Below are 72,089 nucleotides of genomic sequence, written 5' to 3' on the forward strand. Positions count from 1 at the left end.
AAGAATCACATTGGTCAAATGTTTACATTTATGATAAATGTAGTTGTTCAATTAATTTATATTGTAGATAACATGGTGTGTGATGTCACACACAGAGGATCATGTTATCAGTACCTTATAAATTATAAACAGTAGCTCACGACCATAATAGAAAGGAACAAACCATTGGAAGGTCGTAGTGTAATTAGGTATTAGTTTATCTTAACTATATAATTACACTAGTACACTTAGAGTGTATTGAGTAGGACCATTAGAGGTCGTTTCTTTTATATTGACTTTATAAAGAAACAAAGACCTCAGTTATTATGGAAGTGTGTGCTCTTAATCCTAATATAATAACAAGCACATATATTTCATATTTATTTCTTTAATTTATCAATGGGTGAGATTTAGTTCGATGAATCAATAAGCCCGATAAGTTGGGAAATGATATCACTTATAGTGTGTGTTGTTGATTATAGAAGAAAACTGTGTCCTAGTGATCTAGGTTGAGAATGTTCCCAAGAGGAGCTCATAAGGATTGTCATGTTAAACCCTGCAGGTGGACTTAGTCCGACATGACGATGAAGTTGAGTGGTACTACTCTTGGAGCTAGATATTAATTACGTGAGTTGTCAGTAACTTACTTAATTAGTGGACATTTGTTATCTTAAACACAGGGAGACTAACACACTCATGATAAGAAGGAGCCCAAAATGTAATTTGGGATTGGTGCGGTAATTCAATAATAGTTCTCTAGTGGAATGAATTATTATTGATAAAATTAAGTTGTGTGTTCGGGCAGAACACTTAATTTTATCGGAGACCAAAACCAATTCCTCCTCTCGGTCCCTATCGTAGCCTCTTAATTATAGAGTACTATACCCACCTATACCCACCTTCTTACCCATCCTATAGGGGCCGGCCAAGCTAGCTTGGAGACCAAGCTAGGGCCGGCCATGGGTATGTTCATGGGTGAATTCATGTGGCCGTCCCTATTAAAATAAAAAGAAATTTTAATTTTAAAAATTTTCTTATGTGGATAATATAATTTAAAAGAGAGTTTAAAAATTTAAATCATTCCTTTTATAAGATTCTACAAAAGATTAAGAGAAGAGTTAAAATCTCTTTCCTTATTTGTAGATTAAAAGGTTGATTTTAATTTTGGTAAAAACTTTCCTTTTAATTATATTCATGATTTAAAAGAAAGTTTAAAAATTAAAAATTCTCTTTTATTAGTTTCTACAAAAGATTAAGAAAAGATTTAATATCTTTCCTTATTTGTAGATTGAAAGGAGATTTTAATTTTTAGAGATAACTTTCCTTTTTGGAAATTATCCACATGTTTAAAAGAAAGATTTTAATTTATAAAATTTCTTTTTATTAACCAATCATGAAGGGATTAAAATTATTGGAGAAATTTTTATAAATTTCTAGAAACAAATTAGGAAGTTTTAATTTTTGTTTTAATTAAAACTCTCCTTGTTTTGGGGAGAAGAGTGGCCATTATAATTTGAAAAGAGAAAATTATTTTAATTAAATAAATTTTCCTTTTCAATGGCAAAAGAATTAAGGAAGTTTTTATTAAATTTTCCTTATTTGCCAAGACCAAGGATTATAAAAGAGGGGGTAGAGGAGGCTTCAAGGTGAACGACTCTATTCTATTTTTCCTCTCTTTTCTCCTTGGGTGTGGTCGGCCCTTTCTTTCCTCTCCTCTCCTTTGTGTGGCCGAAACCTTCTCATGGTGGAGATAGCTTTGGTGGCCGGATCTAAGAAGGAGAAGAAGGAGAGAAAAGAAGCCTCTTTTCTAGCATCCCTTGGAGCATGGTGGTGGTGGCCGAACCTCTTCATCCTAGGAGAAGTTTTGATGGCGAAACTTGTAAGGAAGAAGAAGAAGGTGCTTGGTGGTTCTCATCTCGAAGATCGTTGCCCACACAACGTCCGAGGTTAGAAGAGGAATACGGTAGAAGATCAAGAGGTCTTTCTAAAAGGTATAACTAGTAATTTTTCTTTCCGCATCATACTAGTTATTTTTGGAAATAATACTAAATACAAGAGACATACGATTCTAGAGTTTCGAATTTGTTTTCGATATAGTGTTCTTTTGTTTTTCTTTTCCTTGTGATTTGATTGTTCTTTTCGGTTAACCTAAAGTTATTTTAGGAAATTAAATATTAGCTTTCTATAAAAGGTTTTGTCTAGTCGGTGGTGGTTGCTCCCATATCCAAGAAGGTCATGTGCCTCGCCACGTCAGTACTGGGAACCAATTATGGAAATTAATATTTAATGAAATTAATAACTTAAGGTGACTTGGGTCGAACGTGTTAAGTTCCGCAGGAGATCCAAGTCAAAACCTAAAAGAACAAATAGATTAAGTTTTGGATCAAACGTGTTAAGTTCCGCAGGCGATCCAAAATTTAATTTAAAAGAACACATGGTAGCTAGGAAAAGGTTCAGACCTTTGTACAAAATTTTTGTACAGTGGAACCTCTAGGTTTTCCGAGTAGCAACCAACAATTGGTATCAGAGCTAGGGTTTTGCCTCTGTGTATTTGGTATTAGTTTAATTATGCACATGTCATACATAATTTAGGCAGGTTAATAGTAGGATGTGCTAACTTTGTGGATGCAGGATCCAACTATTATGGCTTTTAGTTATTATGTCTGTGATTGGACCCTTGGACATATCAAGGGCATTTATCTGTGTGTGCATGATTGTATTAAAATACAGCAGGAGTTGTATTTAGTTTTATTAGGATTTTATTTTTTGATCTAGATACATGTACATTCCTTTTATGAAATATAGGATCAAAATGTAAAATTCTATTTATGTCGTGAATCGAATCTTGCAAAGTGTGGAACCTTCTAAGGACCAGAGGCGCAGCGGAACTAGGAGCAAGATGGATGTGACAGCTAGACCCGGTGGCGGTGGCCAAATATGGCAGCAGCTTGGGATGACAACACACGGAGGACAACTAGAGATAAAAGCCATAATAGTTGAAAATTAGATTTTCTATTTATTGCTTTTATATTGTGCTGTGTGTGCATGTTAGTATACATGACTAGTAGGCTAGCATAGTTAAAATTCCTCGTTTATAAATAACTAAGTGGGAGAGGGATTTTTAAATAAATCCCATGGTCTCCATTACTGGTTTGTAAGTGATGCAAACAAGCTTGCGCGTTGGCTCTGAGTGCCTTCCTCCATAACGGATGAGATTGTTTGTGGATCACTAGAACAGACTTCCATTTTTGGATGACTATAGGAAGTTAATTAAGAGCGTGTGATCTTCCCCAACGGAAGGGGCATAATCTTATTAATGGACTTAGTGTCAAGTAATGGTATACACTTAGACACATCTAATAGTTTCCTCCCCATCGGAGTCACTGCTATTATTTGTGTGACCAAATGAAACCAACTATTAATTTGTCATAAAACTAGGTTGACAAGATAATAAAATTAAAGGGTTAAAACCCCTCTTACAAATGATTGATTTTGTATACGTCCACACTAACGTGGCATACAAAATTAACGGTGTTTGAGATAATTTTATTTGTCATAAAGATACGTTGACAAGATAGTTAATGGGTAAAACCCTCCTTTTACAAATGTTGAATTTGTATACGTCCACACTAACGTGGCATGCAAAATTCACGGTGTTTGAGGTGTTGGTGAATTTAAATAATATTGTTTGAGGAATCAATATTTTATTTTAAATTCAAAAAGTTTTGACCAAATATTTGATCAAAGATAGATCAACTATTAATTTTATTCATCATAAAGTAAAGTTGACGAGATAATAAAATTAATGGATAAAATCTCCTCTTTGATTTTGTATACGTCCACACTATCGTGGCATACAAAATTCATGGGGATTTTAAAGAATTGATCTTGACCAAATATTTTTGTGATTCTTAGGATTTAAAATGTTTGTCAATCCCCTAGTTGTTATACTATAGAAAAGACTTAGTAGTCCCAATTGTAATGATTGGAAATAGGACTTGGACATTAAGGTAGACTGTCTTCTTAGAACTAAGAACAATATAGGTGTATTTAATTCATTAGTTGAAACATGTTTAGTGGTGTTATCTACCAGAACCTGGAGTGTAGATACAGATGCCATCAATCATGTCCGCAATTCATTGCAGGGTTCCAGGAAATCCGGCAACTAAATGAAAATTAAAACACCGTCCACATGGGCACTACTGTAAAAATGGTAGCTGTTGCAGTGGGAGATGTTTATCTTTTGATAAGAATAAAACATGGATTTTTTAGTAATTGTCTTTACGCACCAAGTTTAGAAAGAACTAGTTTTCAGTTTCTAAACTATTCAAAGAACTTGATATTCTGCCTCTTTTAATAACAAAGTTGTTATTAAGAAAAAGAGGAAAGTTATCTGTTCTAGTACGTTGGTTGGCAATTTATAAATCCAATAACTCCCACGATGCAAAAAATGGAAATTAGTAACACATCTTCTAATTTTAAGAGAAAGCAACCTTCGGAAATGAACCATTAATATCTTTAGCATCTAAGGCTAGGTTATATTAACTTGAGTAGGATTCATTGGTAGCTGATGAACTTTTGGGTTCATTGGTAGTGGAAATCTTTCCAACCTGTGAGTATTACTTGGAAGAAAAAATAACCAAGAAGCTTTTAAGTTTAAGGGGTATGGAGTCAAAGATATATTGAAATTGGTTCATTCTGATTTGTGTGATCCTATGACTATCCAGACAAGAGGTAGTATTGAATATTTCGTCTATTTTATAGACAACTATTCAAAATAAATTTACTTAATGTACCGCAAGACTAAGTATTTGATTAGTTCAAATAGTACAAGGCTGATGCGGAGAAATGTTAAAGTAAAAGTCACTATGGTTAGAACATAGTGGCAAGTACCTCTTGGGAGAATTTAGGAGTCACTTATCAGAAGTAGGGATTCAATTCCAACTAACTGCACCTGGTACACCCCAACAGAATGGTGTAGAAAAAGGAAGGTATAGGACTCTTATGGAAATAAGTAGATTTGTAACACCCCAAATTTCCTCAATTAGAGTCCTAAAAGTAATTTAAAAATATTTAAAAATGCTATAGAAATATTCTAGGGATTTTTAGAAATTTTTAGAGTATTTTTATGTAATTTTTGGAGGTCGTTTGGTATTTTTACTAAACGAAGGAAGTTTCGACAAAAAAATGTCCAAGCCGAGAATTGAACCCACAACCTTTGACTCGGTCAAAACCCAGCTGACCAGGTGGGCAAACAGATTTTTCTGTTTAGAAAAGGTAGCGAATTTATTTAAGATAGTTAACAGAATATTATAAAAGGGATAAGTTGATCTTGGATTTGTTTGTTTAGAAAAGATAGCGAATTTATTTAAGATAGTTAACAGAATATTATAAAAGGGATAAGTTGAAGTTGGATTTGTTTGTTTAGAAAAAGTAGCGAATTTATTTAAGGAGTTAACAGAAATATTAAGTTATAAAAAGGGATAAGTTGATGCTCTGTTTTCCGGTGACTTAAACCATTCTCTCCTTCTCTTCTGCGTACGATGGCGGAGCTCGGGCAGAAAACGAAAGGGAGTTAGGGCATCATTTTCGGCGGACGGCCAAGGTCCTAGAAGCCCTTTTTGTTCGGTTGTGAGTCCAAGAAGCAAGGTAAGTTGCTACTCACCTGCAGTAGGATTGCTCCGAGATTTTCTTTCCTTGCTGCCGTGGTTTAAGGATTTTGGTTTTATGCTTATTGGCGTGAGTTAGATTTCTGAAGCATGTAGTTGGAGTAGTTTTCGGACTTGTTCTTCTTGATTTCGAATCATGCTGTAAAGATTATGCTTGTTCTTCTTGGTTGTTGAAGCATGCTGTAAGGAGTTTTGTCTTTGAAGATTTCTGCCGTGAGTGTTCTATAGGTTATCGCTTGATTTCTAATTCTTTTTGGAAGTTAGAATGTTGGAGCTATGTAGCCCTATCTTTGCATGATTGTCTATTCCTTTGTATCGAAAAGGCTAGTAGTTGTTTGAATTTTCCTTGTTCTCCGAGTTTGGAATGGTAACTTAAGGATAATGAGCAAGTGATTCTATTTCCTGTATCTTTTCTGTTCGAGTACTTTGTTAGAGAAGGTTATTAGGTTTGTTCTTCATATCTAATTTGTATAAGGATTATTCTCTTTTATTAGCAGCAGTAATCTTTCTTATTGCTTTGCTTAGTTGGAAATAATTTAGGATGTGTAGATTTATTGAGTTATTGTTCTTGAATATGCAGATTTATTTTCCAGTTTTGTTTGCTATGAGTTAAGCTTAGGATGCAGATTTTTGATAAGCTTAGTATGCAGACCTTAGATAAGCTTAGTATGCAGATTTTGTTAAGCTTAGTATGCAGATTTTTGATAAGCTTAATATGCAGATTTTAGTGAAGCTTAATATGCAGATTTCTGTTTAAACTTGTATGCAGATTTTGTTTAAGCATTGCAATGTTAGAATTTGTTTAAACATTTCAGTTTTGTAAGAAGCATTCTTTTATAAGAAAAGTATAAGAAAGATTAAGAAAAGAAAGAAAAAGGCCAAGGCTTTAAGTAAATCCCAAAGTCAAGACTTTAGGGATTTTGGCACACAAGTGCTTGTAAAATGCCGAGGCATTATATAGAAGTATTAAAAGATAACAAGTATTTTACTTTTATCAGTGGCACTGTGTTGGACTCTCTGTCCTTTGGTTGGGCTCCCATAGTCGTCCCTAGGTTTAGATAACCTAGTAGTAACGACTCGGCCGACGGTCGACGACCATAGGGTCGCCAAATGGGCCGCCAAATGGGCCGCCGAATGGGTCGGGTCGTTACAAAAGTAAAAGCACAGTTGCCGGGCCCAAGAGAAGTTGATTATTATTTTGAAGTACTATAAGTATAAGTTTTTGAACAAGTAAAACGAATTTTACATAAACTATTAAAGAATAAGTCTTTAAACAAGTGGAATAAGATTCAGAAGGTGTTTAGAATTCAGTAAGTTTAGTTCTTTATTCTACCATGTTTATCTAGTGGATGAGTAGTTACATGTTTACCTATTAGATGAGTAGCATGATTAGCGAGTAGAATTACATGAGTAGATTTCTTAGCTTTTCTTTGCTATTAGTTTGACATGAGCAGTTATGTTTATGCTTTATTTCTTTTTAGAGCATATAGTTTTTAGTTCTTTTCGTATACATGCACATTCGTGATTTTGTGAGTTAGATAGCGCTTACTAAGCAAATTTTGCTTATAGACTACACTTCCTCTTACTGCAGATACAGGAAAGGAAAAGATATAGAAAGGAAGGCGACAAGGTGGCGCGGATGGTGTGTGATGCCAGGACTATGGAAGCCTTGGGACTTAGTTTAAGAATTTATTAAGATTGTCATTTATTAAGAATGTATTAGATGAGTCATTTAGTCTTCCGCTGTTAGTTAATTGTATGTTTTTATTTTGTTTCCGCTATTCATTACTTGCATGATTTGATTTCATTAAACTGCGTGGTGATGTTATTCCTTTTGTGTGTTTGATATGTGTTCCAGCCGCCTGTGGCTGTGTATATTATGTTATGTATGTCAGTTTAAGGTCACCGGTACAGGGGAGATTCTGCCGGAATTTTTCGGTAGGGTTTCCATATGATTTTTAATCATACCGGTTAAGTAGAGTTAGTAGTTAAGTAACGGTCATCCTTAGAGAATAGTAGTAGTAAGAAGGGTGGTCGTTACAGTTGGTATCAGAGCAGTTCCCATTCTCCAGCATCACACATCAGCACCATCCTTGCCGTCTTCAAGTAAGAAAGTATTTAATTTTCTTTTATGCTTTCTTTATTATTTGCAGTATAGAGTATCTGCTTATATGTGCTTAGGAAAGAAGAAAATTCATGTTTTAATTTTCTATGTTTTGATACATATGCTTAGAAAGAATAGAGACAATTTTAGTTTTGTTTCTCTTATATTCATATACATAAGTATGTTTAGAAAGGATAAAGAAGATATCAAGCCTTCCAAGGACCCCTAATGGGGTACGATGCGATATGAATAATAGAGGACCGAGAAGTTAAGAGACTAAGGAACAAAGAGTACCATTAGTGAAAGTCATTTAGAACCAGAAGCACGAGGAAGTTACTTAGGAGCGTGAGGACAGTATGAGACAGAGATATCCAGAATTATTCTAAGTTCGAGGACGAACTTTTTATAAGGTAGGGAGAATTGTAACACCCCAAATTTCCTCAATTAGAGTCCTAAAAGTAATTTAAAAATATTTAAACATGCTATAGAAATATTCTAGGGATTTTTAGAAATTTTTAGAGTATTTTTATGTAATTTTTGGAGGTCGTTTGGTATTTTTACTAAACGAAGGAAGTTTCGACAAAAAAATGTCCAAGCCGAGAATTGAACCCACAACCTTTGACTCGGTCAAAACCCAGCTGACCAGGTGGGCAAACAGATTTTTCTGTTTAGAAAAGGTAGCGAATTTATTTAAGATAGTTAACAGAATATTATAAAAGGGATAAGTTGATCTTGGATTTGTTTGTTTAGAAAAGATAGCGAATTTATTTAAGATAGTTAACAGAATATTATAAAAGGGATAAGTTGAAGTTGGATTTGTTTGTTTAGAAAAAGTAGCGAATTTATTTAAGGAGTTAACAGAAATATTAAGTTATAAAAAGGGATAAGTTGATGCTCTGTTTTCCGGTGACTTAAACCATTCTCTCCTTCTCTTCTGCGTACGATGGCGGAGCTCGGGCAGAAAACGAAAGGGAGTTAGGGCATCATTTCCGGCGGACGGTCAAGGTCCTAGAAGCCCTTTTTGTTCGGTTGTGAGTCCAAGAAGCAAGGTAAGTTGCTACTCACCTGCAGTAGGATTGCTCCGAGATTTTCTTTCCTTGCTGCCGTGGTTTAAGGATTTTGGTTTTATGCTTATTGGCGTGAGTTAGATTTCTGAAGCATGTAGTTGGAGTAGTTTTCGGACTTGTTCTTCTTGATTTCGAATCATGCTGTAAAGATTATGCTTGTTCTTCTTGGTTGTTGAAGCATGCTGTAAGGAGTTTTGTCTTTGAAGATTTCTGCCGTGAGTGTTCTATAGGTTATCGCTTGATTTCTAATTCTTTTTGGAAGTTAGAATGTTGGAGCTATGTAGCCCTATCTTTGCATGATTGTCTATTCCTTTGTATCGAAAAGGCTAGTAGTTGTTTGAATTTTCCTTGTTCTCCGAGTTTGGAATGGTAACTTAAGGATAATGAGCAAGTGATTCTATTTCCTGTATCTTTTCTGTTCGAGTACTTTGTTAGAGAAGGTTATTAGGTTTGTTCTTCATATCTAATTTGTATAAGGATTATTCTCTTTTATTAGCAGCAGTAATCTTTCTTATTGCTTTGCTTAGTTGGAAATAATTTAGGATGTGTAGATTTATTGAGTTATTGTTCTTGAATATGCAGATTTATTTTCCAGTTTTGTTTGCTATGAGTTAAGCTTAGGATGCAGATTTTTGATAAGCTTAGTATGCAGACCTTAGATAAGCTTAGTATGCAGATTTTGTTAAGCTTAGTATGCAGATTTTTGATAAGCTTAATATGCAGATTTTAGTGAAGCTTAATATGCAGATTTCTGTTTAAACTTGTATGCAGATTTTGTTTAAGCATTGCAATGTTAGAATTTGTTTAAACATTTCAGTTTTGTAAGAAGCATTCTTTTATAAGAAAAGTATAAGAAAGATTAAGAAAAGAAAGAAAAAGGCCAAGGCCTTAAGTAAATCCCAAAGTCAAGACTTTAGGGATTTTGGCACACAAGGTGCTAAAGAAAATGCCGAGGCATTATATAGAAGTATTAAAAGATAACAAGTATTTTACTTTTATCGGTGGCACTGTACTGGACTCTCAGTTGTCCTTGGGCTGGGCTCCCATAGTCGTCCCTAGGTTTAGATAACCTAGTAGTAACGGCACGACGGTCGACGACCATAGGGTCGCCAAATGGGCCGCCGAATGGGTCGGGTCGTTACAAAAGTAAAAGCACAGTTGCCGGGCCCAAGAGAAGTTGATTATTATTTTGAAGTACTATAAGTATAAGTTTTTGAACAAGTAAAATGAATTTTACATAAACTATTAAAGAATAAGTCTTTAAACAAGTGGAATAAGAATCAGAAGGTGTTTAGAATTCAGTAAGTTTAGTTCTTTATTCTACCATGTTTATCTAGTGGATGAGTAGTTACATGTTTACCTATTAGATGAGTAGCATGATTAGCGAGTAGAATTACATGAGTAGATTTCTTAGCTTTTCTTTGCTATTAGTTTGACATGAGCAGTTATGTTTATGCTTTATTTCTTTTTAGAGCATATAGTTTTTAGTTCTTTTCGTATACATGCACATTCGTGATTTTGTGAGTTAGATAGCACTTACTAAGCAAATTTTGCTTATAGACTACACTTCCTCTTACTGCAGATACAGGAAAGGAAAAGATATAGGAAGGAAGGCGACAAGGTGGCGCGGATGGTGTGTGATGCCAGGACTATGGAAGCCTTGGGACTTAGTTTAAGAATTTATTAAGATTGTCATTTATTAAGAATGTATTAGATGAGTCATTTAGTCTTCCGCTGTTAGTTAATTGTATATTTTTATTTTGTTTCCGCTATTCATTACTTGCATGATTTGATTTCATTAAACTGCGTGGTGATGTTATTCCTTTTGTGTGTTTGATATGTGTTCCAGCCGCCTGTGGCTGTGTATATTATGTTATGTATGTCAGTTTAAGGTCACCGGTACAAGGGAGATTCTGCCGGAATTTTTCGGTAGGGTTTCCATATGATTTTTAATCATACCGGTTAAGTAGAGTTAGTAGTTAAGTAACGGTCATCCTTAGAGAATAGTAGTAGTAAGAAGGGTGGTCGTTACAAGATTGATGAGTTATTTAGAATATTACCAAAATCATTTTTAGGATATACTCTGGAAACGGAAGTGAATATAGTACCTTCCAAAGTCAGAACTCTCTACTCATATAGAATTACTGAATAGGCGTAAGCCTATTTCGAAGCATATTCGGATTCGGGTAGTCCAGCACATATGCTGAAGAGAGACAATGATAAGTTGGACAGGAATTCACTTGTTTGTGGGTTATTCTAGAGAAATGAAAGTAGGTTTATAGTCTTAAAAATCAGAAGGACATTGTTAGCATCAATGACCGATTTTTAGAAAAGGACTATGTAATAAACCACGTGCCCATAAGAAAATTTGTTCTTAAGAAAATAATAAAAGACATTTCTAATCTAGTACCAATTGTACAAGATGAGATATCACAAGGAAACTGCAACACGTATCACAAATGATACACAATTGCAAAAAATGTCTTGTCGTAGTGGGAGGGTTGTTAGGCAACCTAAAAAGATTCATGTTTTGGAGAGTTTTTGGACTCGATCCCTGGAGGACATGAACATGATCTCCGGACATATGACGAAGCACTCCAAGATAAAGATGCAATATCTTGGCAAAGAGTAATGAATAACAGAATTAGAATATATGTATTCTAATAAAATCTGGAAGCTTGTAGAACCACCAAATGGTGTAAAAGCCTTTGGGTATAAAAAGGTCTATAATAGGAAAAGAGGGATAGACAGGAAGGTAGAAACTTTCAAAGCAAGGCTAGATGAAAAAGGAAACTTTTTCACTGGTAGCCATGCTTAAGTCTATCCGGATACTTTTATCTATTTGGTAAGTGGATGTCAAGACAACATTCCTTAATGGAAGTCTTGAAGAAAGCATCCATATAAAGCAACCAGAAGGGTTCATTGCAAAGGGCTAAGAGTATCTTGTGTGCAAGCTCAATCAGTCTATGGACTGATGCAAAGCTTCAAGGTCTTGGAACATCCAGTTTATCAAAGTAATCCAGACCTATGGATTTATTGAGTAAACGGATAAGTCTTGTGTATACAAAAGGTGTGATGGAAACGTGGTGGTATTTCTTGTACTATACGTAGATAACATTTTTGGTAGTTGGAAACAATATCAAAATGTTGTCAGAAGTAAGGGTATGGTAGTCCAAATAATTCGATATAAAGGACTTGGGAGAATGTATATATTTTTGAGATCAAAGGATCGCAAGAAAAATATACTTATCCTAAGCTTGATACATCGGAAAAATCCTTGCTCGTTTTAAGCATGCAAAACTCCTAGAAAGGTTTCTTACCTTTTAAGCATGGAGTGTCTTTATCTAAAGAGATGTCTCCGATGACATCAAAGGAGATTGAGGACATGTAGGCAGTTCTTTATGCTTCGGCAGTTAGACAACCTAATGTATGCTATGCACGAGATCAGAAATCTGTTTTGCCAAGGGCATAGTTAGCAGATATCAAAGTAACCCTAGACAAGGACATTGGACTACAGTAAAGCATATATTAAAGTACCTTAGAGGAACTAGAGATTATATGCTAGCTTACAAGGCAGTTAATTTGGTCCCTGTGGGTTGCATGGATTTTGACTTCCAATCGGATAGGGACAATAATAAGTCAACCTCGGGGTTTTGTGTTTACTTTAGGAGGTAAAGTCATAACTATGGAAGAGTGATAAGCATAGGTGTTTTTCTGGACTCCACCATAGAAGCTGAATATATGGCAAGCCTCTGAGATAGCCATAAAAGCTGAATGACTCAATAACCTCAAGATAGACTTAGATATGATTTCTGGTTTGTCCAAAGATTATTACAATTTATTGTAATAACATTGGTGCAGTAGCAAACTTGAAGAAACCATAAGTCTATAAAGTAAGAAAACACAATAGAGCGCAAGTACCACCCAATACGAGAAATCGTATAAACGAGGAGAAATTGTTGCCGCCTAGATTACATCAGATGATAACCTAAGGTCCTTAACGCAAGAGCTTTTTGAAAGGCATGGGAATCAAATGTATGGCAGCAGATACGGCAGCTTAGTCTTTTAGTATAAATGGGAGATTGTTAGAGTGTATACTAAAAGCCTAGCTTTTTGGTATAAACATTTATCTAGAAATAAGAATCACATTGGTCAAATGTTTACATTTATGATAAATGTAGTTGTTCAATTAATTTATATTGTAGATAACATGGTGTGTGGTGTCACACACAGAGGATCATGTTATCAGTACCTTATAAATTATAAACAGTAGCTCACGACCATAATGGAAAGGAACAAACCATTGGAAGGTCGTAGTGTAATTAGGTATTAGTTTATCTTAACTATATAATTACACTAGTACACTTAGAGTGTATTGAGTAGGACCATTAGAGGTCGTTTCTTTTATACTGACTTTATAAAGAAACAAAGACCTCAGTTATTATGGAAGTGTGTGCTCTTAATCCTAATATAATAACAAGCACATATATTTGATATTTATTTCTTTAATTTATCTATGGGTGAGATTTAGTTCGATGAATCAATAAGCCCGATAAGTTGGGAAATGATATCACTTATAGTGTGTGTTGTTGATTATAGAAGGAAACTGTGTCCTAGTGATCTAGGTTGAGAATGTCCCCAAGAGGAGCTCATAAGGATTGTCATGTTAAACCCTGCAGGTGGACTTAGTCCGACATGACGATGAAGTTGAGTGGTACTACTCTTGGAGCTAGATATTAATTACGTGAGTTGTCAGTAACTTACTTAATTAGTGGACATTTGTTATCTTAAACACAGGGAGACTAACACACTCATGATAAGAAGGAGCCCAAAATGTAATTTGGGATTGGTGCGGTAATTCAATAATAGTTCTCTAGTGGAATGAATTATTATTGATAAAATTAAGTTGTGTGTTCGGGGCGAGCACGGGATACTTAATTTTATCGGGAGACCAAAACCAATTCCTCCTCTCGGTCCCTATCGTAGCCTCTTAATTATAGAGTACTATACCCACCTATACCCACCTTCTTACCCATCCTATAGGGGCCGGCCAAGCTAGCTTGGAGACCAAGCTAGGGCCGGCCATGGGTATGTTCATGGGTGAATTCATGTGGCCGTCCCTATTAAAATAAAAAGGAATTTTAATTTTAAAAATTTTCTTATGTGGATAATATAATTTAAAAGAGAGTTTAAAAATTTAAATCATTCCTTTTATAAGATTCTACAAAAGATTAAGAGAAGAATTAAAATCTCTTTCCTTATTTGTAGATTAAAAGGTTGATTTTAATTTTGGTAAAAACTTTCCTTTTAATTATATTCATGATTTAAAAGAAAGTTTAAAAATTAAAAATTCTCTTTTATTAGTTTCTACAAAAGATTAAGAAAAGATTTAATATCTTTCCTTATTTGTAGATTGAAAGGAGATTTTAATTTTTAGAGATAACTTTCCTTTTGGAAATTATCCACATGTTTAAAGAAAGATTTTAATTTATAAAATTTCTTTTTATTAACCAATCATGAAGGGATTAAAATTATTGGAGAAATTTTTATAAATTTCTAGAAACAAATTAGGAAGTTTTAATTTTTGTTTTAATTAAAACTCTCCTTGTTTTGGGGAGAAGAGTGGCCGGCCATTATAATTTGAAAAGAGAAAATTATTTTAATTAAATAAATTTTCCTTTTCAATGGCAAAAGAATTAAGGAAGTTTTTATTAAATTTTCCTTATTTGCCAAGACCAAGGATTATAAAAGAGGGGGTAGAGGAGGCTTCAAAACTAACGACTCTATTCTATTTTTCCTCTCTTTTCTCCTTGGGTGTGGCCGGCCCTTTCTTTCCTCTCCTCTCCTTTGTGTGGCCGAAACCTTCTCATGGTGGAGATATCTTTGGTGGCCGGATCTAAGAAGGAGAAGAAGGAGAGAAAAGAAGCCTCTTTTCTAGCATCCCTTGGAGCATTGTGGTGGTGGAACCTCTTCATCCTAGGAGAAGTTCTTGATGTGGCCGAAGAAGAAGGTGCTTTGGTGGTTTCTCATCTCGGAAGATCGTTGCCCACACAATGTCCGAGGTTAGAAGAGGAATACGGTAGAAGATCAAGAGGTCTTTCTAAAAGGTATAACTAGTAATTTTTGTTTCCGCATCATACTAGTTATTTTTGGAAATAATACTAAATACAAGAGGCATACGATTCTAGAGTTTCGAATTTGTTTTCGATATAGTGTTCTTTTGTTTTTCTTTCCCTTGTGATTTGATTGTTCTTTTCGATTAACCTAAAGTTATTTTAGGAAATTAAATATTAGCTTTCTATAAAAGGTTTTGTCTAGTCGGTGGTGGTTGCTCCCATATCCAAGAAGGTCATGTGCCTCGCCACGTCAGTACTGGGAACCAATTATGGAAATTAATATTTAATGAAATTAATAACTTAAGGTGACTTGGGTCGAACGTGTTAAGTTCCGCAGGAGATCCAAGTCAAAACCTAAAAGAACAAATATATTAAGTTTTGGATCAAACGTGTTAAGTTCCGCAGGCGATCCAAAATTTAATTTAAAAGAACACATGGTAGCTAGGAAAAGGTTCAGACCTTTGTACAAAATTTTTGTACAGTGGAACCTCTAGGTTTTCCGAGTAGCAACCAACAGGCCACTGATCTGATCTTGCAATCCTTGCCAGATAGCTATAGTCAATTCGTTCTAAATTATAACATGAACGAAATTGACAAGCCACTGCCCGAGCTGCTTAGCATGTTAAGAACTGCTGAGCTCAACCTTAAGAAGGTTAAGCCCAACTCCATTTTGATGGTGTAAAAGGGCAAAGGCAAGGGCAAGCCTAAAGGTAAGGGAAAGTCCCAAGCCAAGGGCAAAGGCAAGACACTAAAACCCAAAGGAGGGGTCGCCAAGGATGCTACCTGCTTCCACTGCGGTCAGACCGGGCACTGGAAGAGGAACTGCAAAGTGTACCTTGAAGATCTTAAGAAGAAGAGAAGTGAGACTTCCACTTCAGGTATCTATGTTATAGAAGTCAATCTATCTATTTCTTCATCAAGGGTATTAGATACCGGATGTGCTTCTCACATTTGTACTAATATGCAGGCGCTGAGAAATAGCAGGGCATTGACGAAGGGCGAGGTGGACCTACGCGTAGGCAATGGAGAACGGGTTGCTGCTGTTGCTGTAGGAACTTATCATCTATCTCTGCCTTCTGGGCTTGTATTAGAATTAGATGAATGTTGTTATGTGCCTGCTTTAACTAAGAACATAATTTCAATTTCTTGTTTGGACAAGGTTTTTATTTATAATAAAGAACAAATGTTGTTCAGTTTATTTAAATGATATGTTATATTGTAGTGCACCTCTGATGAACGGACTCTATATTCTAGACCTTGAGAACCCTATCTATAACATAAGTACCAAGAGGTTCAAGTCAAATGACATGAACCAAACCTATCTCTGGCACTGTCGCTTAGGTCATATAAATGACAAACGCTTATCCCAGCTCCATAAAGATGGTTTGCTGGACTCATTTGATTTTGAATCATATGAGACATGCGAGTCATACCTTCTAGGCAAGATGACCAAGACTCCCTTTAGTGGACACAGTGAGAGAGCGATTGACTTGTTAGGTCTTATACATAGTGATGTATGTGGCCTTTTCAATGTCACTGCTAGAGGTGGTTATAGGTACTTCATTACATTTACTGATGACTTCAGTAGATATGGTTATGTGTACCTGATGATACATAAGTCAGAATCCTTTGAAAAGTTCAAAGAATTCAAGAATGAAGTACAAAACGAGCTTGGCAAGAGTATTAAGATACTTCGATCAGATCGAGGTGGTGAATACCTTAGCCATGAGTTTCGTGACTATCTAGCTGAGTGTGGGATTCTATCCCAACTCACTCCTCCTGGAACACCATAGTGGAATGATGTATCCGAAAGGAGGAATTGTACCTTATTAGATATGATACGGTCTATGATGAGTCACACAGATCTTCCTATGTATCTTTGGGGCTATGCTCTAGACACAGCAGCCTTCATTGTCAACCGAGTTCCATCTAAGGTTGTAATAAAGACACCATATAGGATATGGACTGGGAGAGATGCCCAGGTGTCTTTTATGAGGATTTGGGGTTGTGAGGCTTACGTTAGACGTCAAGTCTCGGACAAACTGGGACTCAAATCTGACAAGTGCTATTTCATTGGATATCCCAAGGAAACGAAGGGATATTACTTCTACATTCCCAGTCAACACAAGGTAGTTGTGGCTAAGACTGGGGTATTTCTAGAAAGGGACTTTATTTCTAGAAAGACTAGTGGGAGTACGTTCGATCTTGAAGAAGTTCAAGATGTGAACAATAGCACTGAAGTCTCAATGGAAGTTGAACTAGAACCACAAACTGTTGTGGATGATGTTGTTCCACAAGGAGTTGAAGAACCACAACCAGTTCAAGTAGACCTACCTCTTCACAGATCTGATAGGGTACGTCGTCAGCCTGAGAGATACTCATTTCTCTTGTCTGACCATAATAACGTTGTGCTTATTGAGGATGAGCCTACCTCCTATCAGGAAGCTGTGATGAGTCCAGATTCCGAGAAATGGTTAGAGGCCATGAGATCCGAGATGGAATCCATGTACACTAACCAAGTATAGACTTTGGTTGATCCACCTGAAGGGGGCAAACCCATTGGGTGTAAGTGAGTCTTTAAGAGAAAAATTGACATGGATGGACTTATTTATAAGGGTCGCTTGGTAGCTAAAGGTTTCAAGCAGATTCATGGTATTGACTATGATGAAACCTTTTCTCCAGTAGTGATGTTTAAGTCCATTCGGATCATGCTTGCTATTGCAGCATACCATGACTATGAGATATGACAAATGGATGTCAAAACCGCATTTCTGAATGGAAACCTGCTCGAGGATGTGTACATGACACAACCTGAGGGTTTTGTAGATCAACAACATACTAGCAGAGTATGCAAGCTGCATAGGTCCATTTATGGACTAAAGCAAGCTTCTCGGAGCTGGAATCTTCGATTCGATGATGCAATCAAACAGTTTGGTTTCATCAAGAATGAAGATGAACCTTGTGTCTACAAGAAGGTTGTTGGAAGCACAGTTGTCTTCCTTATATTATATGTGGATGACATACTACTCATTGGGAAAGACATCCCTTTGCTGCAGTCTGTCAAGACTTGGCTAGGGACTTGTTTCTCAATGAAGGACTTAGGTGAAGCATCCCGCATTCTAGGCATACAAATTTATAGAAATAGATCTAAGAGATTGCTTGGCCTAAGTCAGAGTACATACATTGACAAGGTACTCCTTCGGTTTGCTATGCAGAACTCTAAAAAGGGATTTCTGCCGATGTCACATGGTGTGAGTCTTTCGAAGACTCAAGGTCCCTCTTCTAGAGATGAGAGAGATCGCATGGATCAGATCCCTTATGCCTCAGCCATAGGATCTATCATGTACGCCATGCTATGTACTCGTCCTGATGTCTCGTATGCTTTGAGCATGATGAGCAAATACCAGTCAGATCCAGGTGAAAGTCACTGGATAGCGGTCAAGAATATTCTTAAGTACTTGAGAAAGACTAAAGAATATTTCTTGATATATGGAGGCGATGACGAGCTAGCTATAAAGGGTTACAGTGATACCAGCTTCCAGACTGACTGGGATGATTATCGATCGCAGTCAGGGTTTGTGTTTTGCATAAATGGTGGTGCTGTGAGCTAGAAGAGTTCGAAGCAGGACACAGTCGCTGATTCTACAACAGAGGCCGAGTATATTGCTGCATCAGAGGCAGTTTGGATCCGCAAGTTCATCACTGAACTTGAGGTGGTTCCTAGCATCGCTGACCCTATTGAGCTCTATTGTTACAACAATGGAGCAATAGCACAGGCTAAGGAACCTCGCTCACACCAACGGACCAAACACATACTACGGCGCTTCCATCTCATTCGAGAGATTATCGAGAGCGGAGATGTGAAGATTTGCAGAGTACCCACAGAGGCTAATATCGCAAATCCCTTAGCTTGACCAAGACTTTGGCACAGAGAAAGCATGATGGTCACACTAGGTCATTAGGCCTTAGAGCCTACACTGATTAGCACTAGTGCTAGTGTGAGATTGTTAGTTATAACCCTAGAGCCAATCATTTGATAATTGTTGTATGGACTCATTGTATCATATTCTTGTATATAAATAAAGGCATTTATTTTTAGTTATTATACTTACTTGTATTGGTGCCAAATAACTAAGTATAATAGCGTCCTTGAGTAGAAGGTTCTTAACTATATCAATCGATTGGTTGAATCGATAGTGAGATAATATAGGGAACACTACTCTTAATCATTCCTAATCAAGTATTAACATTCAGGGACAATGTTAATGCGACGAGACTAGCATGTAGGTCAACTCGATGACTTGATCTCACAAGTCATGGATATGGAGATATCAAGTTGACACATGGGTATGCATTGGAGAATGTATACTGAATGACACGCCATGAGAAAGTATCATGGATCGTTATATGAGTGTCATATACTTTCTCATGTGGCTATTAGTATGACTACTAGTCCTTGGACCTGAAGTCACTATGGTTCCCTACATAAGGAGTTACGTGCTTTGGCTTCGTCAAACGTCACCCGTAACTGGGTGGACTATAAAGGCGATTACTGGGTATGTAACAAATTATGCAGAGGGATGTGAGTGATGTAGATGGGATCTATCCGTCCTATATAACAGGAGTGACATCGATATTCTTGATAGAGTGAGACCACGAAGTGCATGGCTATGCCCAAATGAGTCAATATGAGATATTGAACTCATTTGATTGAGTGAGTCTACTTGGGATTCAAGATTTAGATTGATTAGAGGATGACACGGTCTATGCCTCACATTGATCAATCTAGATGTCAAGGATAGAAGGACACTTGTCATATATTGTGAGGAGTCACAATTAGTAGTCACAAGATGATGTTGGATCTCAACATTCTTATAACTTGGGTAGTAATGATGTGTTGCTAAATACCGCTCATTACTTATGCTTCTAAATGGGTTTAGGAGCATTGCCAACGTTATAAGAACCTATAGGATCACACACATAGGGCAATTAGATGGAGATTAGGTTCATTTGATGAACCTAAAGGATTAGGTTCATGTGATGAACCAAATTGGATTAAGAGTAATCCAAATTAGGCTAATTGAGTTGGACTCAATTTGGTTCATGTGTTAAGTGAGTCTAATTTGGACTTAGACTCATTTAATTAATTTAATTCAATGAATAGAGATTTATTAAATTAAAATTGACTTGAACCAATGGTTAGATTAGATCAACCAAGGGAGAGAAGTGGTCAAGTTTAACTTGACTTAAGTAGGAAGATGAAGAGTCAAGTTTTGACTTGACTTTGACTTTGACTTGACCAATGCCACATCATCAAGGCTTCTTCATTTGGTCAAGTTTGACTTGACCAAATGCCACCTCATGGAGGAGATCAAGAGACTTGACTCTTGATATTCCATGGAGGTTACAAGCCATGAAGTGGCCGGCCACTTTTAGTGGGGAATGGATTGATTTTCATTCAAGGCAATTCATTTCTTCTTCTTCCTCTCAAGGTTTCTTCTCTCCCTCTCCTCTCCTTGCCGTGACCATCAAAGGTGCTAGCACACCTTTTGTGTGATTTTCTCCATCTCTTGCTTGTGTGGATACACATAGAGGAGTATCTACTTTGATAATCTCGAAATCCGGCGAACCTAGGACGAGCGGGATTACGCGAAGGGCTTCGCATCAAGGGTAACCTCTTTATCTTGTAGATCTAAAGTAGATCTAGGCTTAGAAACATGTATATGAAATTTTATTTCTTCGCACGGATCCGTGGCATGGGGATTTCAGGGTTTCCACAACGCAAAAAGCAGTTTTTGCGACCCGAAAAATCCAACAGGTAAACTATATGCATGCCCCCAACTATTCTGTACTACTAATGAAATTCGTCAGACATAAACATAACTATTATTTACCATATCTAGTTGTTTAATAAGACTCTGGCCAGCTCAGTGATTACATGCAAATGCAAAGCTGCTGAAGGCGGTAAAATTTCTTCAATTAGTTAATGGTTGATCGTTAATCACTCTTCACCCTGCCCTATTATGATCATCAAAATTTCATAATTAAATCATTCTCATAAAAAATTTGGTGACCTATATCATAGTAAGGTGGCTAGTAATAAGTCGTTTAGAGACTAACAACTTTTTTTTGCCTATTTTACATATTGATTTTATGTTATCTTTTTGGTTGATGAGGTACTAAATATATACTACATATAATGGGCTTTAATTATTTGTTATGATGCATCTACTACATATCTTTGTTCTAGGCTTTTAGCTTAACAATTAGTAATGAGCTAAATGATTTGATTTTGGTTGGTACTTTGTAAGTATTTGGCATGCCGATAAAGTTAAAATGTCATCTTTGGAATTGGAACTAATATTTATCATGATCCACTCTTTAGATCGAACAAAACAGATTACATTGTCTAGTTGTAGACGTATCATGCGTCTCAAAGGACAACAGATTACGTTGTCTAGTTGTAGATGTATCATGCGTCTCTAAGGATCTTGATCTGAGATTGATACTGTATAGTATGGAAGTTTTGAAAACTCTGGATGTGAGTCTTTCATTCTCTAAGAGTTCATACCACACTATCTTTTAGATACTCTCCAGCTGATATGTGTGATACTTTTTCAGGATGTAGGAAAAGATGTCATAAAGAGGTTAGTTTATGATGCAATCATAGACCCAAATGTGAAAGGTGGACTACGATGGTCGCTTGGGAAGGACCGTGTCAATGGCACTTGCAGCATCACTGACGTTTGGCATATTAAGTGCAAGAATTTTAAGAGCCAGAACATGAGGATTAATTTTAGATATGCTGATCGGATTCGTCGCAAAACATCGTTTGGAGAAATTTATAATGAAGTGGTTTTCAAGTTACCAGGAGTAACTCAACAGTTGAGAGTGAGTCTTAAGTCCCTTACTAATCTCTTATCTTCCACTTTACTAAATACTTTTAGTTGCAAGTAACCAATTTTATATATGTACCGTTTCCTTTTGCTAGTCTTTATTTGTATTGCATTTTGTATTAAGAGATTTGTTTGTGGCTTTTTCTTTTCAAATTTAGCTTTATAAATTGATCTATTTGAATGGATTTAGCTATCAATCTAAAAGAGTTGGAAATCAATTTAACATATATTTTTTCTTTAGGTTTGGCTATCTGTTTACTCAATAGCTTCTTCACTTTATCAAGAATTCTTTTTCTAAATATTCTATTTTTTTCTTCCGCAGGATGAGAACTTGGAGCCTAGTTCTGTGTTGGCCGCAGTCCAGGATGCTATGAAACTTATTTGGAACCACTTTTTGGGCAAGAACGTTGGTGTTGAGGGAGAAGAGTAGAAGGAAAAGTGAACTTTTGCACAAGGTGTGAGCAACTTTTATCTCTATCTTTATTGTAATTTTTTTGCCTTCGTGACTGGTTTTTCTCTTAGCGGATGTAAATTGTTCTGTTCTTTTGTTTCTTTGGGTGCTTGTGCTCCTCTTGAACATCTACAAGTCATTGATCTCTAATTTGAGCCTTCTTTTCTCCTACTGAGGCTTTTCCTCTGGTCCACAACTCCTCAATATAGACAGCAATATGGGCAAAGGACGCCTTGTCCGCAACATGCTCCAGCCACTGCTGCTGCTGTCTTTCCATGGTCAAGTGGCTCTTCCTGCTACTGCCGTCTTCACTTGATTGAGCGACTCCATGTGGTCATTAGTCCATTGTTGGCTTTGCTACCTCAGGCGCGATTTCTCTAGATCCATGGCAGTGGCAACACTCATCGTCTCACAAATTGATGCTTCAAGGTCCACGTTCAATATCATCCTCAACGAGAACCATTGAACACATCCAAGGCACCAAATATAGCTCGGGAGGATCTAATTTTCTGATTTAAATTTGTCTTTCTACTCATTGTTACTTCTTTTAGTCGACGAAAATTTTGAGAGTATCCGAGTGTGAAATGGGATGAATAAAAGAAGCACGAAGATTGTATTTAGACGATTGGACGTGGAATCAGCCAAGGCTATTAAGAGGTGCAAATGAGCTGGTGGTCCAAGGGGCTGGCAAAGTTGACTTCTAGTATTGCGCATTTAAGTTGACTTCATCTTGATTCGTTTACAGCCCTTCAGTAACAAAGTCATACAGAAAATCTAATTACCTACTGTTTCAATTATGTGAGTTGCACCTGCCAACTTAATCAATTACTTAAATTTCTAATTAAATCATACAAGCTTTCTAAGCTTCTGTTAACCCATTTCTTTGTCCCGCGAGATGTCTAATTGAGACAGATTTACTGCGCGGGGATCCATTTCTGACAGATTTACTAGTTATTAGTAAATTAATTTTATAATTTATATCCCTTCGTATAATCTAAGAGAGAATTATTGAGAATTGAGATGAACATAATCATTGTTTTATTACAGTTTTAACCTATTTCTTTATATTCAATGAATTTAATAAGTGTTAATGTATCTACATTTATAAGTAACACTCATTAGAGCAAAAGACGATATTTATACGGTATCGCTCATCCCAAACAGTCAAGTATTGTCAACCGCACGACAAGATATAGATAGATACATCACATAGGGCATATTTGTTCTAGCACAATAGCTTTTTACTTGGGAGAAATCAAGTACCTAATAAAATATTTTATATCCATTAGAAATTAATCCTAAGATATATTGGAACAAACATCCACGCAAACAGGGGTGGAGCTTGTGGGCCCATGCCACACTAGACCAGAAAAAAATAGTATAGTTATCCGTGCCTAAAAAGAATAATATAACTTCTAGTGCCAAAAAAAAAATATTTATCTTTTAATTAATACATCAAATGATATCCTAACCATGATAGAGTGGTCAAATAATATGTCAACATATATCATGATCCACCATAGATGAAATAGCCTATATACCTTAGAACAATGTAAGAGTTATATACAAAAGAAAAAATAATAATTTTCCCATACTTCAACTTGAATTTTATCATTTTTTTTAGTTTGGTTTTACACCAAGAAACTCTAAGCCTACCCTCTGACACAATCCAACAGAAAGATGATTGGTATATTCATAGAACAGCTCGATTCAATACCTAAGAGCATCTCCACTGTAAGATTTTTAAAGATGTTTGTAAAATGAAAAAGCTAAATAAAAAAGTTCTAACCATTATGGAGGTAAGGTTTGAAGTTTGTTGTTAAAGAGAAGTAGTGAAATTTCAAAACTATTTTTTTGTGTTGAAATTGATGTAATATGCATGTAGTCATGTAATTATATATTATAAAATGGAGCACACAAAAATCATTTAAAGCTCTAACTATTGGAGATGTTTCAATAGGTTTTTAAAATATTGATATGACATGATGTGGCATATTGAGATCATAAAAAAAAAATTTATAAAACTCTAACTATTGGAGATGCCCTAACTATAGATCATGCAAAAAGACTATTAATTGGTGGAGCAACTTAAAAGGCGGCACAATGTCTTGTAAAATTAATTGACAAATCATATTGGCGTAGCGACCATGCAAAGTGGCACATAATGTTTGGTAAAACAATTTAACTAGCTTATGAGGTTCAATAATGAGGGACAGGTAACTATGAAGGTCGACTACTAGATATATTTTACCATAAGCATTACTAAATTTACTTTATAGGCTACTTAGGAGAGAGGGTCGTTCACCTCAAAAATAATCAGAATTGTAAAGATCTGAATACCTAGATTACTAAAAAAAAAAAAAAATATACTTCAACCCTCTCTAACATCTAAAGTTATATTTACTCTCAAATCCTACTTCAACGATGTGGACTTTTCACTTCACTAGTTGAAGATTTATGTTAATGAGCATTAAAATAAACTATAAAAAAATTAAACTATTATATTTCTTGAACTATTATATTTATAAGATTTTATATTTTTATATTTTATTAATTAAATTAGTGTTGTCTTGAATCAAGATCTTAGAGCATCCACACCAGTTTCCTTATCCAAAATGTATAATTTAGGGTAAAAAAATTACTTTATTAAATTTAGATATCCACTTTTCAAAACATCATATATCAGCTTCCCTATTTCTTCTCTCTCCTCTATAATATTTAGGGAATGATTCCCTAAATTTAGAGAAGTACTGTTCATAAATATATAATTTAGGGAATGGATAGGATAGCTGATGTAAAGATTTTTTAGCTACCTTATCTAAAATTTAAGATAAAATATTTAAATAGGGTATCTGATACAGATGCTCTTAGCACTGTCCCTTAACCCCTTAGCTCCTCACTGCATGTAGATATCAATTGCACTGTCCCTTAACCCCTTAGCTCCTCACTGCATGTAGATATCAATTGCGCTAAATGACACTCATGTACCAACTAATATTGACCTTAGCCATGTTTACTTGACCCTCTCCGCCGGGATTCCGGTACTCTTGCTCGTCGTCACTGCCTATGAGGTGTCGACCTTCATGGGGAAGGTGTGGTTACCGCGGGACTCGAATGCTTCCTGCACAGCTTGCTTCAAGAAGGATCTGAAGGCAAAGCCGGAGCCAGAACTCTCTTCAGCATGTTCCCTGTGCTTACTGCTCTCGCATATCTGCTCCTTGGCGTGGTTGATGAGGCCACCGCTATGGCAGGAGTCGGAGACGATGGTAAGCCATCAGCCTCAAGTTCATTGCCCGCAATCCATACCTCCGAATAAACAAGCATGAATGCAATAAATTTGAATATTTATTTAAATTTTGTTTTTAAAAAATATTTTTATTCTTTAATCCGTTGCATATAGTTTTTGATAAATATACGCTTAATTAATTAAAATGCTTGCATATATAGTGTGGAAAAAGATTCTTGGATAATTAAATCCTCAATAAATGGCTCCTTAATAATTACATTCTTAATATCTAAAAATGAGTTTTATAATTAAATTCTTAATATCTAATAACGTCTCCGCTCACATCTATCTCCCCCCCCCGCCCCCCCCCCCGCCCCCCCCCCCCCTGCGGCCTCCGTCGGCGGCGAGGTCCCGATCATACTCAATTTTCACGGAGGCGGCATCTGTATATTCTCCTCCGCCTCTGCCATCAGTCCACTGCCGTCGTGCCCCGGAGCACCGCGCGCATCCCCGTCCAGTACGATGACTCCCGAACCGCTCTCGAGCGGGTCGCGTCCCAATGCGGCGGTGAGAAATGAGAATTATATATATATATATATATATATATATATATATATATATATATATATATATATATATATATATAAAGAAATTTTGAAATCAGGGAGAATAATTTTGAATTCCGCGAGCAGAACCGTGGCTAGTCAAGCACGCTGACTCCGGCAGAGTCTAACCCGCCGGCGACAGTAACTCAGTCAGGGAGGCAACATTACGCACAATCGGGCGATGCGAACGGAGCCGCCGAGGGCTCCCCGAAAACGTGAAGGTAGTGGGTATGGTGTAGCTGGCCCTTACCTCTGGCCACACAACCGATAGACGCCTCGGAGGCGGCGGCGGACCATGATAATTGAATCTTTCGAAGCGCCGGCCTCGGGGACGGTGTTGCTGGAACCAAAGCAATTCGATTTAGAGTTCCAACATGCTCTGCTTCTCAGCCGAATCGTCGCCTTGTTTAATCTGTGCTTATCCAGATGTTTGAGCACGATAAAAATTGACTTTTTATATATAAATTTAGTAAAGTGTGAGCTTAGGATTTAAACATCGATCGGTCCTTCGCCTTCTATTCCCCTGCGTTTTTGATCGGCGAACTGAGTGAGGGCTTGTTGTGAGATCATCGGCATGGCATACATCCCTCCTCACAAGCGCCACTCCGCCACCGGAAACACCTCCGCTCCCGCCCCGCCGCCGGCCTCCCTATCCCGCCGCTTCGGCCAATCCTTAGTCCTCGACGGGCCCTCCCACCCTCGGGGGAGGAAGCCTCCTTCCCACCAGCGTATCGATAAGATTGACATCGCCTACGCGGCTCAATCCGCCTCCCTCTGGTGCATCGCTGGAGGCTGTCCCCATCCCGATGATTTCCGGCTGGAGCCGTATCCTTGCGACGTCGTGGAGCGGCAGCAAGGCTACAGGCCTCTAATGCTTACTATTGCTGGTGATCCACATTCGGTGGAATCGGAGGACGAACCGCCGCCGTGGGCTACGATTGTCACAAGGATCGAGCGTGATCTGCTTTCTTCCCTCATCAGAGCGAGGAGCGAATTGGCGCCCCGGATCAAGATCTCCTTCGTCGCCAGGATCGGCAGAGTTTCCTTTCTCGGGTATGCAACTTATTATTATTATTATTATTATTATTATTATTATTCGAATTTAGAGAATTGTTCATTTTGCCCCCTTCTTTATTAATTTGTTCAATTTGACCCCAATAGTTTAGAAGTTTCATTTGTTTTATCCAACATCTTGCATTATCAAGGCATGATAAAGGAAAGGAATTCTTTCAAATATACAACCTACATACGAGGAAACTTTTCTTTGTTCGAGCCTGTTTAAAAAGTGATCACACTAGCTGTCTATGTGGGAGGAGGTAAGAACGGTCTATTTGGGAAGAAGTAAGGAAAATATATGTAAAAAGAAGGTAACTTTTAATCTTGTTTGAGAAGGAGGTGAGGGAATGAGATGAAGGGAGGAAAGAGGAACTTTTACCCTCCCTTATCTCTCAAATGACCTATTTCCTTACTTCCTGATTTAGGGTACAAGAAAGTTATCCTCCCTTTCTCTCCCTTCCTTACCTATTAATGAACTTCCTCTCATCCCATCCCAAAGATAGGATTAGACTTTAAATTGTTCCAAAAGGATAAGTTTGAAGAGAGTAGAAAAGTTTAGCAAATAAGATTAAATAATTAAATAGCCAAATATGATAGAGGAGAGATGATTTTTTTTTGCTTTTTAAATTACAGTATATTATATTCTAAATTATGAGTGGAAAGAAAAAATATATAATAAAATGACATATTTTTCTAAATTTTATTAATGTAATTTATTTCCTCCAAAGCATTATTAGATTGATGTTTGTTCATGAAAATTGATTAGTCTTGTTCTGATTTAGACAGGGTAAAATATCTTAACACATTTGAGATCAGTTTTAAGGAAAATATGTCTATAGGCTTGTATTTTTTTGGAGTATGTATAGCCCATTCAACAAACGTGAATCATTGAGTAATGTATTCTTGATTAAAAATTTTGTTAATGATTCAATCATGCATCACTATGTGAAGAATTGGGCAAATGAAGTCCACTGCACTTATAATTCTTTTTTTTTGATGAAGGAGAGAACCTTCAAGTTGTCTTGAATCTGTAAGGAGAGCTGCATATTCTGAATCCGATACTAGAGGGAAAGTACGCATGTTCTTCAACACTAATTTACAAAATGAACACGTTCAAGAATTTGAACAGTCAGAGATGGCAAAGCTTGGTTTTGATTTATATTCCCAGAAGGAATGTTATATCATCAAGGTAAACTATATGCATGCCCCAACTATCCTCTACTACTAATGAAATTCCTTGGAAATAAACATAACTATTGTTTACCATATCTATTAGTTTAACAAGACTCTGGGTGGCTCAGTGATTACATGCAAATGCAAAGTTGCTGAAGGTGGCGGCCTTGAGATATACAAGGTAAAATTTCTTCAATTAATTAATGGTTGATAGTTGATCACTCTTCACCCTGTCCTATTATGATCATCAAAATTTCTTCCATGATTAAATCATTCTCAGAAAATATTTGTTGACCTATATCATAGTAAATTGGGAAGTAACAAGTTGTTTAGAGACTAACTTCTTTTCTTTTTTTTGCCTATTTTGCGTACTGATTTTATGTTATCTATCATTTTCTTTGATGAGATACTAAATATAGACTACTTGTAATGGGCTTTAATTATTTGTTATGATGCATGCATCTTGTACATGTCTCTGTTCTAGGCTTCTAACTTAACAATTAGTAATTAGCTAAATGATTTGATTTTGGCTGATACTTTGTATAAGTATTTGGCATGCTGACAAAGTTAAAATGTCATCTATCTTTGGAATTGGAACTAATATTTACCATTATTCACTCTTCAGATCGAACAAAATAGATTACGTCATTTGGTTGTAGACGTATCATGCGTCTCTAAGGATCATGATCTGAGATTGATGCTGTATAGTATGGAAGTTTCGAAAACTCTGGATGTGAGTCTTTCATTCTCTAAGAGTTCATACCACACTATCTTTTAGATACTCTCCAGGTGATATGTGTGATACTTTTTCAGGATGCAGGAATAGATGTCATAAAGAGGTTAATTTCCGATGCAATTATAGACCCAAATGCGAAAGGTGGACTACGATGGTCGCTCGGGAAGGACTCTGTCGATGGCACTTGCAGCATCACTAAGGTTTGGCATGTTAAGTGCAAGAATTTTAAGAGCCAGAACATGAGGATTAATTTTAGATATGCTGATCGGTTTCGTCACAAAATATCTCTCGGAGAAGTTGCTAATGAAGTGGTTTTCAAGTTCCCGGGAGTATCTAAACAGTTGTCTGTGAGTCATAATTCTTTTACAAATCTCTCATCTTCCACCTTACTAAATACTTTTAAGTGCAAGTAACTCATTTTCTATATGTACTGTTTCATTTCTTTAGCCTTTATTTGTATTACATTTTGTATAAGAGATTTATTGTAGCTTTTCCTTTTCACTTTCAAGAATTCCTTTTGTAAATCTAATATTTTGTTCCGCAGGGTGACAACTTTGAGCCTAGCTCTGTGTCGGCCGCCGTCCAGGATGCTGTGAAACTTATTTGGAACCACTTTTTGGGCAAGAACGTTGGGGTTGAGGGAGAAAAGTGCAAGGAAAAGTGAGAGCTTTTGCACGAGGTGTGGGCAAAACTTCTATCTCTCAATGTTTATAAAAGGAGACAAATTATGAGGTCTGTTTCTTGTCGACCATCGAATAATTAAAGAGTGGGAGGAATTTTTTCTGATTGCAAATCTGGCCGAGCGACTGTTTAAGATATATTGTTGGGTAATTTATTTAGTCCGTTAACAAGAAGTGTTAGGACATTAACACAAAGTGTGATTGAGTGTGCGACAACGATAGAAATTGACTATTGTAAATATAGATTTAGTAAAGTGTGAGCTTAGGGTTTAAACATCGATCGCTCCTTGGCTTTCTATTCCACTGCGTTTTGGATCGGCGAACTGAGTGAGGGCTTGTTGTGAGATCATCGGCATGGCATACATCCCTCCTCACAAGCGCCACTCCTCCACCGGAAACACCTCCGCTCCCGCCCCACCGCCGGCCTCCCTCTCCCGCCGCTTCGACCAATCCCTCGCCCTCGACGGGCCTTCCCGCCCTCGGGGGAGGAGGCCTCCCTCCCACCAGAGTTCCGCGATGATCGACATCGCCTACGCGGCTCAATCCACCTCCCTTTGGTGCATCGCCGGCGGTTGTCCCCATCCTGATAATTTCCGGCTGGAGCCGTATCCTTGCGAAGCCGTGGAGCGGCGGGAAGGCTACAGGCCTCTGGTGCTTACTATTGCTGGCGATCCACCTTCGGTGGAATCGGAGGAGGAGCCGCCGCCGTGGGCGGCGATTGTCACAGGGATCGAGCGTGATCTGCTTTCTTCCCTCGTCAGCGCGAGGAGCGAACTGGCGCCCCGGATCAAGATCTCGTTCGTCGCCAGGATCGGCAAAGTTTTCTTTCGCGGGTACGCAACTTATTATTATTATTATTATTTTCTTTGATTTTGTTCGACTTTTTGGTATAAAATTTAGAAAATAGTTCATTTTGCCCCTTACCTTATGTAATGTTTCAGTTTGATCCCAATTGTTTAGAGGTTTCATTCGTTTTATCCAACATCATGCATTATCAAGACATGATAAGGGACAGGAACTCTTTCAAATATACCTACCTACATATGAGGAATGAAGTCTTCTTCTTTCGAGCTTTTTTAAGAAGTGATCGCTATGAGACTTTAAAGCAATTAAATAGGCAAATACGACAGAGTAGGGATTTTTTTTTTTTTTTGCTTTTCAATTTTCAAATTACAGTATATTATATTCTAAATTATGAGTGGAAAAATGAAAATATAGATAATAAATTGACATTTTTTTTTCTTTAGATGTTTATTGATATAATTTATTTCCTCCAAAGCATTATTAAATTAATGTTTGCAAAACAAAATTGATTAGTCTTGTGCTGATTAAGTCAGGGTTAAAAACCTTAACTCATATGAGATCAGTTTCATGGAGAATGTGTCTATTAGTCTTGTATTTTTGGGGGGGTATGTACAGCCAATTCAACAAACATCAATCGTACTATTGATAATAATTGAGTGATGTATTCTTATTTATAAATCTTGTTAATGGTTCAATCATGCATCACTATGTGAACATTTGGGCTTTTTGATGAAGCAGAGAACCTTCAAGTTGTCTTGAATCTGTGAGGAGAGTTGCATATTCTGAATCGGATATTAGAGGGAAAGTAAGCAAGTCCTTCAGCACTAGTTTACCAAATGAACACATTCAAGAATTTGAACAGTTGGAGATGGCAAAGCTTGGTTTTGATTTTGATTCCCAGAGCGAACGTTATAACATCAAGGTAAACTACATGCATGCCCCCAACTATTATGTACTACTAATGAAATTCCTCCGAAATAAACATAACTTTTATTTACCATATCTAGTTGTTTAACAAGACTCAAGCTGGCTCAGTAATTACATGCAAATGCAAAGTTGCTGAAGGTGGTGGCCTTGAGATATATAAGGTAAAATTTCTTCAATTAGTTAATTGTAGATCGTTGATCACTCTTCATCTTGTCCTATTATGATCATCAAAAAAATTTCAAATGGCATGATTTAATCATTCTCTGAAAAAATTTGGTGACATGTATCATAGATTCATAGTAAGGTGGCAAGTAGCAAGTCGTTTAGCGACTAACAACTTTTTCACCTATTTTACATATTGATTTTATTCAATCATTTTCTTCGATGAGATACTAAATATAGACTACTTCTAATCAACTTTAATTTTCTTTTTTTGTTATGATGCATCTACTACATCTCTCTGTTCTAGGCTTCTAGCTTAACAATTAGTCATTAGCTAAATGATTTGATTTTGGCTGGTACTTTGTAAGTAATTGACATGCTGAAAAAGTTTAAATGTCATCTATCTTTGGAATTGGAACTAATATTTACCGTCATTCATTCTTCAGATCGAACAAAACAAATTACGTCATCTGGTTGTAGACATATCATGCGTCTCTAAGGATCTTGATCTGAGATTGATGTTGTATAGTACGGAAGTTTCGAAAACTCTGGATGTGAGTTTTTCATTCTCTTGGAGTTCATACCACACTATCCTTTATATACTCCAGCTGATATGTGTGATCCTTTTTCAGGATGTAGGAAAAGATGGCATAAAGAGGTTGGTTTCCAATGCGGTTATAGACCCAAATGTGAAAGGTGGACTACGATGGTCGCTTGGGAAGGACTCTATTGATGGCACTTTCAGCATCATTGATGTTTGCCATCTTAAGTTCAAGAATTTTAAGAACCAGAACATGCGGATTAATTTTAGATATGCTGATCGGATTCATCTCAAAACATCATTTGGAGATGTTTCTAATGAATTGTTTTTCAAGTTTCTGGGAGTGTCTCGACAATTGAGGGTGAGTCCTAATTCTTTTACTAATCTCTTATCTTGCACTTTGCTAAATACTTTTAAGCGCAAGCAACCAATTTATATATGTTCTGCTTCCTTTTGCTATTCTTTATTTGTATTACATTTTGTATAAGAGATTTGTTTGTGGCTTTTTCTTTTCAAATTCAGCGATATAAATTGGTCTATTTGAATGGATTTAGTCATCAATCTAAAAGAGTTGGAAATCAATTTAACATATATTATTTTCTTTAGGTTTGGCTATCTGTTTACTGAATAGCTTCTTCACTTTTTTAAGAATTCCTTTTCTAATTCTGGGTTTTTGTTCTGCAGGATGAGAACTTCGAGCCTAGCTCTGTGTTGACCACCGTCCAGGATGCTGTGAAACTTATTTGGAACCACTTTTTGGGCAAGAACGGTGGTGTCGAGGGAGAAAAGTGCAAGGAAAAGTGAGTTTTTGTACAAGGTGTGGGCAAAACTTTTATCTCTATGTTTATTGTAATTTCGTGCTTCCATGACTGGTTTCTCTCTGAGCGGATGTAAATTGTTCTTGTGTTTCTTTGGGTGATCACTATCTTTTTGAACCTCTGCAACTCATTGATCTCTGAATTGAGCCTTCTTTTCTCCGACTGAGGTTTTTATTGAACAATATGGGCAAGGATGCCTTGTTCACCCTTTTCCTTAAATATCAACTCCAACTTAAATAAAGGATAAAATTTATCCAATAAAAGATAAGAGTTATAGATAAGATTTACTATTTAATTATTTATTTTTCTAATAGATAAAGATGACGACTTGGTAAAAGATAAAATTAAATGGGTGGTCAAGAGTGTTTTTCTTATTTCATGGATAAGAATTAGAATTTCAATGGCTAGGATTTAATTTAATTGAACGGTTCAGATTGTATGAAGAGTACTATAAATATTCTACCTTGTATTTAGTTTCATTCATTAATCAAGTATCAATTTGTGAGTCAAAGTTTTTTTGTTTTTTTTCTTTGTCTTAGAATTGTGAGTGATCCACAAAAAAGGTGTTGTAGTGTTGTTATTGTTAGTGTAAGACAAGTAATTTATTAACTTGTTTGTTGGTCCAATTTTCAACAATTGGTATCAGAGCCAAGTTAATCAGGGATTATTCTTGGTGGAGCTATCTTAGATTGTGAGGAGTTTTATGCTTTACAAGTTTTTTTTAATCAAACTTGTTTGGTATAATCAAAGCTTTTCGACGTGATGGGGGACCTTCAAGTAGTAGGAGATATCAAGAAGCTCAACAACAAAAACTACAACACGTGGGCAACATGCATGGAGTCTTACCTACAAGGTCAAGATCTTTGGGAGGTTGTTGGTGGTAGTGAAACTACGCAGCCGGCAGAAGACGTCAATGGCATTTTGCGAAAATGGAAGATTAAGGCAGGTAAAGCAATGTTTGCCTTAAAGATCACAATTGAAGAAGAAATGTTGGAGCACATCCGAGATGCCAAAACACCAAAGGAAGTGTGGGATATCTTTGCTACACTTTTTTCAAAGAAGAATGATACAAGATTGCAACTTCTGGAGAACGAACTATTGTCAATAGCGCAATGTGACAAGACGATTGCCCAATACTTCCACAAGGTGAAGTTGATATGTCGCGAAATTTCAGAGCTAGATCCATCAGCTCCTATTGGGGAAGCAAGGATAAAAAGAATAATTATTCATGGTTTGAGGCCAGAATATCGAGGATTTATTGCTGCTATACAAGGATGGCCAACACAGCCATCGCTTCTTGAATTTGAAAATTTACTTGCAGGTCAAGAAGCTATGGCTAAGCAAATTGGAGGACTCTCACTAAAAGATGAAGAAGAAGCGCTCTAAACCAACAAAAATAAAGGCAACTTCAAACGGCACACTGGTGGATCTAAAAAGGATGGTGACAAAGGAAAAAAGCTATCATGGGAATAGAGGCTCTCGTCCAGGGGGAGCCTCGAAGAATTATGGTGATCGTAAAAAATTTTCTGGCGAGTGCTACAATTGTGGGAAGGTGGGCCACATGGCAAAAGATTGTTGGTCCAAGAAAAGGTTCGTTCAAAGCAACACGGCTACTTCCAATTCTAAAGAGAATAGCGAAGATGATTGGGATGCTGAAGCTTTGATGGCCTACGAAGATGACAATCCGCGGTCCTCAGCGACGTCGAGGGCGACGATGATCCCCTCCCTATTGTCCTCCCTTCTTCCTCCGCCAGTTCTTCCTCGGCCTCGGAGCAGCGCATCCGCGACATCCTCGCCGAGCTCGAGAAGGAACGCAGCGCCAGGAAGGCCGCCGAGGGCACCTTCAGCCGCCTCAAGTCCATGGCTCATGACGCAATCCGTCAGCGCGATGATGCGCTCCGCGAAAGGGACGAGGCCGTCAGGAGGCGCGACGAGGCCCTCCGCGAAAGGGACGAGGCATCGCGATCCGCCGAACGCACCGCAGCGGAGCTCGCCGATGCGATCCGACTCAGAGACAAGTCCATGAAGCACAAGGACTCGCTATGGTCCGAGATGGAGACTGCCGCGCAGATGCTCCTTTCCGGCATCGGCAAGATCTCCAGCAAGGTCAGTGGGTACAAGAACTTCTCCGCCTCCGGTGGTCTACCGACTTCCCAGAAGTACACCGGTCTTCCCTCCGTGACCTATGGCGTTATCAAGCGAGCGCATGAGATCTCCGAGGAGCGTATGAAGCAAATTGACGCCGCCTCGAAGGCTAGGGATCAAGCCAGGGAACAGGTTGAGCAACGGAATTACGAAATCGCAATTGAAATTTTGCAGCTTGAGGCTGCAATTGTGACTCTCAAAGAAGAAGTCTCCAAGAAGAGCTCGGAGCTGCAAAACCTGGAGCATGTAGCCGCTGAGAGGGGGACATGGATCTCAGAGATCGAGAGTGAGATGTCCAGACTGACACAGCTAGTTAGTGTAATAAGTCGGTACATGCAAAATCCAATGAAGCCTCATTTGGAAGCAGTTCGACGAATACTAAGATATGTGAAGAGCACAATTGATTATGGTCTTGTGTATAAAAGAATTGGAGACTGTAAGTTAGTTGGTTACTGTGATGCTGACTATGCAGGAGATCATGACACCAGAAGGTCAACAACTGGTTACTTATTTAAGCTTGGTTCTTGAGCAATTTCTTGGTGCAGCAAGAGACAACCAACTGTATCATTATCAAGCACTGAAGCTGAGTATCGAGCAGCAGCAATGGCAGCTCAAGAAAGCACTGTTGGTGCAACCTTAGGTCAAGGTTGACCTGGTTGACCCGACTCGAGTTGACATGACTCAAGTTGTATTTTGATGTTTGACGAGAACATGATGGGAGATTGTTGGTGCAACCTTAGGTCAAGGTTGACCTGGTTGACCAGACTCGAGTTGTATTTTGATGTTTGACGAGAACAAGCTTGGGAGATTGTGGGTGCAACCCGTGGTCAAGGTTGACCTGGTTGACCCGAGGTGAGTTGACCTGACTCGGAAAAGTCCAAGCAGGGAGCTTGGCACGGGAAAAGTCCAAGCAGGGAGCTTGTCACGGGAAAAGTCCAAGTATGGAGACTTGGCACGGAGAAATCCAAGTATGGAAGCTTGGCACATGGGAAGTCGGAGAGGGCTCGGTAGCTCGTTCTCCGGACTGTGGTCAGAGAGGGCTCGGTAGCTCGTTCTCTGGACCGGATGTGGAAAGTCCTGGTGAGTGAAGCCAGGCAGACGGATAAACCCTAGTGAGTGAAGCTAGGTGAAAGTCCTGGTGAGTGAAGCCAGGCAGTGGGAAAGTCCTGGTGAGTGAAGCCAGGCAGTTGGAAAGTCCTGGTGAGTGAAGCCAAGCAGTTGGAAAGTCCTGGTGAGTGAAGCCGGGCAGATTGGAAATCCTGGTGAGTGAAGCCAGGTGAAAACCCTAGTGAGTGAAGCTAGGTGAAAGTCCTGATGAGTAAAGCCGGGCAAGGGAAAATCCAGATGAATCAAGGGTGATCGGACATCTGGTGTTGAGAAGGTCAAGTAGGTCAAGGGAGTGACCGGATACTTGACACGAAGAGAAAAGTCCAAGTTGGTCAAAGGGATTGACCGGACACTTGGTGGGGAGTCTTAGTAGGTCAAGGGAGTGACCGGATGCTAAGCATGATGTACCAACAGGTCAAGATTGACCGGATGTTGGTTTGGAAGGGTTGGGACTTGGTTTGGGCAAAAACCAAGCTCTGGATCGATCAGTGGATCGATCCAGTGATACACTGGGTATCTGGATCGATCTGGTGACCGATCAGTAACCAAACAGTAGCCTACTGAGTGTTATCTGATCGGTCTGCAGACCGATCAGGAAACAACAATCAGAGGCAAGAAGTTCGGGAGAAAAAGGCAGGGACATGCCTGCTGATCGGTCCCTGGACCGATCAGAGGAAGCTCTGATCGGTCCCCATGACCGATCAGCAGCACTCTGGACTGATCAGGGTGGAGCCTGATCGGTCCAGGCCTAGCCGTTGTGACTCAACGGCTAGGCTATTTTGGGCTTCTGTGTTCTGGTCTTTTTGCCTTGCAGGTTCGCAGGTTGGCTCAGGATATCAAAGGTTATAAAAGGAGATCGAGGGGTTCCTCGCTACTTCTTTTTTTTCGCTCTTCTTCTTCTTGCTGCTCGAGCTGCTGTTCTTCTGAAAGCTGTGCTTGAGCTTTGCTGAGCTCCGAAGCTTCGAGGGAGCTTCTTTGACTGAGTTGCTTGTTGGCATTCGTCCGTGAAGTTGGTGCTTCATCCGGGACTTCAGTCGACGAGAAGGCAAGCGAGTATTTGTACATTCATTGTATATTTTGTTCTTGCTCTTCTTTGTATTTCCTTCTTGCTATTGTAAGTTCTTGTGGCGAGGTTTCTCCACCCACAAGGAGTATTTATTAGCCGGTTCTCCGGGGACTCATCCACCGACGGATTGATAGGGCTCGTCCACCTTACGGACACGCCGAGGAGTAGGAGTATCATCTCCGAACCTTGTTACATCTTCGTGTTGAGGTTTGCTTCTCCTTTTTCGTTTCTATTCGTTTTATTTCCACTGCGCTAACCCTAATTGTAGAAAGAAACGAAGAATTTGGGGCGGCTATTCACACCCCCCTCTCTAGCCGCGATCATCTGTCCTAACAAGCACATGGTTGATTCAACTATTAAATAACCTACATCAACCAGTTGATTATGCAGTTCCAATATATTGTGACAATCAATCGGCAATTCGTTTGGCGGAAAATCCGATCTTTCATGCAAGAACTAAACATGTTGAAGTGCACTATCATTTTATCAGAGAAAAAGTTCTCCAAGAAGAAATTGAGATGAGACAAATCTATACAGATGATCAAGTTGCAGATTTGTTCACAAAAGGCTTGAGCGCCAGCAAATTCAAAAGGTTTCGTGATCAACTCGGCATAGTACAAAGGGTTGGTGTTGAGGGGGAGTGTTAAATATCAACTCCAACCCAAATAAAGGATAAAACTTATCCAATAAAAGATAAGAGTTATAGATAAGATTTGCTATTTAATTATTTATTTTTCTAATAGATAAAGATGACGACTTGGTAAAAGATAAAATTAAATGTGTGGTCAAGAGTGTTTTTCTCATTTCATGTATAAGAATTAGAATTTCAATGGCTAGGATTTAATTTAATTGAATGGTCCAGATTGTATGAAGAGTACTATAAATACTCTACCTTGTATTTAGTTTCATTCATCAATCAAGTATCAATTTGTGAGTCAAAGTTTTTTTGTTTTCCTCTTTGTCTTAGAATTGTGAGTGATCCACAAAAAAGGTGTTGTAGTGTTGTTATTGTTAGTGTAAGACAAGTAATTTATTTACTTGTTTGTTGGTCCAATTTCAACATCCCATTCCTTCTGTATTCCGTTGGAATAACTTAACAGGTGGAAAGATGCATCCAGCCTTATTAGACGATCGGATGAGGAATTAGGCAAAGCTATTAGCAGGTGCAAATGTGCAGGTGGTACAAGGGACTGACAAAGATGACTTCCAGCACCGTGCGTTGAATGTTAATGAACTTTCCTTCAATAAAATTCGTTGATGAATGGTCAATCAAGCCCAAAAATTCGAGAAGACAAACATCATGAATTGATTCCCTAAATTATTTAGTCCATTAAAAAGAAGGGTTAGCCCAATAACTTCCTAGGAGATGTCACCGTATGTTTATTTTAGGGAAAAACTTTTCTATCAAATAGCATTTTACTTCCTATCACGAATTAATATAGCCCAAATCATATCATCAATATCAAAAAGAATTTGACATCGATGTCGATCTATCCTAATCTTGTATTCAGTGTTACTTTCTTTAATAGTTTGCTTAACCTGTTCATGAATAACTCACAGATGATCGGCCATCTCCTCAGCCTTGGGTTTAGCTTGTCCTGGACGTGAAATAGGGACTAAATCTAGTACCCTGGATGAGTTTAGTCCATAAACAACTTCAAAAGGACTCAAACCAGTGCTCTTGTTTTTTGATCTATTGTACGAGAATTTTACTTGAGGTAAAATCAAATCCCATTGCTTCGATTTGGTTCCTATGGGACATCTTAAAAGATTTTCTAAGCTTCAATTCACTACCTCGGTTTGACCATCCGTCTGAGGGTGATTGGCGTTGTTGAAGTTTAGTTTTGTCCCTAGCTTTCCCCATAAAGTCTTTCAAAATTGTCTAACAAATTTAGTATCACAATCTGAAGTAATAGTTTACGGAATACCGTGTAAACCATAGTCTCTTTGAAAAAGAAGGTGGCAATCCGAACATCATCCATGGTTTTTTTGCACGTTACAAAGTGAGCCATCTTGGAGAATTGGTCCACCATAACTTAAATAGAATCTATAGTCTGTTGGGTGCGAGGTAAACCCAATACGAAATCCATGCTAACCTCGCACCAAGGGGCTTCGAGAATTGGTAAGGGAGTATACAAACCAGCATTAGTGAGATTCCCTTAGATTGCTGACAGACAAAGCAACGGTCTACGAAATGAGCTACGTCACTGGTTAGCTTGGGCCAATAGAAGTCGGAAGAGATGAGGGCTAATGTCTTATCTCGGCCAAAGCATCCTTCGTTACACAATTCACTGATAATGTGTTGCCTTAGAATGCATAATCGTAGTCCAGGAAATAGATAACCATTGTACAAAATAAAATTATTGCTAAAATCATTATTTACCTCCTGAAATATCTTGTCAAAAGAGGGATCATCAATATACATATCTAAGAAAGATCTAAAGTCAGCAACCCTAATGCTCATGGTAGTAAGCAGGGAAGAACGATGGCTAAGAGCATCTGCAATACGATTGAGACTCCCGGATTAATGCTTCAGCGTGAAGGTGAACTCCTACAAGTAGTTTACCCACTTGGCGTGTCGACTACTCAGCTTGTGTGGGTCATTGATATACTTCAAAGTCTCATGATCAGTGGACAAGATAAATTTCTTCTGCACAAGATAATGACGTCAATGTTTCAAGGATTGCACAATAACGTAGAATTTCAAATCATAGGTAGAGTAATTTTTCTTAGCACCAGATAGTTTCTCGTTGAAGAAAGTAATAGGGCATCCTGATTGATTTAGAACACCACCAATGCCAATGCTAGATGCGTCATAATTTACTTCGAATAGTTTGTCGAAATTTGGAAGTACTAGAAAGGGTGCTTCTGCCATCTTTTGCTTCACCAGTTGAAAACTAGTCATAGACTCTTCAGTTCACTTAAACTCGCGCCCCTTGAGACACTCAATGATAGGAGCAATTAAAGAGCTGAAATTCTGAATGAATCTGTGGTAAAAGGAGACTAATCCGTGAAAACTTCAGACGTCATGAATGGTTTTTTGCTGCGACCACTCTAAGATTGTGTTTATCTTTGATGGATCTACACTAACACCATCGGTAGATACTATAAATCCAAGAAACGAAATTGAGGTCATGCAGAAAGAACACTTCTTGTTGTTGATGAACAAGTGTTTCGCCTTTAGCTTCTCAAAAATAGTGCGGAGGTGATCAAGGTGCAAAGCTCGTGTCGGGCTATAAATGAAAATGTTGCCAAAGTATATGATCCTGTCCGAGTGCTGAGTCGATGAACGCTGGGGACGTGGCGCTCCCGGTGATGACGTATAGACCTTCGACTGTTGTGAACCTCCAGCGAGAACCTACAAGCACAAAACCGAGCCGGGAAGGGGTTCCTGACAACGGCCCTCCGACACTCAAGTCAACTCCGGCGGGAAGAGATCGAGGCAAAATGACGAGAATGAAAACTATAGCTACAGTGATGTAGAATGCATACCTCCGTCGAAGCCTGGGGGTCCTTATATAGGGCTCCCGGGGGGATGCGTGCACGATCCCAAAACGTGCACGCTCCTCAAAACATACATGGAATGGTCGTGTCAGAAAAGCGTACCTGGCGTCATGCCGCAATCGTCCGGGCATATCTCTGACGTGACAGTGGAAATTTTCACCATACGATTCTCTGTCCGGTCCAGCCGCCAACCATGCTATCTGTCGGCGACACACGCCTCAAGAAGGATATCCTTAGCTGCTCCCTTTGTCCCCTTCTGCGCCTTGTCCGTTTCGGGCCGAGCGGAAGAGCCGCTCGGCCCCATAGGACTCGGACCTGAATGCATGCCGGACCGAGCGAGAATGCTTCCTTGGTTGAGCTGTAGTTCAGCCGAGCGGACATGCCGCTCGGCTCAGCAATTCCTCTGTACTTGGCAATTTGTGAGCGTCAAAAGCCCGACTCGTGGTCGACCTATCTTCGTACCAGCCTTGGCACGATCCTGGCCGAGCAGCCATGAGACTTCTCTTGGTCGGGCGGTCATGAGACCTCTCCGATCGGCCAAACCCGTAGGTTGACCCCTCTGACCTTGACCTTCACGTGTCGTTGACCCTTGTCCATGCGGGTCCTCCTATGCTTATCGCCAGATCAGTATACAACCACGAAGTTTCCTATGAAAGATCGCAAGACTTGATGCATGAATGTCATAAACGTGTTGGGTGCATTGGATAGTCCAAAAGGCATGATCATCCACTAGTACAACCCATGTTGTGTCTTGAAGGCAATCTTTCATTCATCTCCGGGCTTAATTCGAATCTAGTGGTATCCACTCCTAAGATTGATCTTGGAGAAGATCTTTGAACTGGAAAGTTGATCCAACATGTCATCTAAGCGAGAAATTGGAAATCTATATTTCACTATGATTTTGTTGATGGCTCTGCTATCAATACACATGCGCCACGAACCATTTTCCTTTGGCACGAGTAGGGCAAGGACTACACAAGGGCTCATACTCTCACGAATATAGCCTCATCTCAATAGCTCCATAACTTGTTGTAGTTCTTCGACATCCTTAGGGCTAAGATGGTATGTCGGCCAGTTAGGTAAGCTTGACCCCGAAACGAGGTCAATCTGGTATTGAATGTCTCTCATAGGGAGAAGTTTCGGAGGAAGGTCTTCAGCCATTAAATCAGCAAAGTCGGATAGGAGTTGTTGCACCTCAGCTGGTAAATCCAAGTCTAAGTCTATTTCATCGCTTTTACAAGGAAGCAAAGCATAGGTCATGTCTTCGTGCTTCATCTTATTCAAAAATCTGGACATAGAAAGTAGTATAGAGTTATTGGTTATCAAATTTGAAGGGGTTCCTTCTCGTCGAGGAGCCAATACGATATTCCTCCCTTTGATGCTGACGGTGTAGATGTTCTTCTGTCCATCGTGGATGACGCTACGATCATATTGCCAAGGTTGTCCCAACAATACATAACATGCATCTATTGACACATCATCACACCATGCTCGATTGTAATACTTGCTGCCAATAGAAAAGTTAAAAGATACCTTCTATTTACGGTTACCTCACTCCCTTTGCTCAGCCATGATAACTTGTAGGGTTTTAGATGATGATCTGTCTTCAACTGCAGCTTTTGCACAGCTTATTCAGATACAATATTTTCACAGCTTCCACTATCAATAATCATCTTGTAAACTTTGTTTATAACTGTGCAAGTTATGTGAAAGATGCTAGTTCTCAGCCAATCCTCTTCTGATTCTTCCTTGAGGACTAGTAGGCTCTTGTGTACGACGAGAGTCTCATGACCATCTCTATAAAAAATCTCATCATCGATATCATCGTCGTAAATCGGCTCATCAATTTGTTCGAATTCATCCTCCATGTCTTCCTCAACCAGCAGAGTTTTGTTTTTTTTTTATTTTAAGGATCTTTTACAATCTGATGCTCGATGCCCCTATTCATCACATCGAAAACACTTGATAGAGGTCTTAGAATTACCTTGTGGTGGCTGTTGGGAATGGCACAACTCCTAAGGGCGAACAACTCGATTGTTTTGATCGCTTTTATTTGTTGGTCTACGGTTTAACTATTTTTTCAACTGTCAAAGCTCGTTGATAAGCCTTTGAAATAGTCCAGAGTGAGTGGAAGCTCAAGGAATCTTATAAGGGTTGTCGTAATCCCCCTAAATATCGCGCTGTCATTTGCTTCTCGATTTCAGATAGATCGTTCCTAGCAATAAGCTGATAGAATTCCTCCGTATATTCGTCGACGATTCTAGCCCCTTGCCTCAATGTATAGAGTCGTTGAAACAACGTTTGTGCATAACCAAAGGGAAAAAAGTGGGCTCTCATAAGTTTTTTCAATTTTTCCCAATCGATGATTTTAGATTTACCTTGTCTCTCTCGTGATCGCCGAAGCTACTCCCACCATGCTAAGGCTCACCCCTTGAACTTGATAACGACCAATTTTACTTTGACGTGATCAGGTACGTCCTTGTACTCGAAAATCCTATCTAATTCGTTGAGTCAATCAATGAAGCATTCCGCTTGTAATGTGCCAAAAAAATCAGGAAGATCAACTTGGAAACCAAAGTCCCCATACCGTTCCTCTCGACTACGGTGTTCCCGGTACGTAGTACAACGATGATATGGATTCTCAAAAGTAGACTCAGAGTTATGATCAGAAATCTCACAATATTCAAAATCCCGTGTTGTCAGACATTGGGTTAATTCCGCAACTTGCTTCTGCAAATCCTCAATCATCATTACATCCTGGATATTACGATCACGGTGTTAGGCTTCCCCTTATTCGGAACTTATTTGTTGCGACCACGACCATGTCCATGATGACCCTCCATTGGATCTTAATAAGTTTTGATATCAACTCACGCCGAGCAGAATATAAATTATTCTGGGATGTGATGTTTCAGAGGAATTAACGAGAAAACAAGAAAGAAATAACAAAATAAGTAGCTTAAGCTAGGTTTTAAAAAAAACTTCTTGATGTTTCAAAGGAATTAACGAGAAAACAAGAAAAAAATAACAAAATAAGTAGCTTAAGCTAGGTTTTAAAAAAAACTTCATAGAAGAACAAAAGAAATGTAACCATAACATAAAACCAATTGATTCAATACTAAAATAACTTGTCTTAAACATCATCTAAACATAAGTTTATATAACTCTCAAAATCTTAAAAAAATCTAAACGAAAAAATAACTAATTAAACTTATTTCTTGAGATTTAAAATAAATTAACTAACAAAACTTAATTCCTCATATTTAAGATAAAATTAAATATAATTAAAAAAATAAAAATTAATAAACAACTACTTAAAAAACACAATTTGAATCTCCACTTGCATAACCTGACAACCAAATTTACAAAGTGCTAACTTCTAAAATAATAATAATAATAATAATAATAATAATAATAATAACAAAAAAAGAGAAAGCTGTACTTATGGCAAGATTTTAAAATTTGTTTCCATTAAAATTCTGTGTTAGTGTTACAAGTTGCCTCATTTTTATGAATTACACAACATATACAGAAGATTATAAAGCATAATTCTCCTAAAAACCTCCCAGATATTCAAGGACAGTTCCGAGAATAAATAACCATACATGATATTTGCTTCCTAGTATCTAATCTACAAAAGATTAGATAAAATTCATCTTTTACCAAAAGTATAATTTTTATTTGCAGACGACTCAACACCGATGCTTGCTGATGCATTTTCTCTAGTTCGCCTGTAAAACAGCACATAAGCTGCAGCAGATTTCACATCCTCTTCGTTGATAGGTGAAATGTGATTGTCGTCGAAATTGTACCATCTATTTTCATCCAAAAGCTGCAAAAGGGAAAAACAAATTAATATTTTTATCATCTTTCATCTTTTACTAGCCAGTAATTAGATAAAAGCTAAAGCTACTGAAGCAGTGAACAAAAAGCATTCTGCTAGTGTTTGTTCAGAATTCATATAACTAAAAAGAAGTTTACGCATTTCTCATGCAAAAGCAGTGCAAACTGAGAACAACAATGCCGAAAATGCAGATGACATGACACAAACTTCCTAAGTTTTGCAAGAAGAGCAGGTGTCCTTGGCCTTTTGGATTGCAGCACTCTGGTGTTCTCCAAGATGACAAAGCAAAATATGCATGACAGAGACCATGATTTACTGGAAATCTCAAATCTCATCACCAAAATGGAAAATCAATTTTTAATGGATTTCTGTGAAAAACAAGTTGGCAAATAATCACAGTTCTGTTAGATGGAGTGTAAGATACATGTAGACCACCTCAAAAAGTTGGGAACTAAAACAGTTTGATGATGACAACTTTCTAGGATGAGCTGCATACGGAAATAATTGGCAAAATTTTCAAAAAAAAACATAATATAATGTTAGTGGATGAAAATTTACCTTGATATGAGCAGTATAATGCCCGCTTGCCATACTGCCATAGTGATTACTCAAGGCATAAAGTTCATACATCTGGCGCTGGGAGCCTTTTTTGTGTGCCACATAATTTGTCAAATCAAGATCATGAATTGGAAAGTTAACAAAGGTTTCCAGTTTATGCTTTGTGGACCGACTGAAGGAGAATCTTTTCAAGTGAATAACCAGAACTTCAGGAAGCCTCCACAGGTCCAACTTTTTGCTCGCTTGTCTTTGTTCCTTGCAACTTGGGCAGTACCTATTCAGTAACAGTTTGAATTGATGTTGAAAGCACTAAACATGAGTGAAGACAATAGATCTTTAAAGAAAATGAAGCGATGTTTGTTTCATTTAGTGAAAGCATCACAAATTAACAAGGGCTGGGAATTACAAACATCTCTTTAGCATGGAAGATGCTAGATATACAAAACGCAGAATTCACGTTTCTAAGTATAACAGCAAGAAAATAACAAGAAATTTCTGGCAGCTGCAGCTCATAAACTCCAAGTATTTGGCAAAACCTCTGATCATTCTCCTAAACAAGTCACACGAGTGGTAATTACTTCACTTGTACCCATCTATGCTTGAACACATGGCCTAAATGTCATCCCCCACCTCTGATACTAACTTCTCATCATAACACTCTATACTTGTGTCAGATATCAGATATCTACACTTGGACACTGACACACTAGATGGACACTCAATATTTCTATTGACCACATGTAACAACTACATATAGACGTGTGAACACTAGATCCACGTCCCCTCGGGACAGTCTAGTGGCTAGCCCATGAGGTGTTGCCACCATGAGGTCTGGGGTTCAATCTCAGCAAAATCGAGGTAAATGTCTCTCTTATGTGCTAGTCACTATTCCAAAGGCTAGTAGCCGCCCGTAATTTACCTCCTCCGTGTTGGCCCTGGGGCGGGTTGGCGGGAGCGCTAGGGGCGAGCATATTCGCCTTTTGCCACAGTGAACACTGGATACACACCAGTGTCAAATGCTTGTACGCCAGTCAAGGTCCCCCTTAGTAGCAACCACAAATTGTTTTCATTTGTTCTATCATTGAGTTTTTGATCTAACATCATAGGGAAAACTAGCCAACAAAACTAAAATAAACTACTTCAGGTGCAAGTAAAATTTCTGCCAATGCAAAAATGCCAACAAAGCCTTCTTAAAGGCAACACAATGAAAATGAGATTGCCCTTGAGAAAAAGATATCTAAAGGAGCAATTACTTGCACAGAATCTACAAACTAAGATTGACAAGATGATGAACCTGATAGAAAATCACAATGGGATATTATATTTTCTTTGAATCACCTCAAAATAGATAGTATGAGGAGGCAATTGATGCAAGTGGTAATTGTTAGCTCATACCTAATTATAGTGGAGCGACACATAGCCTGAAACCCATCCCAACTAAAGGCAAGGTCTGACTCACTAGTAACAATTGTGGCCCACTATGATAGGTGGAAGACCGAACACACAAAAAACTGCTAGCACTAATGCAGATCACTAGAGGTTGGAACACAAGCCCAATAATTGATGTGGTAAAACCCTCACATCCCCCTATTAACGTACAAATACAGAATACCCCTTCATATAGAGCAAGAAAAGGAGTCCCTCAACCCAAGAGGAAACAACCATCCTTCATCGGTCATGTCACAGCTTGACACCACCAAAAATCACCTCAAAGACCAATTAACAGCAAGCTTAATAGAAGCTAGTCCCTTCCCCCAACTTGATCTAGCTTCCTTTGGCCTAGATCCCAACAACAAACCCAGCCTTGAGCGGACCATTCAAGAAGACCCTTTTGATTGTTATTGCATTTTGCCTACAACATAGAATATAAACCTCCTCCCTAGATCACAATTTCTCAGATAATGAAACAATATCTCCAAAATTTTAACTGAAACAATTAAAGGGAACTTCACTGCACAACATAATTGCCTACTAAGAAAGAAGAAATTATACTAACCACATGTCTTCAGGCACTAGTGGTTCTTCCCTCAAGAAGGCATCCAGACATGTATATAGTGAGAGAGGTTCATTACGACTCCTCTTTGGTGCAGGAGTATACTTGAACACTTCGGGATGGTTCTCAAAATGATAAGTATCATACTTCTTCATATCATTTCTTGACCAATTAATAAAAAGAATAAGTGATGTTGATAGCCTAGGCAGTGCGAAAAGTTTGTCTTCCAATGATAAATCAACCCATGTATCATTTTCGTCAATGTACTGAATATGCATGTTACAGGTTGATTTTGTATTACAGTGTTGTTGATCGTTTTGATTCTCACCAGATATTAAACATGCTTCACTTGATTTGCCTTGATCACCATCAGTTATACAGGGATCTGAGGACCTTGAAGAGTAAGTTCCATCGCTTCCTAGCATAGGGGTGAGCATCCTCTGAAGTCTCTCTCGTATAAGACCCACAGTGATTTCATCTTTTGAAACTGATGCAAGCAAAGGTATGCCGTAGGTTTCCCAGGCCATTGAGCTGTTGATGTTGCCAGACCCGCTGCAAGATTCAACATTGAACATGAGCAGTAAAGCAAATTGGAAAATCATGTACAGAAAAATGAACAACCAAAGCCAAAAAAGGGAATACTTTATGTTGGTAGCACTAGAAATAGAAAGAAAGTTTTTTTTAAAAAAAAAAGGACTGGATCAGAAATAATTTAATCAAAACAATATTGGAAAGAAGTAAAAAGAATTGACAAGGAGTGTCTTGTAGCATGAAACCGCAAACAAATAAATTAACATGTTATGGTCAATAAGATAGTAGAACAACAATTTCAATTGGTAAAATCAGTAACAACATATACCAGACATCTAAAGTGTATCTTCCCTACAGCTACTGGAATATTTATGCAGATAATAGTTACTGATACAGGGAGTACATACACTTGGCGGTGGTGCACAAACTGAAGGTATACAGTATTCATCAATTTTGGTATCTTATAAGCTACAAGGTGATCATCATCTTTAATGGTTGATAGCAGCATTAAAGGATCTTCTAGAAGTTGATGGACACTGTGGCCGCGTATCTGTGTAAATTTTTCACAAAAAAATGAAGAAGAAAACTATTCTTTTGAGTATTAATCCAATGAGGCACTGTCCACCGAATCTCTACCAATATGAAATTCGCATACCTCTGCAAGTAAAAGTTTCTCCTCGTTTTTTAATGAGCAAGCATTGCTTAAAGCCTGAATCAAGTCCCGGCAACGACCCTGCTTTGGTACACTTACAGTACAAGTGGTTGGAAGTGTACTCCCATCACTAGTCAAAACCACAACAGTCATGGTCCGAGCGGAAGCAGATTGTAGAGGCAATGATAGGTACATAAATGGATCAAATGTCACTGAAATTTTCCCACAAACGGGGCAGACCAGAGTAGATTTGTATTGCCCCTGCCATGTTATAGTAATCAGCTACAGAAATGAAGATTGAATGGACCTACGGAGACTTTAACAACACAAAGGAATTTCAAAATATTGTAAAATGATATTGTCCCAAATAATTTTCTCATACATTGTGGCAAAAGAAATTCTTCTATTGTAATAACATCTTGAGCAAGTTCAAATTTTCCCCTATTGTACGGCCGAACTTTATGCCAAACTCATGTGCAATGCATCTTTTGAAGCCCATTTGTTTGCAATGGGTATAATTAAAAAAAGAGCAAAAGTTTTTGAAGCTCAATAAGGCAACAGTCAAACTGATTCTGATCAAAAAATTATCATTACGTCATAAAATTATGTTTGAGAAAAGTATTACAAACTTAATGACCAATACTATATTTAAAATTAACTAAATTTCTAACAAGAGAAAAATCAGGATTCCAGAGGTAACAGTGATTGATGTTGGATGCTAAACCTATTTACCTAGGTTAGTAGGAAGGAACATGATTCAGACATCTTGTTGATGTCTGGTTGAATACTCGAACCATCTGATGCCCAATTCAATTCATCAAGTCATATATAAGTTCTGACTATTTGAAGCAGAAGCTACATCACTAGTTTTCTTTGCTCTCCCTCAGGTAACTAGATTTTCAACTCTAGTTTGTTCAACATATCTAAATATATTATCCATTGGCCGGCCCTTGAACATATACAAACCATTTCAAACTATTTATTCTCATTTTTTATCATTTATTGAAGCTATTATTTTTTAATTTATTACCCCTAATTGCTTGCTTCAAATTCTCAAATTCTGATTGTAAAACCTGAGATGTTTTATGACTACTAGAATTCTGCTTATGCAGAGGCAGTGATAGTAAGATGCAAAATTGAGGAAGCAGTAGTTTAAAATGGCAAGTTTAACACTAAAAAACATGGAAGTATGAAAGAAAATAAAGTGAAAAGATTGACATCTTGAACACTAAGAAGCTACTTGGTGCCATCTGATATTATCATCTGCAGAAACATAACTAAACATTAACCAGCTAAGAAGAGCAAATATTTGACATAACCCTGAGTGACAATGATATAGATCATCATTATCATAAACCCTTATCTCATTATCAAGTTGTTTATCCAAACTGCTTGAGTCAGCAATAACTCTGGGAAGTTTATCCCTCCATTCAAACGTATGCAAGGCAATATCGCTATCAATTCAAACTAATTAAATCAATTTTTAGAACATTGACTAACATTTTTTAAGCTCTCTTTACCTCTTACACCTTACACTGTATTAATCTTTATATATATATATATATAGATATAGATATAGATATATCATAACAATAATAAAAATGTGTATAAATCTTTCATTGAAAATCCTATGTACCTGGCACACATCAACAATTATAGAATCATTTCGAGCAATGTGGTTTGCCCAAAACTCATCAGCAACTTCTTCATCAGGTCGTCCGTCTGTATCCTTTGATTTTATATAAGGTTTATGCTTTACACGATTCAGGTCCTCATGAAGTCCATCCAACAAGAAGGCTAAAAGCTCCTGAATGATCAATTGGAGTTTGCATCGTGGTAATACAAAGAACCAAATTGATTTGAAGACATTGAATTAACAGGAAAACCTGCGAGTCGTGTTGATTATTTCCGCTAAATTGAGGTGCAAACCGTGCGAGTTTCGTTTTAAATGGTCTAGGAGAAACAGGAGTACGCCCAGGAGCCCAGAGTTTCCTCAATAACTCCCCGAAAGCTAATGCAAGCTCACCCTGCAGAACTACCACTGAGATTTAGAACATCCAACATTAAAAATTCAAAGTAATTTTAGAACCAAACAGTCAAAAATAAGTACATGCAGCCTAGGCCTTTGTGAACTGTGCATCAAATAATAATGTCCATTTAAATAATCTGACTCAAAAGAAAAATAGGCATATCATGTGTTCTAGTTAGTTGTTACCAAGCTATGCAAACTTACAATATCAAGAACGCAGAATAGAGCTAAAAACAAACTTTGGCCAACAAAATGATACCGAATTCGAACTGTAGCAGACCCTTGTTGAAAATCCAAAAGAGCTTCATGAGGAGACAGCATCCAGTAAACATTTGAGAAGGAACTTTTTGCAGAAACAATCATTTTTTTCTTCCTTTTTTTGGAATAAGAAAATGAACTTAAGCTTTTCAGCAAGTCTAGTGCTCTTAAATCAAGTGATGAATGCTAGTGATGCAGCACATAATAGTCTATGTGCCTCAGTGGATGATCTCACGGGCTTGTGCAGCTTAGAAATCTTTTGCAAGAAAATAGAATCTTTAGAGACAAAAAAGGCATTGTTGGTTGTAGGAATAGGAACAACAGAAGGCTTTCAAAAAACTTCAGAAAAAATAGACCATGTTCTAAAAAATAAAACAGAATTAAAATAAAATTATATTTTTAACCAAATACAAAGAAAATAAAGCTGGAATTTTGAACTCAAATTGATTTATTCTATTGGATCAATTCATTGTAAGGTAATCTAGAAGGGATCATTCTCTCCAACAGAGAAGCCAAGCCTGTTTAATAGATTGAGTTATGATTAGGTCTTCCAAGACAAAACATAAGAGTGAAACATCAACATAAAGTCATACACTGTTATATTGTACTGCTTTAGATCAGCATGAGTTTATAATTGTCATAATTTAGGACAATTTTCCCCTTAAAGTTGATAATATATCTCTAGTATACAATCTAAAAAGTTTCAGAAGACTCAAATAGATAAGAGATGCAAAGATATCAAACCAATAGGCATAAGTATAAACAACTTCAAAATGGAAATTATTAAATTGTTCGAAGTCAAACTCCCTTGAGCGACAAGCTCAGTAGGTTGTTTTATATATACCTCATCCAAATTACTATAGAGGAAAGCATTCTTTATATTCAATCAATGTAGCAACCACTAGAATATAGCAAAAGGAAGCAGTCTTAACTTCAAAAGGGCATATATCCATATAGTCAACTCTATATATTCCTACAATACTTTCACACTAATCAAGCTTTACGTTTGCCATTTGAGCCATTAAGAATGTTTCAATCATTAACATTCATTTACAATCAACAATATATTTTACAGAAAGAGAGAGGCAAGTTCTAAAGCAGAATTAGAATGCAAGGCATCATATCATCTATCATAGCCTATCTCCACCTTAGATCAAATAAAGCTTTTTAAATAGTCAAATCTTAATAGAATCCAATGTTGAAAGAAAAGCAAAATAGTATCAAGACAACAAACGAGATGTATAGAGAAAAGGGGTATAAGGTAGTGTATTTATGAGTGCCTTTCCCAAGAGCAATAGGAAGGATAATGCTAAAGGAATTATCCATGATCCTAGAAGGTTCTAGTGGTGCATTTATGAGTACCTTTGGCTAATGAATTTCTTTTTATCCTTTATATAGGCATAATCAATTTTGGTATGCTTGCTACCCTAGTCTAGGAAGATCATCAAATCAATCCCAGCAATATATATCATGCACCTTCGTCCTATGGAATGTAAAAACAACCAATGCCACCTTGTAATAAGAGAACATGAACATGCACTTCTTCTTAATGTTGGTGTAGCAGTTGAAGCATTTCCTAGCACTAGCTAAGCCACTTCCACTAGCACCAGTTGAACCACTTCACTAGCACCAATTGTGACACAGCCATGCCATATTTGTTGCTCATGGTTTTTATTCAACTTGGAATCCATAAAGAGCAACTAGAAATTCTGAGTCATCTGCAATAACATTGTCACAACCTTCAAATTCATGGTAGACGGATTCTTAAAAAACTCACAAATAGGAATTATGCTTTCTGTTCATGACTCGTGGTAACCAAATCAAGAAGTCAGTGAGCTAACTATCAGTCAAACCCCACTCAACACCATTCCTAAGTCCTTCATCAACAAAGAGGTCACCAGATTTCACAATTTAGGAGCATCTTTCTTTTGTTGACGCTTGAAGCCACTTCAATTGACCTTTGTTTGCTTACTCCTCTTCAATTTGAACTATTTATAGTCTCTTGAATCTTGATCTCCTCTTCCTATAACTGGCAAAGTTCTTCTACCTTGTTATATGGGCTGAATCTAATCAGATTATGGTTTCAATCCATCTCGACCAATATTGCCTGATCCTACACGACATAGGTGGTATTGTTCATGCACAGGCGGCACAATGTTTTAATCCTATATTGTGTGTCATACTTTGACTATAACATTACATTTTTGCGGAGTCTAGCAACATGACATGAATTTTAATTCATGACTCAAAATGGAATTCTCAAAAGTAGGTATAATCAGAACCAAAAACATCACATTGACAAATTATGGAGATTTGAGAATTTTCCATTAATGGTGTGTTTGGCTTCAACAAAAGTTAAAAAAAGTTTCAAAAGGACATGTTCTTTGAAAAAATAAAGACCACTTAAAATATTGATACAGATACTTACAACCATGCCTAAAGGGTTCTGCCAATTTATTTCTTGCCTGTAGTCTTCACGAAAATATCTTGCAAACTCTGGTGTATGAACAAGGCATTGTATGGCACTGTTCATGAAGCAAGTATTTCCAAGGTTGAGCAGTCCAATGAGACCCAAAGGGGCTGATCTTGTAGTAATGGTATTCGTTCCATGCAAATTATCCAAGTCACTACTAGGGGAAGCCAAGTATTGGCTTTGCGAGAACTCAGAACTGCAACTTCTGGAAGCATAATTGTTGGTAGACAAGCCTTCAGCAACCGATAAGCTTGAATGTGAAGGATCCAAAATGAGAGACACTGAATCCTTCTCCATACACCCATTCTCCTGTAGAGAAGTTGCACATCCACCATCAATGGTACCATTGCCATCAGTCAGAATCTCGACCAGAATCTGTGCAGAAATAAATTGTAGCAAGAATCATAATGTGTATGAAATTTCAAATAGATTTTACTTCAATTGTAAGAAAATTTTAAGCAGGATAATATTCACAAAAAAGACAACAGATCAAAATTTTGTATTAGTACATGAGGTAAAGATGATGTTATAAACCATGAACAGAAAGATCAATGTTCATAGTTTATTTTACTTCCCATGTGACAAAATGAATTAAGATACCATACAATATAAAGAAATTTTCACAGCCATATAAAACTGGAAATAAAAAAAATCATGTCCTAATCAATCTCAATGTTTGGGTGGCAACTTAGATTTTGTAAAATATGCAATATTTGAAAAACTTAATAAATACTTACATCTTGGTCCATCTGTATGTTTGCATCATCAAGAGTCTTATCCATGTTGTCCATCAACGTGTGCTTCTGTTGACCATAATAGTCCCAGATACAAACCTGGAACAGTGGATAATGAATATTAAACCACACAACTAGAATTAATATGTGACGAATAATTGCTTACTTGGTCCAGGGGTAAATCAAAAACCTCAGAAGTCTTTTTATGGAGTTCTCCCACTGTCTCCTGCAAAATTTATGGTAACTCTCAAAAGCCATTGATGTGTAAAAAAAAACACACATCTATGTTGAGTTACAGCCAGCAGATATAAGCATTTCACCTCATGTAAAATTTACAACTTAAATTTGCATTTCATTACATCATTATAGCACATAACTCATGAATGGCAACATACATATGAGCAATGAGTGTGAAAAATGGATACAAGTGTCCAATTGAGCAATAAAAGAAGCACATGCAGTAGAAGTATGTAAGTAAATTCAAGATAATTCTGTTTAATTTTTGAAAAATTTAGGAATATAAATTGACTGTTAAATGAACAAACTTAGCGGAAACAGAAAGAATGTAAATGCAGAATGAACTCAGGTCAAGTGCACAAATTTTAAAGCTTAGGCTTTACACAATGCTATATCAAAAATTTGCCAAGCTTTTGAAACAAATAATAACAATATAGTAATAGTAGTTTGTGGTATAAACCTTCTTGATTATTTAAAAAACAAACAGCAAGATTGTTTTTTTTTTCTAGTTTTGAAAACACATATAAAATGTATTGACAAAGTATCTCAAATTTTTATTGTGTTTATCATTGCTGACCCTTTTGAGTAAGTCCAGACCAATTGTCTGATATTTTTGGGATTATAAGGATAGCTATGATGGAGAATAAAACAAATATAGAAATAAATTATTCCATAATGGGAAAAACAATCTTTCATAAATATCATTAAAAAAATATTCTTTCTTAAATTAGAAATGAGGCAATGTTTCCTTCAACTTGAAATGGAACTACTACTTTTTTTTCTCACATATTATGCTTGGCTTGTCCCCCTTAAGCTGGTCTACCCTTTTACTAGTAGATGAGTAGAATGACATTTAGGGGGCGTTTGGTTTAGGGGAATAGAAGTGGGGAATGGGAATGAGAATCATTGATTGCTATTGTTAATGTTTGGATTATAGGAATAGGAATAGGAATAAGGGAATGAATCCTTGAAATTGGGTAATAACTCATTCCCATATACCTCCCCTTCAATGAGCCATTACCTTATTTTCATCAATCAAAATATTCTCTTATTCCAAAAATACCCTTGACCTAAAACTAAAATTTTCTCCCTTAATATCAAATATCAAAATTTATTTATTTATTTATTGTTCATATCACTTCTCTCTCCTTGTTCTCTCTCATCATATTTTCTCTCTCATTATTTTATCACACACTTTCTTTCTCCTATCACACTCTCTTTCCTCTTTTTTTTTCTCATTACACTTTCTCTTTCATCATACTTTCTCTCTCCTCAATCTCTTCCGTCGCACTCTCTTCCTACTTTTTTTTTCTCATCATACTTTTTCTCTTATCATACTTTCTCACTCCTCAATCTCTCCCATCACACCCTCTTTTTTCTTTTTTTCTCATCACACTTTCGCTCTCATCACACTTTCTCTCTCCTCAATCTCTCTTGTCACACTCCCTCCTTTTTTCCTCAACACACTTTCTCTCTCCTCAATCTCTCTTATCACACTCACTGTTCTCTTTTTTTCTCATCACACTCTCTCTCTCGCAATACTTTCTCGCTCCTCAATCTCTCTCATCACACTCTCTCTCCTCATTTTCCCTCGTTACATTTTCTCTCTCTTCATCCTCTCTCATCATACTTTCTCTCTCATCTTCTCTCGTCATGCTCTCTCCTATCACACTCTCTTTTCTCATTTTCTCTCATCACACTTTCTCTCTCTTCATACTTTCTCATCACATTTTCTCTCTCATCATACTTTCTCTCTCATCATTCTCTTTGATCATATTTTTCTCTCACATTCATCTTTCTTTCACATCTAATTTTTTTCTTTTATTTTCCTTTAAGGGTAAAAAAGGAAATATTAATTTATTCCGATAGAAAGTATGCAACTAACCAAATATTACTTTTAAGAGTGATATCCATGCTCATACCCATTCCCATTCCACAATACAATGATTCCCATTCCGATTCTCATTCCCATGCTCATACCAAACGCCCCCTTAAATGTGAAAACTCATCAAATAGAAATAATAAATGTAAAATGATGAAGAAGGAAATAAAACAACTATGAAATTATAAGACATTTTAGGCGTACAATTTTAATGAAATACCTTTGCTCAAACTAATCGTAATTATGCTATTCCTTGAATCATGACCGTTGGTTCATCGATGTACGGTTGCGAGTTTTCACATCCCTCACAGTTGTCCTCGGACGGAGAGAGAGACAGCTAGGAGAGAGAGAGAGGGAGGAAAACGTGCCGTGGGGATCGCATTTATTTTTGCTGTTCTTCTCTTGACGACACACAGCATCAATGGCGGCCGCTGGATCGAAAGCCAGTCCCGGTCACAGATAAAGGAGTCATCCATCTCTCACTCGGCTATCTTCGCGCTTGGCTTGATTTCGTTGTACCTTCACTGTGAGATGGATTTCCATAGCAACAATGGCGACGATGCGAACAGCATGTGAGATGTTTTCCGGATTGTTTGGTCCATGAATGATCCGATTCAGATGATCTCTTCCTGAATCCGAATGATTTGGAATCCTAATTTTTTTTCTTTGATTTTCAATCTAAGTTTTTATTGTGGATTTTCTTAACGTCTACATTGGTTAAGCGAGTCTGGTTCCGTTTCGGTTTGTGTTTATTGAAGAATAAGGTGGTGTGTGATGATTTTAAAAGTAAAATTTGGAATTTCATGCTAATGTTTTGTGGAATTTGTAGCAGCGATATGTGGCATTGGCAGCGAGAAGAAGAATTTTGCCTGTCCGGAGATTCCCAACTTGGTTTGTTTTCTTAATCATCTTTAATTTTGTGCATCTTTTTTCTTTTTCTTTGTCGACGTTTTCTACTTATTTCTCGAATTCACAGGTTTACCTCAATGTCTGTGGGATGATAGCAACGAAAAATGCGAGAGTCTGCAGCATACGATGGGAAATCAAACTCCACTTCGAGATTTTGGTCATTTTGACTTAGACATCTTGGATTTGGGAGGTATGTTCTTCAACATTGTTTACACTTCCCATTGTTTCAAGTCCTCTTAAATTTTAAGTGAGATAAATGGTCGCAGACGAAGGTGAAAAGGATGTGGACGAAGCGCTAGGAGCACCAAGAGTTAAAAGGCGCCGGGTTCTACATTTTACCTCTGATGATGATGGTGGCACAGCCAACAAGGAGCATCTGAGCGCTGGAGTAATTATTTGACCTTAGACTATTTCTTCAAATGCATAAACTAAACCCATCGCCACACCTATTATAATACGGTTAAAGCATTCACTTGCTTCCCTTGATTTTACTTTAGGTTCAGCAGGACTCAGCGTCAGTAAAAGTATGGACAGAAAATTTACAGCCGAATCCCGCAAGCTCAGGTTTTTATTTTCTTACCTTGGACAGAAACTTTGCTGTCGTAGATGTGTATTTCTAGGTGTTCTAATCAAATAATTTATGGTAGATGATAGGTTTCTTTTCAGCAATGAAGTCTTGGATCCGTCCACAGATGAGTGGCTGGACAACTATTTCAATGATAGTGAGATGTATTGCAACTCTAAAGACATCCTTTCCCTTCCAAGCTTCATGGTCGGAATTTACTGATTTGCTATATTCCGTTGATAACCTGATGCTGAATTTCACCGTAGGTCTTCCAATATGAATGATCAAGTCAAACTCAATAGTCAAATTGATGTTTCAGGTTAGCAGAGAAGTGAAAAAGAAGTTTAAAACAAAGTGACTCGTTTATATTAGAATTTTAATGCTGAGAATATTATTTTAGCAAACTTCTCCCTTGTTTTTCATAGATTTCCTCGATGGAGAACCTGATAAAAGGACTAAGCTCTTGCCCAACCACTCTAAATCTGCTACTCTTAAAATATTCAAAGGTAGTATCTTGTGGTACTGCCTAACATCCTATTTTGATTTAAGACAGAGTAATGTCTTTGAGTGCTCAAAACGCTTCGTGACTCATTTCCTTACTATCCTTTTCAGGCAGAAAATCTCATATCAATTCTCTGACAAAGTTAACTACCTCTGTGGCTTATCCTTTTACCCTCGTCAAACCATCTGAAGTTCAAGGACACTTGACTTTGAAGGATTTAAATCAGCGGATTCTTGCTCCACCACCATCAAGACCTAGAAATGAGATGGTTGATGATCCTTCAATCAATTATCCAACCTCAGCTTTTTCTGGGAAGCCTGTTGTTGTGAAGACTAAGATTCTCACTGAAGGAGGCAAAGGAAGCATTACTATTCTAAGAACCAAAGGTTGAGCGGATAGTTTCCCTTTCTTGACATTGGTGCTCATTTCAGTGAGGCACCAAACATGTTCAAATATCAAAAGCTGGTCTTACGTACTTAAACTGAAAAATCTTGTGTCGTGGAGTCTTTTGGATTCTTTATTTCTTTTAATTTACTGGTTAACTGATATGGCTACTCTGCAGCTTCAGATAGAATTCATTCTCTGAATCTGATCTGTTTAATTGGCACTAACTTGCCTTTTCATTCCAATCAAAATATGCACTTGTGAAATTTGAGCCTGTGTTTAGCCAAATGATATTGGCTTTTTTTGTTACTCTTGATTTTCTTTGCTTGTAATACTCTTTTCTTTGCTAGATTGGGAGCATTATCCCTTACAGTTTCTTGATGAGCTTGTTATTTTCTTGGAGAAGCTCTCGTTTGAGCTTTAACTTAGAACTTATCTGTGTGCTATATGTTCATCACACCCAACGAACTGAAGCTAGGCTAAATGCCAATTGATGAGGAGTATTTGGAATTTCTTCAATAATCATAAATGAAAACATACTGTTTCCAGGTACTATGTTTCTGAATCTTGGTACTTTTGCATCATAACTTTATCTAATCTTCTTGTCATGTAAAGAAGAATATCTCTTTATTCAAAGAGGCAGTTCTGTTTCCCTATTTGTCAAAAAGTTTGGCAGGAGGATATGAATCATATTGTTCATGCAGGAGTATGAAACTTGTAAAGTGCACAGGTGTAGAGTTTTTTTTACTGGATTGGGCCTTTTTTTTCACATTCAGAGTACTAAGTCTACTAGGGATACACAAACCAAAATATGAAATATAATGTAATGTCATCATCTTAAGGTTTCATGTTTGCAGATTCGGTATAGCTTGTTCGTCATTCAGTGCCATAGGCCTATCTACATTAAATTGTTGATATTTGCTTATGAACTTGATCTTTGTAATTAATTGCATGGAGCAATGAAACTTATTGAGTATACTAGATCTATTGATGATGATTTCATTAATAGTATAAAGAACATGCAGTCTAAATGGTGAAAAGCATTTGTAGTCTTGTGTAGTCATTGTGTTCCCCTAGGTTGTTGGAAAAAAATTATGAAACTATGCTATGATCAACCATATTTTAATATTTAATGGATCAAAGTGTTAGATGTTGTGCTTAGGAAGTGACATGTATATAAAATGTTAATGTGGTAAGGATGAAAATGATAAATTGAATATGTGGAGTTGTTAGGAAATAAAAATAATTAGTATTTGAGAGAAATTAGTTGTATCTCTAGATGAAAGATAAAAGAAGAGAAAATAGTTTGAGATGACATGGGCATGTTTAAAGATGATTATTATATTTGATACTTAAACAATGAATCTGTTAGAGTAGAAGAAGCTATATGGTGTAAAGAAAGACTACTCAATAAACAACAGTTTAATTAATTTAAATATAACCATTACTATAATTTTTAATAGAGTTCAGTAAGGGTAAAATTCATGTAGTCAAACAAAATAGTTGGGATAAACATAGGTTGATGATATAATGATTTGAAATTTTTTAAGCACAAGCTTTCTGGATATTGCTTAATTGGAAGAAGCTGATTGCATGACATTGATTTCTGAATGCAGTGAACATGTGACTTTCTGAGACTGCAGAATTTATATTTTTGCAGTTGGATTTGTCAGGATAGCAGTGGGGCTACCAAGATGATGGGCTAGAGTTGTTCACGCCTTCCAGGTGTGTCTTTCATTGCAGGTTTATGACGTTTTGACTTTGGAGAGAGTAAAGAAAAGCAGCTGGCATATAAACGCACTACATGTGAGGTTAGTACATCATGCAATAAAATGCCATGCATTTTTTACGACTGTGAATAAGTATTATAACTTGAGATGAATTGCTAAGTGCTAGAATGAGGTTTTGGATTTAAGTAAATTGGTTGCTTTTCTTGGAAATCGAAGCTTCTACGATTTATGTACTTGAGGTTCAACTTATATGAAGTTACTAAATCATACTGTTCCTGTTAATTAGCCTGTGTTTGTATAATTAGACTTGGATACCATAAAACTCATTAGTAATTTAGTGGGTAGGTAGAATAAAATTAGTAAACTTTAGGATGAAAAGTTTGCTAAGAGAGTCAAATCTTAATCTCTATATTTAAGAAACAATGTATAGATTGGAGGGGTGCCTATGTCAGTCTCTCTAAGAGAGTGAAATATATTAATTTAGAGATAATGAGACAAACAATCAGTCATAGCAACACTGCACCTGGAGATAATGATACAGATGATAGTTATATATAAAGTATACCTCCATGTCCTTTTAGAAGATGATGTTCAAAATTCAACGTCCAGATGTTGTACAAGGGACATCTCAATCCCCTCAAATTGATATAGAAAATTTAACCTCTAACATTCTCTAAACCTAAAAACAGAAACTCTCCCTACAGAGAACATTTACCTTCTCTGCAAATCTTTTGGCCTTCTAATTTCTGAAAACTCCTTAATCTCTGTCGTCACCGTATAGATCATATTGAAGACCATCGAAGAACTTCTAAAATAAACTTTATTTGCTACTTCGGTGGTCGCGGGGGGCTGTTTGGGTCTAATGTATTACTGAACTCAATAGTATCCACCTCGGACATAGAAAGTAACTGTGTGTTACAAGTTGATTTTTCAGATGATATGAAGATCCAAAGAATACCTTGTTTTTTTGGCAATAAAAACTAAGAGACTAAGTTCATAAAAAGTCAAGAATATAAAAGTTTTCACATAGTCAAGAATATGATTTTTTAGATGATATGAAGATCCAAAGAATACCTTGTTTTTTTGGCAATAAAAACTAAGAGACTAAGTTCATAAAAAGTCAAGAATATACAAGTTTTCACATAGTGAAATGACTTAGAAAGTAAGTGCAAATATGTAAATGTTTGACTCCAAGAAAACCCCTTCAAGATTATTATTTTTTTCTTTTGACACCCCCTTGGAGATTGTAGAAAGACGTGGAAATTTCTGTTTAAGGACCACTATTGCATATCATCTTTGCTTTTAGGAGATCATAATCTTGAGATACCACTTAAGTGCTCGATGTTAGTTAGGGACTAGTGTCGATGTTATGGTCCAGTGACACTAACACATGGGGATAGATGTAGGTATACTTTCACTAGCCAAATTTCAACGGCCTCATTTGGATAAGAGAGTTTGATCAAGTTGCTCTTAGCTTAGCTTATTTATACCTTCAAATTTCATAAGGTGAGGGACTTGCACCAAATACCAAGTGTGTCTCCAGTTTGATCACTGAATATTTGTAATATGGAAAATCCAATCTCACCAGCGCTCGATGAAGATTGAAAGGTCAAAGTGTGTGTGTTGCAATCATCAAAGTAGCAAAATTTAGTAGCCAAATTTGTAAGTTTTCCACTTGCAAGAAAAATCTTGGCATATCGAAGTTGTAATGCCCTTTAAATTACAAACTTGGATGCAATGCTCTCCATCCATTTAGATTTGTTTGGCACAAAGATAAGCACCCAAAAGAACAGTTAGTCCCTAAAGAGAGAAATGAAGTTGGCCTTATAGTATATGCTCATCTACACACAAGTAAGAGGTTAAATTGTGAAAAAAATATAGTCAGAGGATGAAGGAACAACCATGACGTAGTGAAAACCATATGGTAGTTTTATAGGAGTAAAGGAAACCCATCGATGATTACTTTTGTGAACTCTGATAGAAGGAGACCATGATGCTTAAGACTTTTTCAAATTGTCTAGAATTAGTAGGAAGAATTACTATCAATGGATGAGGAGGCACTATCTCGACTCTAGCACATGCCCCTTCCTCGCCCTTCATGATCGTCACAGTTTCGCATTCTTGCTTGGAAACTCATCATGCTTGTGTTAACTGACACCGTTGAACTTGTAAGTTTGGGAATTGCAAATATAAATTGTTATATTTTATATTTATTTAACTTCTTTTCATAATATTATTGATGTAGCAAGGAAGATCTACAAATACTGACAAGGCACACGATCTACTTAACTTGATGTAGTAAGAAAGGTCAAGGACTAGGAGGAAGTAAGCTTAGTGCGCGTCAAAAATTCTCATGAAGAATCTAATAATCTTTGATTCCCCTTAAGAATCTAACAACCTTTGTTTTATATTGCCACGTCTTGAGGGTATACTTAGCCTCCGAAATGGACGGTACCCACAATATATGAAATAATCGATATCAAATCACTTAAAAACAACACAACAACCTAAAAATGATAATGTGTGTACGTATGCATGTACATGTGAACATACTCAAAAATCCAGAACAGAGAGAAATGATAACCATAAGCAACAGAAATAATAAAATGAAACAAGGAAGATCTACAAATACTGACAAGGCACACGATCTACTTAACTTGATGTAGTAAGAAAGGTCAAGGACTAGGAGGAAGTAAGCTTAGAGCGCGTCAAAAATTCTCATGAAGAATCTAATAATCTTTGATTCCCCTTAAGAATCTAGCAACCTTTGTTTTATATTGCCACGTCCTGAGGGTATACTTAGCCTCCGAAATGGACGGTACCCACAATATATGAAATAATCGATATCAAATCACTTAAAAACAACACAACAACCTAAAAATGATAATGTGTATGTATGCATGTACATGTGAACATACTCAAAAATCCAGAACAGAGAGAAATGATAACCATAAGCAACAGAAATAATAAAATGAAATAACTCAACATAAATCCAACTCGAGCGAGACCTCTGAGCGACACACATTCTCTATCTGCTAACCTGGAGGATCAAAAAAAAAAATAACGGGCACTGAGTATAAAATACTTAGTGGTATAAGAAAATAGTGCAAGAATAATATATTGACAGGAGATCAAAGGATACAGTATCAAGTAAACTACTTACTAACCAACATAGGTGTCCCAACATAATCACCAGCTAACCAAAAGTATAATCAATAACATAGTATTTTACTAACCTGCTCAACCAAGTATAACCAATAAATCGGGAGTACATACAATACATCCAAACCTGCACGAACAAATACATGACCAACATATAGCAAGCACAAAATAAATGCTAACTGCGGGAGAAACACTCTACTACGGATGGTCCTATGGACAGTCAGAGTAAAAGACTAGTCATTGTCCGCAGGAGAACGCTCTACCACGGATGGTTCCATGGGCGAACGGGTAGCTATCTGGCTCCCCTATCACTGATTATGAGAGAACGCTCTACCACGGATGATCCCATGGGCAGTCAGGGTATGTTACTAGTTACTATCTGCGGGAGAACATTCTATCATGGATGGTCCCGTGGACAGATAGGATATATACCAACCGTTACTAACATCTCTCTCCACCATGTATGGGAGACAGGATATATTAATGGTCGCTGACGACTCTCTCAATCACAAATGGGAGACAATAGTCAACAGGATATAGCAACTAAGGGTCTAATAGGATTCTTGAAATACTACACTATGGTATAATCTTACTAATGTATATGCATAAGCCTATATAACAAGTAAGGGTCTACTAGGATACTCGATATCCTATACTATGATATAATCCTACTAATATATAGGCAGGAAATAGATAATCAAGTCCCCAAATTACTAGTCATCTAGTATTAATATGTCAACTAATTCTATGGTATCATCACACATATAATAAACAACGGGGTCAGGATCAAGTAATCCTAGGGGTTGATCCAAAGGGAAAAGCCTAGTGGAATACGCTACCCCTTTGCTAGGGAGTGATTTCCATCAAGTATAGGTCAATATAATTTCACTAACATATATGCCCTCACACCAGTATACAACTATACTTCATATAATATCAGTGGCCTATAGGTACGAGCCTAAGTATATAACCATACTATATATAAATTCACGAACATAAGTTATAGGCCTAAATAACGAGGGTCTATTAGGATACTCAATATCCTACACTACGGTATGAAATAACAAACAGAAATTTAGTAAGATGCTCGATATTCTATACTACGGTATGATCATCCCAACAGTAAATACAAACTCAAATCATCTACCAAGGGATCTAGCAGAATATCTAACATCCTACACTATGGTATGGTAACATTATGTATATCTATAAACACAATCATGAATTTCAAGCATAACTGCATATATATATATATCAACAATAGGTCAACATATAAGGATAAATAATAAGGTATCAAACTCAGGAGTAATATAGGACAGACTTAAGGTAAGCGAATAATCGAGACCTTATCAAAACATGGCAGTAAATAATCATGCACTATAATCAAAGTTATTAAGAAGATAAGCAGGATCTACCCACCTCAAATGTAGATCGTGTTAGCCATCTTCAAGTCAAAGGTTTGCCTCACACTCTAATCCTGTTACAACATTAACAGCGGCTAGCTGGGGAGGCGTGCGAGGCAGCTTCAGCATTAGCGCTCTCAATGGTATCCGGAGGTGGCTAGTGCCATTGGTCGGTCTGTTGTTCGTGGCCAATGGTAGGGCAGCATCCATGCAAGCACGCGAGGAAGGAGATCGGGTGGTGAGGAGCTGGACCCACGATGTCACACACGCGCTGTTAGGAGGAAGGTGATGGAAGAGAGGAGAAAGGTGTCCGGCAGGGATGGGGTAGGCTAGCAATGGGTTGCAACAGCAACAATACATAACTCCGGCAGCAACAGCGGCGAACTCGTGACGGTGGCATGCGCACGACTGTTCGTTGAGAAGGGGAGGAGGCAGGGCGACGACCGGCGATGCAGCAGCAAACATGACAACGATTTGTATCCGCGTCGGTTGTTCGCTCGCTCGCTGATGGAGGGAGGGGAGGTCGTGGACAGGAAGCTAGTGGTCGGATGCGCTGTCAACAACGCGATGCTTCACTTGGTGGAAACCGCGATTGTCTGCGCGTGGGGAGGAACGCGTGAGTGAGGAGGCACAGGAGAGAATGGTGTAGGGAAGGAGGAACCTGGCCGGGCATAGGCAATGGTCGTCCTTGGCCTTCGTCGACGTGCGGTGGCGACTTCGACGTGCGAGCGCCGCACGGGTGAGGGAGGGAGGTGTGACAAGTTAATCAAAACTTAGGTTTTTATAACTGAAACTTTGGGTTATATATCCAATCAACTCCCATTTTAATTGGGTATTCTAAATAGGTTTTAAATTCTACCCGTTTTATCTCTATAAAATCTAAAATGTCTCATTTAAAATCCATAAAAAAAACTAGAAAATTCCTAAAATTCACATAAACTCTTTTATATTATTTCTTTATTTATTATCAATTATTTTATTGGTATTTTCATATATAAATTCTATTAGGTCAAATTTTAACTAGTTTAGTATTTCCCTCTTAGATATTTTATATATATAGTATATTATATTTTTCCCCTACTAATAAAAAATTTGATCCCCAAATTTACTATTTAAACTGCAATATTATGATATTCTCATCTAAGAGTAACAACTATCCAATATAGTCTTATACTCATTCATTCTAATAGCATGAGAGATCCTAACTATTAGAAAATAAGGGTTCCTTATAACTATTTGATGATCTATTCATAGGTGGAGAATCACTATTCTATGGTTATAAGTATACCTACTGCAGCTACACCCACATTACCTTCCAACTAACTATTGTGGGTAAAATTTACTAGGTATAAATAATCTTCTAGTTGCCTCGATGTCCATCTTGCATACTTGAAGTAAGTGCTCCAGTGAGTGAATGATGTGCTCCGTCCGTCTGTCCGTCTAAAATTATTCACAAAATAAAGTTTTGTGCACATGACTCATTGGACACTTCACCAAGTAATTTAAAGAGTCAGTCTGGCGGGTCAATAGAAAATAGTCGAACTTGGTTAATCAGTCAACGATCACCCAATTCAAATCATGTACCCTCCAAAACTTATCATACTATGTTTCCCTGTCCTACGTATGTATAAGAATCTTCTGAAGTAAGTCTGCTGATCTCTAATGCTTTTTGTGGGTTATGGGCCCACCACACTTTCGTTGTACAACTTTGATATTCTGCTTTCACTTGTTGACACACAAAGCATCAAGCTGTAAAGTCCACAATATCTTTCTTCGTACCATTCTACCAGTAAGGACACTTTCGGTCTTGATACATATGAGTATCTCCCAAACGACCAACAAGTTATGATCGATGTGCTTCTCGATGTAGGTCTTCTATAATCGGATGTGTCTCGAGAATACCCAATCAAAAATCAGGGAATCTCATTTATGTCTCTAAAATCGGTTTTCAATCCTGAAGCTCATTCACTAACCGGTGGTTCCTTGATTCATTTCACAAAAGGAAACTAAGCAACCATATATTCCTGTAATTGCTCTTACTACCCAAATGGTAACAGCTTCTTCCTTTTGAGGACCCATGCAAATGCCTAGGGCTGTAAATGAACGAAGCGTTCATGAACAAGCTTGGTGTTCGACTTGGTAAGAGTTTGTTTATGTTCGTTCAATATACATAAGATTAATTAACAAACAAGCTTGAACATCTCGTTAAGCTAAACAAACATGCTTGAATACATATGTGTTCAGCTTGTTAACGTTCGTGAACAATGTTCGTAACAACGTTTATGAACAATATTTACGAACTATATTCATTAATAAAACTCTTTTCAATATGCTAAATAAATAATAAAATAAATAAATAAATTTAAATTATCAAGCTCAATAACCAATCCAACAATTAAAAGTTTCAAATAATTAAACAAGTTTGAATTGAGAGCTTGATAGCATCTAAACGAACCAAGCTCGAACCAAGCTCAAGACAAGCTTGAATTGAGAGCTTGATAACATCTAAACGAACCAAGTTCATGCCAAGTTTCGAACAAGCTCAAGCTCATTAAAAATAAACCAAGCCAAGTTTGAACACTCATTTCAAAAGCTTGGTTCATTTTAAGTTCGGCTCGACTCGGCTTAGGTATCTTATCAAATAAATTTGAATGCCCCAAAGCTCGGCTTGGCTCGGCTCGACTTGTTTATAGCCCTACAAATGCCTTCGTTGGAAATCACATGTCCGAGAAATCCCACGGAGGATAACCAATGCGCATTTGCGGATCTTCGCATACCTACGCTCCTTTTGTAATGTCATGATTATGCTCTTTATTTGATCTTGACTATATCAAGATATCATCTACGAATTATGACAAATCAATCAACAAATACTAAGGACATTGGGTTTGTCATATTCACAAATGTGGCTAGAGCATTGGCATACCTGCACAACATTACCGAAGACTCACCATATTCGTACCATATGAAGACTGCCATCTTCTATACGTCTGCAACCTTTACTCTAAGATGATGACCGCGAAATCTTAATGTGATCTTAGAGTGTGCATATGTGTCCTTGAGTTGATCAACCAAATCCTCTATCTGTGGCCAAGGGTATTTGTTCTTGATGATCTCTATCTTGAGTTGTCTGAACTTGCTACACAATCCAGTGATTCATCCTTCTTCTTAACAAAGAAGACGGAAACTCCCCGAAGAGAGATATTGGGAAAAATAAATCTTTTGTCTAACAACTCTTACTACTTTCATTCTTCTACTTCATTTGGCGCCAAGCGCCATGAGGTTGTTGATATTAGAGTCATCGTCGAAAGTATCTCACTCATGAACTCCACTTGCCAACAAAGTGGTAAGCTAAGGAGTTCGTCTTGTAACGCATCTGGGTATTCTAAAACTATACGAATGTTCGAGCTGAGTGAGATACTACTAAACTTTATCAATGATAGCAGATACTTCCGACATCCATGAAATAGAAAATTGCTTGGCCTATAGTATCGAAACCAATCATTCCTTCATCGTTAGATTTGACAAATTTCCAAGATGGTTGTCTAGCAGTTGCAAGGTTATTACCCTTGCTCGACAGTTGACTGTAACACAATTAGTGACCAAACGGTCTATGCCAATAAGGATATCAAATTCTATCACATCAAGTATTTGTTTATCTATAGCGAGGATATGACTACTAAGGTCCCAGGGTAACCCTTAATTTCTTGGCTAGACGCCTGTACCTACTACATGAGTATCGCTGCAACTCATATAATCTTTCCATAAATGTTTTTCTACTAGGGTTGACAAAATGGTCAAACATTCTGATCTGAATATAGACTTCAAGACTTTACATGTACAAGCATGTACACCAAGGTCTTGAGCTACTTGGTGGGGCCGGTGTTAGGCGCACACAACTTAGAATTCAGGAACTCTTGAAGATGAACTGCAAACATAAAAAAAACTCTCCGAAAAAACTTTTCAAAATCATCCCCCAGATGACCTTCTACTTCTCGAAGGTTGCCTCTACAATCTTCCGTCATGTGGTGGCCTAGTCCTGTACGTATGAACCACTAGTTTCACCATCTCTACATTATTGTGGGGCATATACTCAAATGTCCTTTCAAGGTTATCTAAACATATATGAGCGATCCATGGTCAAAATCTCCATGGAACAAGATACATCAATCCGCAATTGACTGTGATAGTATAAGTACATGCTCCTTATCCATTACCCAAATGATAGTGGCAAGAACAGTATAGTTGTTAGTATTTCCTGAGACTGTGCTCTTTGATTTCTAATAGGTTATTGACGAGCTCGATCCCTACTTTCCAACTTGGTCTTAGTTCGTGCCACAGAAGAATCTACATCTTTGGTATCAGGTTCGGGTCCTAAGTGTCAACTGGTCGCGTACATGGTCGACCTTGACCATGATTACGAATAGCATTGATTCATTAAGTGTCATCACACTAAATCAAATCATTAAATACCTAATAGATAGGTATAGAAACCGATACGTAATCAACTGAAGGGAGTAAGTGTAACCAATCATACTTCAATTTCTATGACATTCAACTTTTCTAACCATAACCTACACCAAGTAGTGAACATAAAAGGTAAGATAATCATCAGAGGTATACCTTACTTCCTATAACTCAGAGATGTCTTTCGGCTCGCTTTTCCCCAAACTCAAAAAATCGTAAATCAAAACGAGATCGAAATCCCAAAAATACAAAATCCAGCATTCGAACTCGAACTTGACTCTGATACCAATAAAATTGTCACACCCGAGGGTATATTTGTCCTCCGAAATGGACAGTACCCCTAGTAACAATATATGAAATAATTGATATCAAATCACTTAAAGACAATACAACAAGTTAAAAATGATAATGTGTGTATGTGTACATGCACATGTGAACATATTCAAAAATCCAGAACAGAGAGAAACGATAACCATAAGCAATGGAAATAATAAAATGACACAACTTAACATAAATCCAACCTGAGTGAGACTGACAGCTAAGACCTCTGAGCGACATACATCCTCTATCTACTAACCTAGAGGATCAAAGAAATATGTACGCCAATAGATTGGAGGCATCGACTTCTTAAACTCTTCTTGATTCTTATATATGATTGTGTTTCATCAAACTACACCAATCTATTGACTAGATTTATAATAGTTTCAAAGATGTCAATTAAATATATTTTTGTTACTAATATGGATCGAGCGACTTAGAGCATCCACATTGTCATTAACGTGTTCATGCGTTAATGGCAACATGTTGCTTTTTTTCTTTTAATCTGTACTCATTAACGCGTTTAAAGAATTGAACGTGTTAATACTACAATAACAAAAAAAATATGCTGCGTTGGCATTAATGGTTCATGTATGAACGCCATTGTGGATGCTCTTAATGGGCTCAGTCTTGAGTCGTAAGAATACAAGCGGTATGGGCTTTAATTTGGGCCCATTTTATTTATTTGTATATATCTAACTATTCATCCAATCCATCCTAAATTTTCAAATCAAATTCCGCAATGAGCTCGGGAGCCCCTTTTTTATATATGCAACTTCTACTATCAACCTCGGTATATTATAATCTATGAACCACCATTATCCTTAGGTTATGGTACAACGGTAAGACGTTCAAATGGTACTTGTAATTAAGGGATCTTCTGGATCGTCCGTTGTAAGGACTTTTCGATTTATTTTTATGGCCTGTAAAAAATTTCTATAGGGCCAAATTAGTTATCCCAAACTTAACGTTATCCAACCCGGTTAATTATTTTTATTTTATTATTATTTTTTTTTAGGACTTAAGAAAATTATAATTTAAGATAATAATTTCGGATTCCACCGGATGTAGGCCTTGAGATGCTCTGGGGAGCAAAGGCCCATGGAGGGGGCTGAGGCTCCTGGAAATTGATTTTGTTTTAGTAACTAATAAGTTAAATAGAAACTTGAATAACTAATTTCTTGAATAATAAAAAATTAATGTCTAAAATTACCCTCTAAAAATTCATTGAGAAATAAGAAATTGATCTTCAATATTGGGGAGCAGATCTCCTGGTCCGCAAATTGCGGACCAGGGGATGATCCACTACATGTGGACCTTTGATTTGAATGAACCCCATTTATTTAAAAATGGGATCCATTCAAATCAAAGGTCCAGATCAGTGGACCATCCCCTGGTCCGCAATTTGTGGACCAGGAGATCCCTGCTGCAATATTGGAGTATGAAAATGACATTCATTAATTAATAATTAATTATGCTTCATCGTTAGGCTTCAGCTGGAGTGATAGTATGATTAATATAGCTGAGATAAATATTTTCTTTATATGTTAGTCATTATTCTAAAGATTAGTAGTCATTCGTGATTTACTTCTTTCGTGTTAATATTAGGACGGATTGACGGAAGTATTGGGATAAACATAGTCGATTTCATCATGGACTGACGGTATTAAGCATTCTTTAGTGCCATGTTTGCATGCCGCGGAGTGATCAGGAAACAACAAATGCAGCCAATGGAAAACTACTCCGATCCTATGGCTAATGGAATTCAAAACTGCATGGTATACAACAAATAAGTTCGAATGAACACTCAATCTAATGTTTAATTAATTAAAATTTATGAAAAAAAAAAGGATTTTTAGGGTGCCTGCTCGCCACCTTTCACTTCTATAAATTAATTTCCTTAAATTTTCAAATAACTTAATTTTCTCAAATAGAATTTTTTTTTCTCCTTTCTCTTATACTCTAAAGAATTTCAATGTTTTGAAAGTACACTGAGTTTTAAAATCTGACTGTTCATATTTCAAGTTGCAAGTTGTATTTTGGAAGATATTGTTAGTCAATCATAAACACCCAGAGGCAATATCAAACATAATTCTCTTATCCGATAGGAAAAATTGATCTAAAAAAAATTGTATCTGTTATGAATATTAGTTGATGTAATTAGTGAAATATCTATCATCTATTTCAAAGGTTTTTTAACTCATAAATGTTGTGACCTTCTGTATATATAACTTACAAGTATTAAATGTGACTATTGACTTTTTATATTATATAATTTACATTAGTTTTACTCTATAAATGGACATGCTCAAGCCATTTGTAAGATCGATATGAATTAAGTATAGAATAAAATTTTTCCTCTTTCTCCCATTCTTTTACTATTCTCTTCTTTCCTTGTCTCGGCTTGACGACACGCTCTTACCTTGAGCACTCACTCTTCATTTATAAGAGCACTCACTCTTGATTTATAACACGTTATCAGCATGAAGCTCTCGAGAAAACTAAGTTATTTGAGGTAATCGATGATTTCAATAAACTCATTTATTTTATTTTAATCTCATCACTTTTACATCTTATAATAATCATGTCGAACTTCACTAAATTGAATTTTATGGTTCTCGACATT

At 37.2% G+C, this 72,089-nt stretch overlaps 4 protein-coding genes across 5 annotated transcripts; 3 read left to right on the plus strand and 1 right to left on the minus strand.

Annotated features, from left to right (window-relative positions):
- The first annotated feature begins 26,687 nt into the window (after positions 1–26,687).
- On the plus strand, positions 26,688–29,742 carry LOC122022881. The gene is made up of 6 exons (XM_042580992.1): positions 26,688–27,166; positions 28,172–28,358; positions 28,446–28,523; positions 28,968–29,075; positions 29,156–29,278; positions 29,623–29,742. The coding sequence occupies exons 1-6, from the start codon at positions 26,688–26,690 to the stop codon at positions 29,740–29,742; spliced, it is 1,095 nt and encodes a 364-aa protein (XP_042436926.1).
- A 162-nt stretch (positions 29,743–29,904) lies between these two features.
- On the plus strand, positions 29,905–33,136 carry LOC122025331. Its single transcript, XM_042584120.1, has 6 exons — positions 29,905–30,591; positions 31,301–31,484; positions 31,570–31,650; positions 32,098–32,205; positions 32,284–32,553; positions 32,877–33,136. The coding sequence occupies exons 1-6, from the start codon at positions 30,113–30,115 to the stop codon at positions 32,994–32,996; spliced, it is 1,242 nt and encodes a 413-aa protein (XP_042440054.1). The 5' UTR covers positions 29,905–30,112; the 3' UTR covers positions 32,997–33,136.
- Positions 33,137–44,274: 11,138 nt separating this feature from the next.
- Positions 44,275–54,199, minus strand: LOC122023455 (ubiquitin carboxyl-terminal hydrolase 5-like). Its single transcript, XM_042581569.1, has 10 exons — positions 54,071–54,199; positions 53,908–54,003; positions 53,126–53,545; positions 50,297–50,437; positions 50,047–50,217; positions 48,414–48,671; positions 48,166–48,308; positions 47,231–47,779; positions 45,235–45,508; positions 44,275–44,664 (listed from the first exon to the last, which is right to left on the minus strand). The coding sequence occupies exons 2-10, from the start codon at positions 53,959–53,961 to the stop codon at positions 44,485–44,487; spliced, it is 2,190 nt and encodes a 729-aa protein (XP_042437503.1). The 5' UTR covers positions 53,962–54,003; positions 54,071–54,199; the 3' UTR covers positions 44,275–44,484.
- A 2,200-nt stretch (positions 54,200–56,399) lies between these two features.
- On the plus strand, positions 56,400–58,649 carry LOC122024671 (protein XRI1-like). 2 transcript variants are annotated; one of them, XM_042583339.1, is made up of 9 exons: positions 56,400–56,595; positions 56,853–56,914; positions 57,000–57,122; positions 57,199–57,320; positions 57,430–57,496; positions 57,580–57,661; positions 57,764–57,816; positions 57,923–58,003; positions 58,110–58,649. In XM_042583339.1, exons 1-9 carry the CDS (start codon positions 56,555–56,557, stop codon positions 58,388–58,390), a joined length of 912 nt encoding a protein of 303 aa, XP_042439273.1. In that variant the 5' UTR covers positions 56,400–56,554; the 3' UTR covers positions 58,391–58,649. The 2 variants fall into 2 exon arrangements, with proteins under 2 accessions (XP_042439273.1, XP_042439275.1); XM_042583341.1 differs by having other exon boundaries at positions 56,856–56,914.
- Positions 58,650–72,089: the final 13,440 nt, after the last annotated feature.

This window comes from Zingiber officinale, chromosome 9B, assembly GCF_018446385.1.
Source record: "Zingiber officinale cultivar Zhangliang chromosome 9B, Zo_v1.1, whole genome shotgun sequence".
NCBI lineage: Eukaryota > Viridiplantae > Streptophyta > Magnoliopsida > Zingiberales > Zingiberaceae > Zingiber > Zingiber officinale.

What these genes read in the sequence shown, in the direction of transcription:
- LOC122022881 (XM_042580992.1), top strand. Translation starts at nt 26,688, where the DNA reads ATGGCATACATCCCTCCTCACAAGCGCCACTCCGCCACCGGAAACACC. An exon ending in GGCAGAGTTTCCTTTCTCGG is followed by an intron (nt 27,167 to 28,171) that starts GTATGCAACTTA and finishes TTTTTGATGAAG; the next exon opens with GAGAGAACCTTCAAGTTGTC. An exon ending in GCACTTGCAGCATCACTAAG is followed by an intron (nt 29,279 to 29,622) that starts GTTTGGCATGTT and finishes TTTGTTCCGCAG; the next exon opens with GGTGACAACTTTGAGCCTAG.
- LOC122025331 (XM_042584120.1), top strand. Translation starts at nt 30,113, where the DNA reads ATGGCATACATCCCTCCTCACAAGCGCCACTCCTCCACCGGAAACACC. An exon ending in GCGAACGTTATAACATCAAG is followed by an intron (nt 31,485 to 31,569) that starts GTAAACTACATG and finishes TACCATATCTAG; the next exon opens with TTGTTTAACAAGACTCAAGC. An exon ending in GTGGCCTTGAGATATATAAG is followed by an intron (nt 31,651 to 32,097) that starts GTAAAATTTCTT and finishes TTCATTCTTCAG; the next exon opens with ATCGAACAAAACAAATTACG.
- LOC122023455 (XM_042581569.1), bottom strand. Translation starts at nt 53,961, where the DNA reads ATGGACAACATGGATAAGACTCTTGATGATGCAAACATACAGATGGAC. An exon ending in AGAACCCTTTAGGCATGGTT is followed by an intron (nt 50,438 to 53,125) that starts GTAAGTATCTGT and finishes GTAGTTCTGCAG; the next exon opens with GGTGAGCTTGCATTAGCTTT. An exon ending in CTAGTGCCTGAAGACATGTG is followed by an intron (nt 45,509 to 47,230) that starts GTTAGTATAATT and finishes GTTACTGAATAG; the next exon opens with GTACTGCCCAAGTTGCAAGG.
- LOC122024671 (XM_042583339.1), top strand. Translation starts at nt 56,555, where the DNA reads ATGGATTTCCATAGCAACAATGGCGACGATGCGAACAGCAT. An exon ending in GCCGAATCCCGCAAGCTCAG is followed by an intron (nt 57,497 to 57,579) that starts GTTTTTATTTTC and finishes AATTTATGGTAG; the next exon opens with ATGATAGGTTTCTTTTCAGC. An exon ending in TATTTCAATGATAGTGAGAT is followed by an intron (nt 57,662 to 57,763) that starts GTATTGCAACTC and finishes ATTTCACCGTAG; the next exon opens with GTCTTCCAATATGAATGATC.